The sequence below is a fragment of the Cryptomeria japonica genome, chromosome 1 (genome assembly GCF_030272615.1).
Source record: "Cryptomeria japonica chromosome 1, Sugi_1.0, whole genome shotgun sequence".
In the NCBI taxonomy this organism is placed as follows: Eukaryota; Viridiplantae; Streptophyta; class Pinopsida; order Cupressales; family Cupressaceae; genus Cryptomeria; species Cryptomeria japonica.
Window position 1 is genome coordinate 92329445 of NC_081405.1, and position 72089 is coordinate 92401533.

At 36.3% G+C, this 72089-nt stretch overlaps 2 protein-coding genes across 5 annotated transcripts; both read right to left on the reverse strand.

Annotated features, from left to right (window-relative positions):
- Nucleotides 1–7888: 7888 nt before the first annotated feature.
- On the reverse strand, nt 7889–9505 carry LOC131041962 (bidirectional sugar transporter SWEET3b-like). The gene is made up of 7 exons (XM_059208327.1): nt 9469–9505; nt 9333–9369; nt 8998–9220; nt 8587–8748; nt 8254–8373; nt 8071–8160; nt 7889–7936 (listed from the first exon to the last, which is right to left on the reverse strand). The coding sequence occupies exons 1-7, from the start codon at nt 9503–9505 to the stop codon at nt 7889–7891; spliced, it is 717 nt and encodes a 238-aa protein (XP_059064310.1).
- A 13880-nt stretch (nt 9506–23385) lies between these two features.
- LOC131042001 (protein CHUP1, chloroplastic) lies at nt 23386–36445 on the reverse strand. Of its 4 annotated transcripts, XM_057975291.2 has the most exons (11): nt 36098–36445; nt 35560–35742; nt 35296–35393; nt 33527–34327; nt 31881–33371; nt 31578–31709; nt 27774–27955; nt 27349–27460; nt 24359–24505; nt 23949–24051; nt 23386–23843 (listed from the first exon to the last, which is right to left on the reverse strand). In XM_057975291.2, the coding sequence occupies exons 2-10, from the start codon at nt 35657–35659 to the stop codon at nt 23965–23967; spliced, it is 3150 nt and encodes a 1049-aa protein (XP_057831274.2). In that variant the 5' UTR covers nt 35660–35742; nt 36098–36445; the 3' UTR covers nt 23386–23843; nt 23949–23964. The 4 variants fall into 4 exon arrangements, with proteins under 4 accessions (XP_057831274.2, XP_057831275.2, XP_057831272.2 ...); XM_057975292.2 differs by having other exon boundaries at nt 23386–24051; nt 33527–34324; XM_057975289.2 differs by having other exon boundaries at nt 23386–24051.
- Nucleotides 36446–72089: the final 35644 nt, after the last annotated feature.

The window sequence follows — 72089 nt, forward strand, 5'->3', positions numbered from 1 at the left end:
AAGATATTCCCTTGGGAGTGCAAATAGAAACTTCTAACTTCAACTGGTAAAAAATCCTACAAAATGAAAAAATTAGAAAAACAAATCTCAATATCTAGATCGGGCTCGGAAAGAGCTTTCCAACGATATATGGGTTGCACAATTTTGACTTTGTATGCTCAAGTTATGACCAAAACAAAAAAAACACCTCTTTTAGGGCACAAAGAGGGTTCAAAGGGCCATGCATGGTGGTCGGTACCGCTGACTATGCTTCTGACATCATACTGACGTCAGCGCTGATGCAATGTACTTTTGGTGCAGAAGGTTTGACTTTTTTTAATTAAAAAAAAAAAACCTTTTTGTAACAAAATGCACCAACTAGTCACTTTTTTTTTTTTTTTTGGAAAAATTTCTAACACAAGTGCAGGTGTAGGTATGGTCGTACGGATTTTCGTGCTTGAAAAATGTGCCAATAATATTTTTTTGCCCTCAATGCTCCTATCACCAAAAATAGGCAAATTATATATCAAAAATCATGGAATCGGCCTTTTGAATCCAACCCTGAGCTCCTTTAGGGCCCAAAATTCTCCAAATTTTTAGGTACCCTCTAGACCAGAGAAAAACCCTCGAACTTCAAACCCTTGCAAAATAGACTTTGTATATCAAATTTCAATGAAATGAAAGGCGATCCTGACTTTCACAAGCCTTCTGGAACTAATTGTGCATGCAAATAATCTCCAAAAGAGCGAACAAGAATCTTTAGATTTGGAGCTCTGATACCATGTTAGAATTCGTGAAATGTGAATCTGACAAGCCCAGTTATCTTCTGCAAGAATACCTTTCACACATAAAGAGAAAATTTAACAACAATATAATTGAAGATAATAACAATGAAATTGATTGAATTGCTTGTATTGCTTGAGTTACAATGAAGGATATGAAATCTTTATAAAGAAATCTAACTCTAAACATAAAAACCCTAAATGGTGGAGTCTACAAGATAGACTGAGAGTTTGAAACACAATGCATGAATAAGTCATGTATGCACAAATAGCATAATAAACTATTTAAATGCATGAAACTTTTGAAATCTAAACATAGTTTGTTTTTCCTAGTTTGTATTATGCATGGAGATAATATTAATTAACTTATTGTAATTAATTAATTAATTATTAAGTGGATTAATCCAATTAAGTGAATAATTAATATATTTAAATTATTTATCTCAACATGAGACTGTTGGTACCTTAATGTTATTGGACTATGTGAGAACAAAGGTTGTTCTTTTCTCAGCTTTGATCCTTTATCATCTATTGAGATGATGATTTTGGAGGGAATTATTTTCTCTGCTCTCCTTTCTCTCAAGGCAAAGGTTATGGGAGCTGTAACACATGCTAGAATTCATCTTAAAGCTATCAATTAGAAACACCAGGGAAATCACGAATCCCTGTCTAATTAACAAATCTAACAAACTAGACAATGAAATAATGCAATCATCAAGCAAAACAGGAATTAAGAATGAAATCAATTCAAATAAAACTCCCTATTCCCAAGATGTGCATATTGCTTCCATTGCTCTTCTTCTCTTCGTGGTATGATGGCTCTCAGATATTGCGCTGGTAACTTGCAAGTGACACAAAGATTCGAAGTTCGTGATTCTAATAATTGTTCAAGATTGAGGAGGATTGAAAATAGAGATTGGATGCTCAATTTATAGAAAATTGGAGAGGATCGATTGAAAGGTGGAACAAAATGATCAAGAGGTGTAAACTCAGGTGAGCTCAAATGCAACTTGATAGTTGAACTTTTGATTGTAGGAGTGGAACTCAATAGATTGAATAGATTAATTGAGTCAACTGATTGATGAAAGAGTTAACTGAAGGAAGAAAAAGAATGATTGGAGGAAATAAAGAGGATGACACAGAGAGCTAAATTTAGAAAAAGCTAACTGAAGGATGGAAATAAAAGTTGGAGAGATAAATGATTTAATTAATTAATTTAGCATGTGCTTGCATTTAGATTTAAATTATTAATTTAATCTTTGCATGAGATTTTAATTATAATAATTGAATTTATTTAATTCAATTTAGCATTTGAATATATTTAGAACTTGACTTTGATTTTCAATTTGGTTTTTGAAATCATGCTCTTGTAATTGAATTTGGAAGAAATTAGAAGAATATGAAATTAAATGAAATTAGAATTTGGGGATTTGGAATTGGAAGGATTAATTAGCTAATTAAATAGTTTAAAGAAACTATTTAATTATTTAGAAATGGAATTTAATTAAATAATAAAGACTATTTAATTTAAAGGATTAAATCACAATTAATTAAATAATAAATATTTAATTAATATTTAGAAGAGGGTTGAATGATTAGATGACTAGAGATAGAAATTGAATAATTTATTTATTTAAATAATAGAGATTATTTAAATTGGGGAATTAATCATAATTAATTAAATAATAAATATTTAATTAATATTTAGAAAATGATTAAATGATGAAATGATGATAGAATAGGAAATAGAATAATTAATAAGATGATGAGGAAATATGAAATTAGAAGAATTTAGAAAAATAAGTTTAATTGACTTAATTAAATAATAAAGATTATTTAATCAATTAGAGGAATAATTAGTACATGATCAATGAGACATTTTTAGGTGTCTACAGGAGCCTTTCAAAAACCCATTGTTGAGGGTTGTGCAACCCTTGTAAAACCCACTCTTAAGGTTGAGGGAGCCTGGAAAAACCCTATTTTGTGTGGCTTTCTAAGGCACTTTCTGGATGTCAATAGTTTTCCTGCTACTAGTCTTGCTTGGAACTGTAGTTGGGAGGTTGTGGAAGCCCTGATGTTTAGCTAAAAGGGATCTGGTGAAGTGAATGTTGTTCTATGCATGCTACTTCCTGCAGGGTTCAACAAGGTTGAGGGAGCCTAGAAAAATCCTACGTTTTTAGTTTCTTTCTAGGACTGGTTGGTTGCTACCAATTTTCAAGGGCCCAATCTAGCTATTGTTTGTTTTTTATTGGGAATTGGCTGTGTGGTCTTTTGTGGCTAGGAGCTTCTATTATCAAGTTGTGGGAGCCTTGTAAAACCCATTAATCAAGTTATGGGTTCCTAGAAAAACCCTTGGTATCTGTTTAAGGTTAAGGGAGCCTTGATAAAACCCTTGTGCTAGTGAAAGGCTTTCGCCTTCTACCTTTTTAGCTAGGTTTCATTGATATCTCTTTGCTGGTAGGTTGGTTTTAGGTTGTTGATTATCTTTGATGTATCTTTTACAGTTGTCTGTTTTGGGTTTCGAATCCTAGTAAAATCCAAGGGTTTCGAGTTCCTTCAAACCCTGTTGTAAGGGGTTTTGAGTCTCCTCAAAACTTGTTTATCTTAATAAAAAAATACACAAATCTAAGCTATAACTATATGGATAAACCAATAGAAAATTAATAACTAAAATTTCTTACCTAGATGTCATAGTATTTGATTTTAGTTAAGGTTTGGAGGTGTTTACAAACATGTTTAAGGAGTTTGTTGATAATGAAGGTAATTTTTTCCTTATGAAACTCTTGCTTAGACTAATTCAATAGCTTTAAAAAAAGGATCAAGGAAAACAAGTGTGTGATGGATTATGTGCATGTTGATGTAAAACCTTGTAATTCTACTATGATGCTCTCATAAATTTTCTTCAATGATTTCTAGTTTTTCATTGATAATTTTAATATTTCTAGATAATTCCTAAAATAAATATATTCAAATGAATGGCTCTAAATACAACATAACATGCAAAATCTAATGAAGAGGTTAACATGGTGTAGATTTAAATTTTAAATTTTAAAAGCTTGAGATTCAAATCCACAACTACCAAAATGACTTGGGTCAAATATATAGGTACACCTATATATATGATCTAGGGTGATAAATAATAGACCTAAGAATTAAATAGATCAATATCTAAATATAAGCAATACTAAGACTATGATCTAGGATGATGAAATAGTAAATCTAAAGATTAAAATTAGTCTCTAAAGATGAGCAATACTAGAACCAAAATAGAGTAATACTAGCAATTGCACCTTGTGTGTAATGGATGTGCTAAATAGGTGTGGAAGGTAAATAATGTAAAATTTTGGTTATATTTTTTGTATAGATGTGTGCAGTACATGAGGTCAATTAGTAGGCCATTTAGAAAATGATGTTTGTGCAACAAACATCCCAATGGAGAAGTGATACATTCAAACATCTCAAATGATAGAGAGAGAGAGAGGGAGAAAAGAAAGATGAAGATATAGGTAGGAAGTGATGTCTAGAGAGTTATAAAGAGAGAGAGAGAGAGAGAGAGAGAGAGAGAGAGAGAGAGAGAGAGAGAGAGAGAGGAATAAATTTGGATGGATAGAGATATAGAGGAAATGAGATATAGATATAGAGGTCTAGGAAGAGGATGAGTGGGGGGAGATATGTCTAGAGATAGAGGCGAGGAAGGAAGATAGTGGTAAATATGAAGATAGAATGAGAGCTCGAAAGGGAGAGATAAATAGATATAGAGATAGAGATAGAGATTTAGATAGGGTATACAAAGAGAATGAAGGAGGGAGATATGAGGAGAGATAGAGGGAGGGAGTGAGTGAGAGAATGGGAGACGATTAGGTAAATGAGGGAGAGAAGAGGGGGAGATAAGGAGATATATATTTCTAGAGAGGAGAAGAGAGAAGAGGTGGGAGAGAGGAAGAGAAAACTCAATATATAGAGAGGAGATAGAGAATGAGAGAGGTAGATCAGGTTTTCCTCACAAGTACTTTTAAATTGGAACTCTAGATATCAAGTTTTTCTTTTGCATCATCAAAGAATTTTACTCATCAAATGATATATAGTTTGTTGAATTCATATAGAATTCAAAATAAACTATTCACCACAAGAAAAATCATCGTCACCATGGAGCAGATTGAAATGCTTGCATCTAAATGTCATGCTCCATTATCTAATATCTCTAATTTTCTCTTTGATTAATATTTCCTTCTCTTATTTTGCCCCAAGAAACATAGTTCATATTAAATTTCTCAAGGGCTTATTTTGAATTTGTTCTATTCAATTTTTATTTGATTATGCTAAATTAGCCCTTGTATTTCTAGTACTCGTACTATTTTGGGTAGATGAACCAGGGATTGGCTTAGGTTTTGGATGTATAGATTTTGGCTATATTAGTTTAGCTTCATTGAACTTGAGTTGATCATACATCATGTCAACAAAATCTCTAGCTATGAAATATGATTAAAGAGGATGGAAACAAGATAAGGATAGGTCAATATTTAAATGAGATAAATTGAAGAAGGAAATTTAAAAATGTGGATTTATTTGAAGAAATATTAGCCATCTTGTACTTTGTCTTAAGAAAAAAGTAATACAAAAGTTGTGACAGGATCTTCATTGAGATTCTATCAACTTGAATTCAAGTATATCATTGATTGATAAACCAACCTCAATATAACCTTGATTGTCAAGGACGAGCTATTCCATGATAAGTGCAATGTATTGCCTAGCTTGTTCTTTCAATTTGGAGAATTTGTTTGCAAATTTATTAACATAATAACCTTGTAAAATTTTACAAGAAAAAATATTGATATCAAGAGAACAACTCAATTCATTAAAAAATATAAAAAACCAAATAAACATATGAATTCTCTAGTACATCACCTTTTTTAGTTTTATTAAGCCTATTCATATAATATATAGAAAGAAGATTTATAAATTGTTATATATCTTTCATATTCCTCCATATTATTTTTTAATGCTCAAAACAAAAAAATTTAAATGTTATATGAGATCAAGACTATTTTAAGATCCCTCCTTATTTCCCATGCATATTCTTGTCGAAACTATCAAGAAAATTTATTTAAAACTATCTAAAAGAGAATAATCATGAACATTATCTTTATTTAGTCAACCCCTTCTAAGAGTATTGATTATTGTCTCCATGGTTGTTATGGTGGAAAACCACATATGTGTTTTGGGAAACACTTGGGCACTTTTAGGGAACACTAAGAATAATTTTATGTTTGGCATATCTCTCATCTTGCAAAGCTTCATTTGTACATTATGTTTGGATTTTCATTTTTTATATATGTTTATATAATTATTTGATAATATAATGTTTGTTTGTTTGTTTGTTTGTTTGTTTGTTTTTGCCTTTTTGCCTTTTTTTTATATATGCAGAAGTGCTTTTTTATGTTGCAAAATATTGTTACTTCATGTGAATCTATATGATGAGTTCAAAAAATATATATGAAAACTAGCAAATCACATAATTACCTTCAATCATCTTGCATTGACTTTCTTTAATTTTGAACCATCAATTTCAAAAACCAGCTTGTCCATCTCATATAAGAACCATCAATTTCAAAAACTAGCTTATCCATCTCATATAAGATAATTTTCAACCGTAGATTTCAAAAACCAACTCCACATAATAATGATTACATAAGCTAATCCATACAATAAAAACACCTCAAATTAAAATTAACCTAAAATATAATGAAAAGATATAATACTACATTTAAAAAAGAAATCACATCTCAAAATAAAGACAAAAAAGCCAAAATAAGTTCAATATGTCAACTGTATGCCAAAGCTTTCAAATACAAAAAACTTAACTATACGAAAGATGCTCTTGCTTTATAGGTTCTGAGATGCATGCCCCTCTTCAATAATAGCGGCTTTATGATTTGAGTCTCTCCATTCTCCCTTTTACACTTTCTATATTTGATCTGATGTTAGGATCTATGACTGTTGCACGTGAGATGTTAACTCTTACAACGATCAAATTGAAGGTCTTGAAATTGAAATTGAAATGCTTAAATTAAACATAAACAATGAAATAACACTAGAGAAAAAGTAGAGAAGACAAGAAAACACGAGTTGATAACAGAGTTCACCAAATGGCTACGTCTCTGAGTCCCTCCCCAATAGAGTGACCGATCTTTGATTATGCTCCAGAAAAAGGTTACAAGACCTTCAAACTTGTTACAAAGTCTCCTCACATCTGCTCGAATGATAATGAATTACAAAAGTCCTTCTCCAACAAGTACAACAAGCTTGACTTCAAGCTTCCAATGCACAAAGACGAACAATTCACTATCACAAGCTAACTCTCCAAATTGCTTAGCTCTCCAAACATTCTCTCTTCAAACTCTCACCAAATTTCCTCCTATTCAAACTCACAACATACCCCCTTTTATACAATTTTACATGTTAAAATAGAGTTAAACAATAATATTTTACAATATCCCCATATCTCCCAATTACATCCATAAATCTCCAAAAATAAACCTGCCCCCTTTAAAAACAAAAACAATGGCCCCTATAATTCCGAGCTTACAATATAATCTTTTAAAAATATATCCCCCCTAAATCCCTAGCCTTACATTATTAATAGGGGATACATATTATTTTTGGCTTATTTAACAAGCATTACATTTTTTTTAGCCTTTTCGAGTTTTACATTGTTTAAATATAAACAAGGCCTATACTAATCACGAAATAATCGCAGCTGATTAATTTAGAGACAAGTGCAGGAGATAGGCGGTTAGGGGTTTCATCCCCCACGATCCCCATTATGTGGATTGCTACTTGTTATATAAAAGACGCCTCTAAATCAAGGCAGCAGAAATCTCGCAGTACAATGGTGGACAGTGAAAGTAGGAGGTGAGAGAGATTTGGGGTTCGAATCTCGTAATTGATTTACTTCTATGAGGTGCCACATGGAATTTGAAACTATTCTGAGCATATCCGCCTGGATCAATATTCTCTGAGATGCTTGAAAAAATGAAAGGGAGCAGAAATGTAGCAATTATATTAATCATACTGAAATATTACACCAACTTTGTGAGCAGACCCTCTAATAAACTTCAGACATGATTTCATTCTTCAGTAACTAAACTTATAAGAAAGAATACAGAAAGATAGAACTGTCACATACATGAAATGACAGAAAATAAACAGACTATTAGGAGGACACGTATAAATGAGGTGGTTGTACTTGTGATTACAATATCCAACAATGCTCACCATTGTTTTTATTTTTGTATACACAGTATAACACCAGTTGCACTACACTCAACGGCACACTTTTGTATACACAGTATAACACCAGTTGCACTACACTCAACGGCACACCCAAAAAGTTGGGAGACTGCGATTATTTTCATAACCAATGTCAAAATCAGTTTCTTATAAGATTAAGATTTGTAGTGGGAAAATCAGATAGAATGTAAGAAAAACTTACCATGATATACAGGTCGTGGCCTAAAGCACCATAGATTAACCAGAAACTGCTGGTTAGAAAACAGAATAATGATAAATAGAATGGCATGAATTCCACGCTCTTTGTTCGAATTACAAGTCTCTGCATCACCAATATGTAATCTCAAACATTAATATTGTAAGTCATCAATGGTTAAAATACAGAATTTTTCATGAATAGCTCATAGTTAAAATCTAAAATGGCACTTTTAAATCAGTTTTTTTTTTCTTAATGACCAACATAATGAAACTGCCAACAAGATTAGAAATATAAATTAACATAGATTACAGATATAAGATAAAAAAAAATACTCACCATGACAGAAAGAGGTGATCCATACATAAGAATAGTGGATGCTATTGCTGCAATACCCACTACCATCTTCTTTCTCTTGTGAGAATGGAACCCAAACACAGAAACTACTAGTATTGTTCCAAATAAAAGCAGCGCCGACATAACCACTATTCCTGTAGTTCTCTTTTGACATTACCAATATTCAAATTTCAAAGTAGATCATGGTCATGCAATTTGAGCTTACAGTGAATTCAAGCCAATTAATAACTTGCTATTGTGACCATAAATGTGCAATTATTTCTTACTGAGAATTCAAGCTTATGAATACCATTGTAGTCAGAATTATCTAATTTGATCATACTGTGAATTCAAGATCTCAATATGTAATGGGTTGTCTAAAAAGATCTTTGTTTCTTCTGGTGTTATGAATACCTTGGTCTTAGGTGGAGCAAATAGCAGATAGATAAAGATATAAGAGCACTCCAGAATGATTCCAACTCCATTAACTGTAGACACAAGTATGTTCTCTGTCCCAACGCTTATCAATGGCGTCCCATACAAAGTGTAGAACACATAGTTGAGCAGTGTTAGGATATATGGCACGCCTGAGAAGTCTTCTGTTGATTTTTTCCTCAACACTCTTCTAAAAGTGATACTGTCACCTCAAAAAGCATTAGCCCAAATAGAACTATAGCATGTATAATAACAATCTTCAAATTCTAATACTAAATATGATCACAATGAAAAGAATTATGCTAGAGACTTACATGGGAACCATATATAAGAGCATGGATGTGGCGTTTCCTGTGAAAAAAAGAGCCACTTTATTAACAAATCACAGCTGCACCTTATTCAAAATCATGGAAGTCCATAGAGCAATACTGAATTTTAAGAGCAAATAACCTAAAACACCGGCTGTTAAACGTATGTAACCCTCCATTTCTTCCTGTGCTTTAAACTACACACAACTAGATAAACATTATGCAATGCTGCAGAAGTATATATTAATGAAGGATGAGTACAGAAAGAAAGAAAGAAAGAAAATGTAGCCCACGCAGCAGATGTCTTCAAAGTTAGTGCACTACGGTCATCTCAGATTAGAAAATAGTAGAAAAAATCATAAACAATTTAAAGGCTCTTTCATGAGCTTGTTTAAAAATGAAAAGTTTAAGAAAACATTGGGTGGAATAGGTAGAAGAAAATTAAAGACCTGAAGACAGAAAACTCGGAGAATATTTTATTCATCAGGGATACATATAAAGATTTCTGCTACAATCAAGTTATAATTTAGTTAAAGAAACCCAACAGCAAATTAATTAGGATTGGCAGCTAACAGGTAACTAAAATTTACAAATAACAAAAAAAATTTGATACATCTGCAGATTATTTATTCGATTTAGTAGCACATTTAGAATTGAGTTATTAATTATTCTAGCACTATAACTGATTAACATAAAACAAAACAATATATTATGTAGAAGTTTTCTTTTGAAAACAATAGATTTCTTCAAGCTGTTTCTCAATTATAGTTATATTTGGGATCTCCTCTGAATTATTGGACACCAATCTTCACATGTATGTCTCATAACCTCAATGAGATATAGTTTCTCGGATCCATTAGCACCTTAGACTATTGAACATCTATCTAGTCTCAATGAGATATAGTTTCTCGGATCCGTTAGCACCTTAGACTATTGAACATCTATCTCGCCTCAATGAGATATAGTTTCTGGGATCCACTAACACCTTAGACTATTGAACATCTATCTCGTCTCTACTGCTTCCTTTCTCATCTTCAAAGTGTTGACCTCTTCAAAATAAAGTAAGTGTCTCTTCTTCAATGAAATCACTGTCACTACCATCTGATCACAACAATCTTGATCACACAAGATTGCAACTTTTGAGCAGATCGGCCCAAATCTGGTAGCTTCTCTTTGTAAATGCTTTGCCTCTAGATGCTTTTCACACTCTCAGATCTGATCAGCTTCAAGAGCACCTCCTAACTTCTATCGTCTCAAATCTCTTTTACCTCAATACAGACTGCAGCATATTTGGCTGCAATTTTCTTCATTTGACAATGAGATAATTTTCTGTTTCTGGCCTTACCATGATATGAACAACATATGGAAACTAATCACTGCATAAAAGTCATCCACTACAAATAGCTAAGGAAGATGAATCTTCTCAGTAGCAACTAACAGCCTTTGTCATCTAACTACAATTCAACACAAAACAGAACATATGCAGCACTTCAAAATTTCAAATATAAAAGAAATAGAGGAGTATGATGACTCTAATTTTATTCAACAGGGATATACTTATAGTTACAATTGCTGTTACAATCAACTATAGTTTAGCTAAAGAAACTGACACCAAACCAATTAGAATTGGCAGCTAATTGGACTAAACAGATAACTAAAATTTACATATAACAAACTTTTTTTAACACATCTACAATTTATTTAAGGACTACTATTCAAACTTATTAACAGTTATTACTTATTCTAACAATAAGAAGAGGATCGTCCATTCAATTGATGGCTATTTTCCATCCATTTATTACATTTGATATCAAAAACAGACATTGGAAGCTTGAGCTATGGCTTAACCATGATCTATCAAACATTATTTTTGTGTGAGTTGGGGGTGTTATAGCCTATGTTGCCTCTGCATTTTCATTTTCTATGCAATCTTCAAATCCCTGTAATTTTAATATTTTCAATATGCTACCTATTCCACTGCCACTTCAAATAATTTATTCATTTTCTATTGTTTTGGGTGATTAAAATAGCATGACATCCAGATCATTGGGTGCTTATTAGATTAGCATGGCATCCATAGAATCTTCTTAAATTATATTTCTACTATAAAACTTTATGTGAAGGTGGTTGTTCCTTTTACTCTTGATGGTACTCTTCATTATGCTTATCTATATCATATGTTATTTAATGATATAAAAGCATCTTCATTTTTTATATGAAGGTTCAAGTGGATTTGTGTATATATCTTTACTTTAGCATAGATTAATTAATTCCATATGGTTAATATTTATTAGAATTTAGTCTTATTTTAGAATATGAAATGATTTGCATGAAAAAAAAATAGAAGTTTTTTTAAATCTAGATTTTAAAACATATTTTTAAATCTAGATTTTAAAACATATTTTTTGGAAGTTTATTCACTAATAATTCATTATTGCTATCTAATGTTCAGAACTTTTTCGATTTTATTTTTTTTAAAGTTTAGGAGTATTAAAATATTTTGATTAAGAATGTAATTTTTCAATGTAAAGTAAGTTGAAAATTTATTTTTCAATTAAAAATATTATGATATTAACTTTAAATATCTTAAAGATATTTATTTTAAAATATTTAAATATATTTACTTAAAAAAATTTAATTTAATTTTACGATTATTTATTTATTATATTAATTTTTTTATTTTTTATTTTTAACTTTAGATTCAACCAAATTTAATTACAATTGTAAGGAGATTGTGATGAATTTGGGCATATAAGGTTGAGAAGAATTGGTAGTGATAATTAGCCAATCATTAGATTATTTCACAAAGTCTAGTAATTTGATTCAATCATGCCTCAATCTATGCTAATTGGTTGTAGCTTAGTTTTAAGATAAATAATAGCTCCATATGTGATGTAATCTTCTAGAATTAAGGGTGAACCCCAAACCCTTGATAGGTTGAATTGAGAAATCTAAGTGTTTCAAATGCTCCTTGGTCTTCAATGTTTGGTGGTTGTGCCTAAGCAATGACATGCATTTTAGTAAGTAGTAAGAGAAACCCTCGACCCCAAACTGGCTAACCTTGTATGAGTTGAGTTTTTTAAAGGTGAAAATAGAATGAAGTATTTATTTTTCAGAGATATAATAGACATATGTTTGTATGAGGTTTAGATGATGGCCAACTTGATAAGAATAAGTACTTAATTGAATTATTTATGATTGACATATAATTTAATTTTGGCACCCAAAGGGGTATATAAAGGTAAAGAAAATTTGTTAATTTGATAGAGGTAGATGTGCAAAAGTGTTTTATTATTTACAGGTAAAGTGGAGTAGAGAAAATATAATTCTAAGTAGATGTTTGTGGAGTAAATTGTGATACCATTCTAATGAGTAGATTGTAACTAAAGCAAAGCTTAAAAAAAATTAATCCATTGAAGAAGCAATTTTTTAGAAAGTAATAGAGGTTGATGCCTCCTAACATAAGAGATTGGTGTCTCTTGTTGAGTTGGTTCTCAATTGTAGGGATTGTTGTCTCTAGTAGGTTGGTACCTACATATTCTATAAGTGGGGATTGGTGTATCTAGTAGGTTGGTGCCTACAAATATTATAAGATCTTTTTAATTTTTGTTGTGGCTGGATTTGGACAAGTATATCCAAGTAGTCCTTTCTCTATGGCCTTTTTTTGAAAGGGTTTCCATATCTAGTGTTTTAATTGTGTGTATCTTGTGTTATTGATGTTATTGCTATTATTATGGTTGTAAAAGTTTAATAAATAAAATATTGTCTTATATTGATTCACCACCCTCTCAGTATAAGTGTGTGCTCATCAACATGTTTAATAATATGTTTCTTATTTTTATGCACAATATTCTAATAAACCTCATTATCCATATAAATTAATTTAGGATATAAGGGATGGTAAACAATCTCCAAGGCCTTAAATATGGTAAATAGACAAGGAGAGGAGTGTTTACCTAGTGAATCCAATTGTTGAATAGACGTTAAAATATTTAAAAAAGGGAATCACACTAACACCACCCAATGAAAGGAGTGAGAACCAAATGAGGAGGGGAAATAAACTCTAAATTAGGAGAAGAAGTTGTGAAAGGATGCATAGGTGATGTAGACAAGATTGGGTGGTCTTATCAAAATACCCAATCTTGCAGCCTTGACATGCCATCCAATCCAATTTATGGAAATAAAATATAAAACATATCTTTATTGAAACTTTCAAATGTACATCCATGTACAATAAAATTTCTCAAAAATAATACATATATGGAGGATTTCAATAAGAAACATAATTCATGTATGAATAAAGAAAATGACGGTGAGAGCACAGTGAAGGGAGCATTAGATTTTTTGTGGAAGGCGAAGATGCAGGTGATGGCCGCAACACAGATGATGGCGACCCAACCTGGCCCTATGCTACTTTGGGTTTGGCATGGATGGTGTTTAGAGCATCCCCTAGTTGGTTGTCATCTTTGTGGTTCCTCATGTTGTTTGTGGGTTTTTTTCTTTATTTCTTTACGAGATCCCTTATGGTGTTTCTCCTTGGTGGATGGATGGTTTTGAGACCTCTGGCTCAGTTGTGTGCCTCTATTTGCCTTCAAGGTTTGGTTCTTTTGTTTTGGGGCTCGTTTTTCTTTGGTTTTTGCAGGACCTTTTCCTATGTTGTGGTCTTTTTCTACCTAGTTTTTGCGGGTAGGGCTCAATTCATGGGGGCTCCTTCAGCTTTCTAAAAATGTTTGGTGGCCCTCTATGCTTCATGGCTTAGTGGTGGAAGGTGGTTTGATGTGGGGGCTCTTGGTGTGATTTAGGGCTTTTGTCCCTACTTTCTCCCTCCTTGTGATTGGCTCCTTGGCTATGTATTGGTGCTCTATGACCATATTGGTGTGTGCGTATGTTGATCTATTGGAGGGTTTCTCTTCTGTGCCTTCCAAGGTGCTCTTCTTTGTGGTCAAGGGTTATGATTTCTTTATTTGTCATGTTTTGTTTACAGGTCCCCTTTTGTTCTTTTGTGTTAGATCATTCTCTCCAAGTCCTCTCGTTGGTGATGTGTCTAGGTTTAATGGAGGTTCTTCTATGGTGAGTTGTAGTGAATGTAGGGAAGCCCTTATGGAAGTGGGCTCATATGCTAGGTTTTCCCACAATTTTGGTCCTATTAAGCTGGATGGTTTGTTGGAGAATCTAGCTATGACCTCTTCCCTTTCTTAGATTGTGTCTATTAAGGATGGTACTAGTGAGAAAAGGTTTTGGGGAGACTTTCAAAAACCAAGGTTCGCGTGGATCTTTGTTGTAAGTATTGATTAATATTGCTCTGTGGATAGTGGATCCATAGAGGTGGTCCATAGTGGATCTATAGAGGTGGTCTAGGATATTGTGTCTGTAGTGGTTCATTCTTCAATGGTTTTGGGCTCCTCTCTACCCTTTTCCCTTTCTACGAACATTGTGGTTCGTAGTGGATTTGCCTATAAAAGTTTGGAGGAAGCCTTTCAAAATCTTGTTGTCTTCTTTGTTTTGTTCTATTCTTTGACTATTTGTTTTGTAGCTCAAAGTGTATTTTTTGTAAAAGGTTATGGGATGCCTTTCAAAACCCAAATTTCTTTTTCCTTGGTTGTGTTTCTATCCAACCCAAAGTGATGCAAATATTGGGTTATAGGGTCCCATGATTCATCTATGTTCTAGTTATTTTGATGTAAGTGTCCCACCTCAGTTTGTTGCTCTGTTCAAAAGATTCTTGTCTTTAAAAAAGTCTAACATTTTTAGGTTTTGTTCATCTCACTACTTGCGAGACCCTACTTTATCCACCAGTTAGTTGTTGCATGTAAGGATTCGGACCCTCTCCAGCTTTAATCAATCAGAACAAGAAACATAATTCAAAATTATTACAAGAGTTCTAGACACTTCACACCTTCTTGGTTCCACTCCTCATTTGAAGTTTGATAATTTTCTACATCCTATATCTCTCATGGTTGCCTTGAACCCCAAAAACACACCTGCAAATTCTACTTTCTCTTCTCTCTATCCCTCTCTTCTTGGCAATCTAATTTTTCACACCTTTCTTCATTCAATTCTTTGGAGCAACTTGCAAGTTCTCTCTTCAACATTATTGTTGTTAACTGGTGCTTCTTAACACCATTGAAGGCTGAATTTTATAAAGATTAGAATTCTTGTGAGGCATCACAAAGAGGCACCCAAATCTTCCATTTCATTTCCCTCCAATTATCTTTTGAACTTCCTATGTATATATTGAAATTCTTCATCAAATGCTTCCAAATATGCCACCCAAGCTTTTTGAACAATAATCAAACAACTTTTTGTTATAAATTCCTTTGAAAAGTGAATAAAACAAGAACCAAGTCACGCTCTTTGGAAAAGTACCACCTACAATAGAAGGAGATGCCATTGTAATCTAGAGTTTGGCTCTACGAATATTTCTCCACTTGTGAAATAAACTCTACTGGAAGGGACTAAAAAAAATCCCACAAGGGCATGAATGTAGGGGATGTAAGAGAAAATAATATTTTCTTGATCCATGATGATAAAATAGCCTACAAATTTTTTAATTCCTTTATAAAAGGATTTACACCAAAAGTGAAGAGGTGGATTAGGGAGGTGAATCTAACTTAAAAATTAATGAAAATTTTAGTAAGAGGTTTAAAAGAGGAAACTCGTGGCTTCAACAAGATGGTGTGTTGATCAGAGTGCAGATGCAGAGCTCTGTTGACATTGATCCCAAAGGAAGAGATTGTTGGCATTCAACTGAGAAATTGTACATTCAACTCATTATATCGATTAATGTTGGCATTGATGTCAAAGCGGGCAGCATGAAAAGGTTTATCCAACATTGTTGGTATGGCAAAGCTATAAGCTACTTATATAGCCCAATGCACAAATAGTAAGTGAGCAATAGCTTACATATTTTGTCGATCAACTTGGAGCGTAGCATAGTGCCATCGATGAGACTCAGTGATATTGGTGGAAGCCCAATTCAATCCCACAAATCTAGTGGTGCCACATCAATCAACACGGTTGATGATGTGGAAGTGTTGGGACCTGTAATGTGTTGAGACTGCATTGAATTTTCAACTGAAGTAAATCTAACCGTTCATGTGGCGTAACGCAGAAGATTCTTGTCAGAATCTTGAGGTCTTCGGTTTCACTATAGCCGTCAAATAAGAACAAGGACCCATGTGGAGTCTACATGGCAGGTGACGTGTAATGCGAGGCCGGAAGAATTGATAAAGCCTTAATAAGGTTGTATCGATGTGACATGACCACATCGAAGGGAGACTTTCCAAGTCCCCTCAATCATGTACGAAGCGAAGAACAAAGGAAGTTAGCATCGATGAGACCTTGGATGACTCTCAACGATGAAGCCATGTTTCTTCGACATGCTATGGTCTCGTTGAATGGTCAAAGGGGTGGTCCAACAAAGGATAACATGGCAATTTGTCTTTGATCTCATTCATTCATTTAGTGGCACAATTCAATGTTTTAGACAACACAAGTTTGATCTGGCAATAATGGCTAATCTTATGAATTTAAATTGGGTCAGTTACAGACAGAGGATGAATACAAAATGGGCTGTAACCGTCGACTAAGATGGATTTGTTGCAGAGGGCCAAAATTACCTGTCTTCGCAAGAGCAGTTATTGTGCACGCAGAGGAATGGACATAGTGGTCTTCAATGAACACAAACTGTATTGAATTCTTGGTCAGAATCAGAAGAGCATGCATTGGTGAGTGTATGTGCCTGTTTTGAAACATAGAACAAAGCTATGAAAAGCTTGTATGTGCAATAGAGGATAAAATATAGAATGCTTGTGTGAGCGAATGTTGAAATATATTCTGAAAAAGAGGGATTGCATATCTATGAGAAAAAGGTAACAGACCAAGGAGCAAGTAGAGATTGAGTTGCAAACATAATGCAAATATCATCAGCAAATGTGTGTGTTGCAGAATTCATCTGTGACATTGTTATTAAGGCTTTCAGGTAATTGGAGTTGTTGCTCTATTTAAATTGTGATTGGGTGGGTGTCCAAGTGTGTACCGGGTTGGTGCTTAGTAGGGGTTGGTACTCTTTAGGGTTGGTGCCCTTAAATGTGAGATCAGTGAGGTCCATTGTAATTAGTGATTTTTCATTTGTGAGGTTGGATTAGGATAGTAGATCCTAGCATCATTTCTCACTGGTTTTTCCCTTCTAAGGTTTTCCGCGTAACCTCTTGTGTTATGGTCTTATGTGCTTGTTCCGGTAAAAATGATTTTAAGCAGATCATATGTAAGTAGTTTTTCATACCACGCCCCCACTCCCCCCACCCCCTCTCAGTAGTAGTGATTGTGTTTCAACAATCCTATGATTCTTGTTGTTATATGGAGCCTAATCAAACTCGGAGGTTAAATTTTACCCCCTTTTATCGACACAATTTCTCCCCAAATTATTCAACGAGGGTTTGGGGGCAGCGCCCCCAAGATGGGGTCAAGGGAGTTATTCACCATAGAATTGGTCTTGAATAGTTTTTCTAACTTCATCCACAAGGAATTCATAATGACTTATCTTGAAACATTCAAGAGCATAAATTTTGCCAAATAAAGGTTGGTGAAGCTTCTTATTTTTTTATCCAAACACTTTCTAATCTTTGGCCTTTGTTCCCATAATTTTCTTTCCAAATATCATCTCCCATAAATCCCTAGCTATCAAGTGCTTCATTGTTAGCTTTCAAAGCTCAAAATGCATGTCATTAAATCTATCCATCTCCATTATAATGTGCCTATTACTTTTCATGAAATAAGATCACTTTTTTACACAAATCCCACTCAAATCAAGATTTTCGTAGCATAAAATCATTTCCCCTATCCAAATATTTTATAGTTAGTTGAGCTCTAATATCACATAAAATGAAGCTCGATAAAATTGCAAAACAACTACCTATATAATCTTGAGGAGAGAATGCAAAAGAGACTCAAATCTAACAAAACTATCAAGAATGTTCAATATGCAAACATCATGAACTTATATGCAACAACATGCAACATTATATAAGCAACATATAATAATATGCAACACAAAACTACATATGACCTAATAGCTACCCTTAAAAAAGATTTTCAAAATAAACTCAGCCAAGATCACACCAACATATAACACAAAGCCATATATTAGCTATAACCATGATAACAATACAATTAGACTCAAACGTTTAAAAAAATAGCATCAAGTTATAAGTTTGAAAGATTATAACAGCACCATTTTTTCAAGATACAACATATGAAATTTTCATATTGGGCATCTTATTTATGGATCAAGCCCAAAACACAAGAAACTATGCATGGTTTTCAAAACCATGGGCAAGCTAGCCTTAATTTTCTTTTAAAAAGATGCTTTTGCATGTCATGTGTTGGCCGCGACAATTTTTCAAGATTTTCTAATTAACCATTTAATTCTTTGCATAATCTTACTAATTCTTTATGTGACATAAATGTCACATCAAGTGGGACCTTTTATTTATTTGCCAAAACATAAAATAATACAAAATATTAACCAAAACAAATTCTAAAATTTCCTGACTATTCTTATGGGTCAGTAATTTGGTTTTGAAGAAATAGAGTTTGGTTAAGTGAAAATTTGTTTGTAGACCAAAGCAAGAAGGGACCCTTAGTCTTCATCAAATTAATCTTAATAGTTAGGTCTTGGTAGCTAAACTCTATTGGAGGTGTTGTTGTTATTAAAACAAGGATTGAGCAAGGATCCTTACTCTGAAGTATCTGAGAGGAGTGGAGAGTAATGTTGTTCCTCATTGTAGCCTTGTGAGCAAAAGCTCTATGATTTGGAGCATTCTCAAAATAGGTGCTAAATTAATCAAGAAAGAGCTATTTTGGATTTGCTATAGAGGCTCAGAGGCTTTATTCTGGTTTGATTCTTGGGATGAGACCCCCCTATCATATCAATGTATCTGCATCTACAATCTTTGTGTAACAATTTTTTTGAGGCAAGTTGGAGTTGGTGGAAGATTATAAAACTTCTTAAATTCTAGGTGAAGTAGAAGTGTTTAGATAGAAAGAAACTCATGAGTGGCCTCCAAGGGGCTCAAAGGAGGATCATCGGGAGCTTGGAAAGCTTTTGGTAGGCAGAGCTTGTAACTCCCTTGAGGGGAGAGATATTCTTTCTTAAGGCTTTGATCTGAAAGGAAGATTCTCAATTACTTCGAGATATCAAGAATTAGACAAATAGATTCACGGGAGAACAAGGGTTCCTTGGTGGAAACAGGTGTGGAAATAGGTGCCTCATCCAGGATAATTTGAGAAAGAGAGGATTTCAAGGTTCTTCTATGAGTGCTCTGTGAAATAAGAATGAGGAATGCACTTCATGTATTTTCTTTTTGTGCCCCTTCTCTAAGGAAATTTACCATTGTTGGTGGGGGGTTTGGAATAAGGCTTGTGTCAATGCTTCCTCCTTGGTTAGGTTATGGGAACTTTTCTGGAATTCCCCAACTAAGACCTCTATTTTGCGCATTGCTTGGTACATAGGCCCTTTTTTTATTCTTTGGCAAATCTAGTTGGAAAGAAGCAGAAATGTTTTTTAGGATATGAAAATGTTGAGTCATCAATTATGGATGTGTATTGTTAGTGTCTTACAAAAGACCTTATCTACAAAATATGATATGTCCACCCCTGTGGATACAGATGATTTGGTTGTCATTCAAAGGTTGGGTTTGGATGGATGCAGTATGAGGTTCCCCTCTTCCAATATGGGTTGATAGGTCAAAAGCAAGGTCCATGGGGATGTGGAATGTTGGGGGCTCAGGACACTTGTCCACAAACTATTCTTTGATTGGCTGGTTGTTTTCTTTCTTGTCGTTTGGCTTGTCATTGTGCTTGTTGGCTCTTGTTGCTTTGTACTAATATTTGTTGATAAATAATATTTTACCCTTCTAAAAAAAAAATCTAAAATTTAGAAGATTTATGACACCTAATCCGAACATATTAATTGGTTATTATTTTGAAAAAATAGTATCTTAGGCCTTGTAACAGTAAATTTTGCTTGTAATTTGAAATTTTAAATGCAAGATTCATATTAATAATTAAGTTGCTTTGCATATTTTGTAATTACTTTAAAAACACATTCAAAATACAAGGTTGCACAAGTGAATACATCATATTGTCTTTTTAGTTATTAGTAAGGACTCTTTAGGTGAAATCACAAGGGCTTGAAAGCAACAAAATTCCAAGTGGTCTATTGTTTATCTAGGGGAAGAGCACCAATTGCCACCCATGTTCCAATTACCGTTCATTCCTTGCTCATCCAAACCCACACTTACTAACTTTAAAGAAACAAAAAATAATAATAACTAAAAGCCCATAAATAAATTTTACATGTCCATAGCCACCCACTTTACCCCAATAGTTAGAATTTTAAATTTTTGGACTTTGGAGGAGTTGTGCAACTTTATTGGTATCCATTGGGGCATTTGTGCATTTAAGTATTGGCCATTTTGAGGTAGTTGTAGTGCATGGTTATTGGGGCATCTTTAAGTAGGTATTTGACAACACTTTGAAATGACCACTTTTTGACCCTTGCGTGCATAATGGATCATACAAAGACAACCAAAAAAAAAATCATCAAAATCTGATGTAGCATTTAGTATCTGTGTGTGTGAAGTTGGCTATAACAATTACTGTTACGCTTCCCCTAGTGTGATAAATTAAATTAGAATCTCATGATAATCGAGCAACTTCAGAGAACAGATCATCAATATTTCTCAGTGTTCTTTTCATGTAATCACATTAGTTAATGTAACTTTGGAATTTTGGAACCTTGCAGGCAGCTTCTCTCAATTTTTGGCATTAGCATTGGTATGTTATCTTATTGACATTAAAGCTCATATTTAAGCAGGTTTGGAGCTTGATAGGCAATGTATGCAAACATGGGTTGATGAAGAGTCTGCAAGATGTCTGCCTATAAGAGAATCTCAAATGTAGCAATTCCCCTTTGACTTTATTTATAATGTCTATCTGAAAGCCCCATTTTACGTTGAAATCAGAACGCTACTCCCATGGCCTGCACTCTAACTAATTCTATTAAAAAGTCTCTTCGGACCTTTGTAGGTAACTGGTAAATGATGTTAATAAAAGTGGTAAGACTTTCTAGGTGTTTGTACCTGTGTTGTGGGATAGTGAACCGAGCAAAGTTGTTGCAAATACTCAATTAGATTAGCATAATAGCAGTGTTACCCAGAAACATGTTTCCACCCTAAAGGCACACGTTTTGGAACTGAAAACAGTTTCGGGGACGGGGGGATGGCCGAGAACATTTCCAAGCCGTCCCCCATCTAGTAAAATTTTCGAAAACCGTCCTAAAAACTCATAAACGGTCCACGATTTTGTCAGAGACCATTGACCGTCCCCGAAACAGCTGGGAGCGGCCAAGACGTCCCTCAATCGTCACGAAGAGAGACGGCCGTTTCCAGCGGCAAAGGCATTTAAAAACAAATTTTTTTATAAAATATTTTTTTATTGCAGCGATATTTATTATTTAATTTTTTATTTTAATGAAAGCAATAACGATAAATTTAATAATAAATATCACTGCAATAAAAGAAGATATATCATACTTGCAATTTTTTTATTTTAAAAATTTAATGAAAAGTGATCATGACAGTGACTTTGGTGTGGATCAAAATTAGGGGCAGTAACATACTATTTTTGTTTTCATTTTGACTTTGAAGTTTGCGACTTTGAGTCTTCTAACATTATATGATACATTAATACAATGATAATTGAATCTTGATATATGATATGATACTTCAAGTCTTTAACTTTTCATTTGGTTGAAACTTGCAGCCTTTGCTTATTTAAATATTTTGACATATGATGTGATAAATGATAGCAATAATTTTTAGTGTTTCAATGAATTATATATATGAATGTATGAAATTGAAATTTGAACTCTCATTTGATTCATTTGATCATGATGCTATCCAATATTCTTAATCTTATTCTATGATGATTCGATTTGATTCATTTGATGCTATGTCTTAGTTCTATGATGATTTGATGAATGATCAACGATTCAATAATTTTAGATTTAGAAACTAGATTCTGATTAATAAATGTTATTATGTTGCTATGATGAATGTTTGTTGTGTTACAATGTTACATAAATTTCAGATTTCCCTATGCATATATAGCCATCCCCTACTCTGGGAAAAAAAATGTCCCCGAAACCGGTCCCCCATCCCCGAAACTCGGGGTAACATAGCATAATAGATGATTAAGAACAAAGATTTTCCTGGTATGACTTTTGGGTGTGAGGGCCAACAACTGCCTCAAAAAGAGCAGAGTGATTTGAAAAAAATAACATTAACCCTATTCACCAGGAATTTCCTCCTGTACAACATGTTAGCCGACCAACTGCAAATAGCATAAGGAATGCTGGTACCATGGCCTGCACACTAATTAATTCTATTAAATAGTATGTTGGACCTTTGTAGGTAACTGGTGAATGAAGTTAATAAAAGTGGTAACACTTTCTAGGTGTTTGTACCTTTGCTGTGGGACAATGAACCATGCAGATTTAGTGTAAATACTCAATAAGACCAGCATAATAAATGATTAAGAACCAAAATTTTCCTGGTGTGACTTTTGGGTGTGAAGGCCAATGACTGCCTCAAAAAGAGGACAGTATAATGGGAAAAAATTACATTAAGCCTATTCACAAGGAGATTCCCACTGTACAACATTTTAGCAGACCAACTGCAAATACCAAAAGTAATGGTTGAATAGGTTTGTGCCTACCAAAATCCAGCTACATTCCCTAACATTCTAGAGCAGACTTAAGAAAACAAACTTTCCTCTGCATTTATGCATTAATCGACTCCCTTTTGTTGTTGTCTTGCCAAATTGCACATTTATTAACTGTATATATTTTCCAGTATCTCATTATATGTTCAAGAATGTAGGAATCACTATTTTCTAGTTTCCATTTAAAAAACATTAAAATAATTATAACTATCTTTTCAATTACAAAACTGCTATTTTCATACATTTGAAACCACGATAGTTTGCTATTTTCATATGTTCAAAACACTATAACACACTTTAAATTTATCTCCTTCGATCAAAAGGTTAGTCTCATATGGATTAATGTACCTCTGATAGATTGGGCTCATTCTATAATCCTTTTGTCCAATTCAAACTTAGAAGTTACAATGGTGATAAAAACATTGCAAAATGACTAAATAGCTGCTCGCGCACAATCATGGATTGCAAAACCCTTGTGCTTCTACAATGTGTAAACATCCTAACTGTAAGACCCTCATACGGTCCTTGTTAAATATTGTTTTTGTATGCAGTACGTATAGAACTGAAATACCAAACATCAAGCACAGTGTTGTGCAGATCAAAGATCAGACCAAAATGATTTACAATAGTAAAATACAAGGATCGGTTGACTTCTGTCAATCCAATCAGTTTTACATATTTTATTGTACATTAGAATTGGATTTTTCCATCCTCCTCCATTGATGCAGGTGACTTAATTTATTCCTGTAAAGGAAAATGCATTTAATAAAGAAATGGATGTTTATACTTTATATAAAGAAAATATTACAGCTCCTATGAATGCTGATCCTAGGATACTCTTTAAAGCTGCCTTCTAGCTTGCATCTTTAGCTTGTCCTTGAGCCCGCTTTCTAAGATCCTCAAATGTCTCCATACTTGGTGCATCAAAACCTCCAGCAAACTGTAAGCAATTTGTGAGTATTCCAGAATTTCTGAAAATTTTATAACTGTCTAGAACATAAGAATTGAACTTAAAAATGTGTATAGGCCAAAATGATCTGTAGGACCTATCAAATTGTGTTAAAGAGATCAGGTTTTAACTTTTTTAAGGCTGAAATAGCCTGTAGAAACTATCTGAGTGTTTATTTGTTTAGTAGATTGTTTCAATAATTATTCATAATCATACAAGTAATGATATGTTTTAGTTTGATGTATTTAATTTTTAAATGATCAGTGTAATCATTAACCCAAATGTTGTAACTCCTCACCTGATGTACACGAAAGGCAAAACGAACTCCTTGCAAAAGAAGAAACTCTCTAATTGGCTCCTTTTCTGGAACAGTTGCAATGGCATCCAATTCTGATATCACTCGCTTCATGTACTTTTGTGCTAATTGAACACAGGTAAGTTTAATCTGCATTTCCAAACAATTAACAGTCCTTCCTTGTAACCATTGCCCATTAAAAATCATTTAAGTAAAGACAAGTTCTTTGCATTGTTAAATTTTCATGGTGGAAACATTTTTCTACATCAAAGGGAAGATTTTAAACAAGGCAATACATTTCGATGTTATGTACAAAATTCAAATTGCATAATGTCAAATGCATATGAGAATAACAAGCCAAACCAAATCCTTTTCAGCATGATGAAGTTTTTAAGGGTTATTTACGATCAGGTGCCCTACCATGAACAAAAAAGCAACCTCAAGAAGTTCTCTAATAATAGGTGCATTCTTTATCAATGTTATTAAATTAGGGAGTCTCCTTTGGATTGACAAAGATGTATAAGTAGTTCGTGGCATGCTTTATGCTATCTTGATTGATCAAATTACTTTAGAAATTCTTATGGACTTTGTGAACTGTGAAAATCACAAAGTTTATTTGGCCCTTAACATACTTGAGCAAATATTGGAGGGTTACCATTTGGACGATTGACTTTGACTAACGTTTATCAAATGCCTCCTAAATTGCAGTCATATTCAGGATGATATGAAAAGGTGTGCACTATACAAATCTATCCAAAGTTTGCTTGTGAAAATATAATCTTGTCATTGACTATGATTTTAGGATTCCTGTGAAGCTTTGCACATTCTCCATTTAAGATTTGGCCCCTGTATTTAAGATTTGGCCACTGTACTTGCTGGGAATGGGTTAGCCATGCCATAGAAAAGGGAATATTTGGTGAGTCTCCTAATGACCACCAGAATAACACCTGTAACTTTTGATTTAAACAAACATGTGAAGTTCATGGAAACTCCCTCCCGAAACTGATGAGAAATTGGCAGGGATTGTAGGAGACTCACTGACTAACTGTTACTCCTTTATTCTACATACCAAGCATTCAACACCACAAATATTTTGGCATCTGCTTTAATCAATCCCCAATGAAATCCCTCTTGATCTTGTGATAATTTTTTATGAATTTGGAATGACCTATCAAAGAGGCGTGTAGTTTTGATAGGTTCAATCCTTCAATTGTGAGATCTTGCATAGGTATAACTTGGTATTTGTACCAGACAGAATTGTCTATCCACAAACGTCATCTGCTCCTCGTCTGTTGGCTGTAATTTTTTAGATGAGTTCTTGGGTAGTGGGATCTTGTTGCCATTCTAGACAAGGCCCTTCCAACCAATCAGGTTGTACAATAGAGATTGTCCACAATAAGGGTTTTAAGTTTTTAACCTTTTTTTGAATTTTCCTCTTTCCTAGTTGTCACATTTTTCTTTCCCTTTTTGTATATGATCTGCATCATCTCTTTTATATCACTGAGGTATCCTTCCCGTGCTATGTTGTTTGTATATTTGTAATTGGACTAGATGGTTTAGGTTCTACCCCATTTAGGTTCAGACTCTCTAGTTATGTTTGGAGGGTCCGAATTTAGTTACCTTTCAGCAACTAGGGTTCCTCTCACCCTTGTTTTTACATTTTCTAATGCAACTAGATGTATGTTTCAATAACACTGACCTACTAGAGCCATTTGCGTATATTAATACATAATTTCATTCCTTCAAATTTTTTTAGTTTTTATTGTTACTTAATTTATTGCTCAGGATCTTGGGATTGATGACTGGAAGTTAAATATTGACTTAAGAAATTGCCAGAATTTTAAGTTTTTAATTTTTCTTCAATGACCTGTAGGCTGTTATCTAATTGCACAAACAATTACATGTACAAAATAGGAAAAGGTTCGTTAAATAAGGTGGCCACTGTTCAATGACAGTTACAAAATTGGGTGGATATCGTAAAGAAATGTGAAAGTGGCAAGAAACAAGAAAATCAAGAAATAGTAAGGGGAAAGAAGGAATGGAGCTTCACTAAAAATTTCAAATTAAAAACAAATCAGTCAAAATATAGTTAGCTTGGTTACAACTTGCTAGTCGGTAGAAGGTTAGAAACTGAAAATTTTTGAAGAGGAATGAAATGCTAGAAATTGTCCATTTCTCTTTGATATGGCGCCATGAATCTTGTAAGAGGTCAACAGTGGGAGTTCAAACAGGCTTTGGTTTCTTTGGAGATTCTCAAAGTAAAGTTTAGTAGCAAACAGACGACTTATGTGACTAGAAGCTGTTTCCTGTAACCAAAATGGTTAATGTATCAATTTTCTAGAATTATATTTGCAATTGAAGCATTCTTTCTAAAATACAGAATCAGATTGATGGTATTTTTTAGCCATTTTATTATATTTTACTGCCAGCCACACTACACAATCACAATGTATGTGTGCATCTGCAAGAGATAACCTATTTAAGTGATATAAAACTAGGAAACTAAAATAGCCTGCTATATTAAAAAAAATCCAATTGAGCACTAGTTTAGACTGCATTATTGCTATTTAGTATTGATCCCTTCATAAAAACTCCCACATAAAAACCTAAAACATTTTTCTTGTTAACAACAAATCACAAAAGATATGATAATTGGGAGATGTAAAGGACACGTTCCAAAGGTGTCAACATTATAAGATGTGTTTTTAAACAAAGCCACAAACATGCTAATATATCGTATGTTCTCATCCAATTACAACTTGCCTTAGTTTGTCTTCAGGTAAATAAACTAGTAATTTATTCAAAACTACAGAAAATGGGCAAAAGGAGTGAAACAATGCCTAAAGAACAAAAACTATCTGGTAATTTATCTTTAATAATTGAAATAAGAAAACCACACATGAAGAAATTTGTTCACTATTTTTTAATCATTCTCAATATTTTTTTCTCCAGAAGAAAGGCCATAATCAACGTAAACTTCAGGCAATGCATACCTTGCCCAGAAGGCCAGAATCAAGCAACCAGTTTGTAGGAATATTAAACTCTTTATAACGAGCAATGACCATATCTCGCGTGCGTAGCAGTCCATACACACTCTTTTCAACTCTGCATCATTAATTGACATAAGAATAAGTATCAACCAAAATCAGAAAGATGCTACCATTATAGAGATAAGAGGCATATGTAACCTGACAATCTTAACGTTAGTAATCATAATGCTATTTAATTTTGAATCTTGATAGCTAGAGGACATGATAAAGCATTAATCCTCAAACCAGAGGTGGAAAAAAATGAAGATACCTAAACAAACAAAAAGTCTTTGTTTCCTGTTATTTTATTATTACATTTTTATTTTAAAGCATTTCTCCTTACAAAGATTTTCTTAAGAAATAAGAATTATCAAGTTATAAGATCTTACTGTTCAAGTAAAGATAACATTCTGTTAAGAGCTGTATCACAAGAAAGTGTTGGGCTATCAACAAAGGATGCAACTTCTGACTCCAACTTTTGCAAATCTTGATATTCAAATGCTGCTTCCCTCAAGACATCAACTTTACTCTCAGGCCAATCAAAATGTTTGAGAACTGCAAGCTCATCAACCTGAAAAAAGGAGAAAAAGTCATTTTAAAGCTACTGAACTTATATCCAGTTCTTCTTTGCACAACTGCTTAATAAAATTGTCTCTTGAGTCAAGACTATGTTAATAATAATTTAGATGTTCGTATCATAGATGAAAAAATCTGCAAAAAATCGTTTAACTCCCAATTTATCGCGAGTCAGTTATGGCAACAATTTAATCTGCAAAAAACTCTTGGGCCATTTTTTTTGGAAAAATCAGGGCGATTTATTGGAAAAAATTGCAAAAAATTGGGAGAAAAACTCAAATAAATCTGCAGTAATGATTTGTCGGGTAGTCTTTTACTGAATACTATCATGCAATTGATTACATAACCTTGCACCTTGCCATTTGTGAATCAATTAGTGTAACTGTGTACCTATCCATGACAAGTTAAAAACAGGTGCCTTCAAGGGATGTGGCATATCCATGGGAAGAATGTAAATCCTTTGCGTGTATGTGTGAGGAAAACTTCAGTATGGTGTTTTTGCATGATATGGTAGTTTCATGTGGAAGTCTCATGCTTCTTGAATCATGATCTTGAAGCTGAAGGTATGTTGTGAAGGCTGACAAAGTTCATCAATGTGTATGAGATGAGCTGAAAATTTGGAAGGCTTTGTGTGCACATGCCAATGCCAGCTATTGAACAAAGTATTTATTTTATGGAAGATGTGAAGTAGAGGAGAACTTTAATTCTACAGAAAGGAGATTCAAGGAATGCCAATCCTCTATAATATGTATTGAACTCAAATTCATTTAGAGGTTGCACTTATTTTTTGGTATATGATATGTATGTAACTCAAACTTTGATTTATATATGATGGAAATCAGTAATATGTTCTAGAAATTCAGTGTATATGTGTGTTTTCCAAGAATATTTTCAAATGTTTGATAAATTTGCCGATTTTTTGCCAAGTCCCGACTTTTCAAAAAATTGGGCCAAAAGAGTTATTGTCAAGAAAGAGTTTTTCATCTTTGATCCGTATTAAGTGTTGCTCATTTCTATCCAAGCATCTTGAAAATGAGCTTTTGGCTTATTGGTTTGACACTTTTAAGCATGGAACTTTCATTCACAAGAATTAACTCCTCAAAAAGATCCAGATCTGATAACTAAAAGTTGAAACGAAAGAACAATTAACAATTGGCAAGTATAAAAACAAAATAACTTTGACAACAGTACTTACTTTTCATCCATGTTTTAGATTAATATTCTTGAATTTTTCATTATCCATATTTTCTATATGCCTTGCATTTGTATGTATTGAACACTTCAATTCCCCTAATATAGTAACAAACAAAACATGTGAAATCCCACCCTTTGAGTTTCACTCGTATCTACTTCCATTCCTTCTCCAAAGTATGCTGTTTAGAGCTAGCTTTTACACTTATACTAAACTATTTCTCATACATTAAGATAACCAAGAAGTCTATGATAGGTAATAGCAAAAACCCAGTTTTCAGATTATTATAAGATGAGATCCCTTCACTTCATACGTTATATATTTGGATTTATAACCCAGAATCCATACAGGAAAAATGGGGGTTGATTTGGCTATCAAGTACAGAATGGAGCAGACAATCATCTTACGTATACTTTCCAGGTCACTACAGGTTGAAGACAGCACTTAGCTATCTGAAAACAAATCTGCTAGTAGTGTCATCATAAAATATAATTGGTTTGAGTCAACTAATAGCACAAGAAAAGTACTATAATTTATAAATGTTGAATGTAGTTCCTTGATTAACCTGTTCTTAATTTGCTAAAGTCAGTTATCTTTAAACCACAGAACTATGCATGGCAGCTATATGTTCTTCCATAGAGTACAAGCAGAAAGAACAAGGATAATGACCCCAAGGACTAGTTTATTGTTCAACTCCATGTCTTTGGTGATTCCATGTGTGAATACCAAACATAGCTCGTCAGAAAAAATCACATAGATATAAATTTCAGCCCATTTTGAACCCTATTAAACCTTTTTATAATCTTAAATTTAATTCTATCAATGCAATCTGGATTATTCAGAGGGCAACATTTCAGCTAAGAATTCAAAATAAGTACTTGTAAGATGACAACTGTTCAAATAATAAGCAAACAGAAAAAGGCAAAGCAGAACACAAAGAAAGAGAAAAATAAAAGTAGAAAGAAATTATAAAGAAATTATATTTTTGTCCCAAAATGACCAAAGTAAATCAATGAGACTTGGAAATTAATAGGTTAGGATACAAGTAAGAGTTTTAAGAGATCAAGAATTCAAAGAGCTATAAAAGTAATTAACACGACAAAAAAAATAGATTTCTAACTAAAGAAGGTGAATCTAAAACCAGTAAACCTCAGACAAGTTTGACAGCACAAATACAGATAACATTGAAAAGAAAGCCCATAAATGAAACCATGCAATAGAACTAGAAGGCTATTAGAAGCTAAAGGAGACTAAATTTTGAGTCCTAGGATGAAGATCAAACCTAGTTCTGACCTGTATCGAATTCCAGAGTAGAAAAAAAAACAGGTGTATCATCATTCATCATAATCAAACCAATATAGGATATGATATATCAATAAGAGCATAATGACCTAGGCTAAGAGAATCTAGCTGGACAATCCCACAAGGGAGTAGGAATACTTCCCCTAGAATCTTCTCCTAACATCCATAGCATACAGTCCTCAAAAGATGGAGCAAAGGTAACCAACTAGTCCTTTATGCCAAAGACAAGCAGACCCACCAAGCATAAGTATAAGTGCAAAGAAAATGGGGTTCCTAGGTGCCAACTCACAAAAAAGATTGTTTATCTCGTTGTCTCATCTCTATATGTGCATGAAATAGCTGTATCCATGGGCATTTGACTACTAGTATATGTAAAATGGACCAGGATCGGTTCTAACAATAAATAACATAAGTTAAAACAAATTAAAAAATCCTGCATTAATAAGCGCTTATTTTCCTTGGATGTTTCTAGAGATGGCCTATTTTAGCCAGCCTTCCTTTCTCTTGCTCTAAAGTTCTCATAAATGTTTCCTATAGTTCTAGACAATCTCATATTCTAGGAGTTATATTAGTTTATTTTGCTTCTTGAGTAATTTACTTCCCCACTGGACATGGATTAAGAAACCTTTCCATATCTATTTGTAACTACACTTTAGTTGTCATACATTGCTTGCTAGTGAGCATCAAAAAACTTTAATTATGTATGACAAGCCATTTTTATATGCAGAAAAGGCAAAAGATCATACCAGACTCAGAAATATTAAAATACCAGTTGAAATTTGAATAACCTACCACATAAAGTCATTAAGAAAAGAATTGTGTTTCTCATTAGGAGAGCACTGAATTCTAGTAATTACCATAAAGAATTGTGTTTCTCATTAGGAGAGCACTGAATTCTAGTAATTGCCATGAACTGTCATAGTGCAGTCACTAGCTTTAGATTTAATTCTTAAACATGAAAAAGAATGCTTTAAATAAAAGTTTCTCATCCTGCCAGTGCACAAAGTCAACATCTTGTTTGAAACCAAAAAAAAAGCCAAAAATGAAAGTTCCTCATCCAACTAGTGCACAAAGTCAGTACATCTTTGATTATTCTTTAACATTTGGTGAAAAGAAAACATACCAAAAATGAAAGTTCTTCATCCAACCAGTGTACAAAGTCAACAACATCTTTAATGTTTGTATAGATGGCTACACGAACTTCATTAGCCAATGATTGAACAAAATCACCTTGAGTTTCTACGTCAGCTTTGACCTGCCATCGTGAAGAACATTATAACGAACCATTCCATTTATTTCATGGAAAACATAATTTCTCTACAACTGTGCAGCTATAGGACAGAAATTAAGATCCATAATATTTGAATTGTCAGCCTGAAAGACATATAACAAGACCTTTATGTATTACTAAAAATGTGGAGCTTACAGCTAACAGATATGCAGACCGGTTCTCAAGCTCTCCAATTATGTTATTATGAGCATCTGCAACATTGCTAGATGTGGCAGATGTCACATTAGTGACCTCCTTTTGGACTTCTCTTTTCACCAGAGATTGATAAAACTCAACTACTTGTGGCACTCTATGAACTTTTTCTCCTGTTTGTCTTTGCAAATCCTGCAGACTATTGGGAGGTGGTGGTGGAGGGGGAGGCATACCAACAGCAGCTGTAGATTTAGACGGAGGTAGGGATGGAGGAGCTGGCATGCGAACGTCACTTGAAGCTTTAATTGAAATACCATTGTGTGTTGGAGAACCCATGGATGGCTTGGGGGGTGCCTTTGCAACCTTTGGGGCCCTCTTTTGTACTTCTGCAAGTTTCATTTTGCTGATTTCTGGCTGTTGACTTGGATGGTCACATGGGGAGTTAGTTTGACAATCTCTAAATTCAAGAGCTTCCAGGATCTTTTTTCCTGTTAATTTCTCTGGTCTCACATTTTCAGTAAGTGATTCTATTTTATTTTTTTCTGATTTTTTTCTCATTCTGTGTTGTTCTGCTTTGCCTTTAATGGCATTCTCTCGTTGCAATGCTAACCAGTGCCTATCTTTTGAGCCAGGCTTCTCTCCCTCATGTATGCCTGCAGCAGATTTTGACACAAATCTAAGGGAATCTGCCACACTGTTTGATGAATTCTTCATTTCTGGAGATGTTTCTGACATGTTACTCTTATCCATTTCAGATGAGTCAAGTGATGGCATTTCTACACCATGTGCCTCAAGAAATTTCGTTGCTATATCATGGGCATCAAGTAATGTGCTTGATTTTGACCAAAGCCTTGTATCAGAATCAACTTCCCTTCTAACAGAGTCAATGGAACCACCATTGCTTGAATTTCTTGACAATACAGTTTCTGATGGGACACTCGACATTGAATATCTGTGTTGTGGACTCTTCTTCCAGGTCATAGGACCATTACCTCTTCTGTCCCCTGATGATCCACCTAAAGATGCCAGAGAATCATCCTTACTTCTTCCCCATCTTTTTAGTTTGTGGATCAAGCTCGACTTTTTTGATCTGGTTTGTCTGCTAGATACACTATCCAAAGAAAAGTCATCAAAGTCACCACTATCAGAGGGTGTGGATGTCCGGGAAGATGCGGTCTCAAAGTCATTATCTGTGAACTCTTTCTCGCGCAATGTAAAAACATCTGGCCCAGCATATTCAAACATAAGCTGTTTTGCCTTCTCCTGTGATCTTGGGCTCAAGCTTTTGTTGAGATCACGTGCGGTCACTTTTCCTGGAGGAGCTTTGTAGTTCCTCAACTCGTAGCGCAGGCATGCATTAACCCATCTCAAATAAACCAATGCCTCAACTTCGCTAAACCGATTATTCTGCAGTCCTTCTATTTGCTTTGACAGATCTTTATTCTCATGCCTCAAGAAATTGACCTCCTCTCTAGCCTTTTCTATAACCTCTGTCTGCAGTTTGAGAAAACAACCAATACTTTTTATTGGACATGAAAAACCACATTAAACACAGAGTACAATTCAAACACAAAATTGTAAATTGGGAAAACCTCATGATTCACATACAATTTGAACAGACCTAGAGAAAAGTAGACAAAAAAATGTACCTCTGTGATTTTAGAAAGGGAAGCGATTTTTGCTTCTGCAAAGTCTAGTTTCACCATCAGCTCCCGCTTTTCTTGTTGCAACTCTTTGTTGGCCCTTCTTAATTCAACTACTTCCACTTCAAGTTCTTTCAATGTCTGCAATTTCTTCTCCAATTGAAAATTCTTTTCAGAAGCATCTTTCTCCTTAACTTCAAGAACTGTGATTCTTTGTTGAAGCATATGAAGTTGTTCATTTGACTCTTTAAAATCCATTTGTATCTGTCTTTGAAGCTCCTCAATGATTGATCTGGCACATTCAAGCTCTTTGTTAACTAAAGAAGCTTCCACTAATTCCTCTTCAATTTTCTTCTTTTGAGCTTCCAAAGTATTTATTTTTAATTTAAGCATTTCAATCTCAACTCCATTAAGTTTGAGACGCCTCTCTAATTCAACAATGCTTGCTTCCTGTTCCTTTAGACCATAATACTCAAGCAATTCATTTTCATAACTTTCTTCCCTTTTCTGTAATTCTTGGACAAGAGCCCTTAATCTTTCAATTTCATCACTAGCATTTGTCATTGCCTCCGCATACATATGCCCGTCATTCTTAGGCATTAAATCAGAATCTATCTCCATAGACTGTTTATCCTTATCACCATTTTGTACAGTTTTAGAAGACTCAGCATCTTGGGATGGAAACGGCATCTCCTCTGATATAAGATCACTGAATTCTGGAAGGAGAAGTTGTTCATCATCATTGAAGCTCTGGTTGCTCAATGATGAACGAAGGCTATCAATTCTTTTAACCTCCTCCTCCTGCTGCTGCAAATCCCACCAAGGCATCCAACACTTATCTTTCACGAAAGAAATCATATATAAAATCCTAACATAATTATTTGTTTATTTAAAGGGTTTAAAATTAAACTTCTATTCCTTCTATTCACCAGGGCACCATACAGGATACCCTGCTTCCTTAATCATTTTACAATTTGCGTCTCTTCTAGGTGACCTTTTAGGGAGTAGCAGCACGCTAAACTGGCATTTGAGATTCATCTTGTAGTAACAAGAGGATTTTTCTCTTTACCTTATATATTGTAATTGTACATATTTGAATTTAAACCTCAAGACAAAGTTGGGAAGTAAAAAGGATCTTGGCAATTCCCTTATTGGCTAATCATACATAGGGGCAAAAAACCAAACAGGACGAGAAGTTGCTAATGGTCCAAACTAAGGGCTAGCTCATCAAAACTCGGATGTGAGACAAGCAGATGGACAACATATAATTAGAAATTGAAATAGAGGATCTGTGTAATCTGTACCACGGAAGCAATATAATCAGACAAAGATTTCATCATGGAACATCCAATAAAAGCACCTTAGGAGTTCATTTAAGGTTCTTTAAGAGGTGAGAGTAGAGAATGTGAGGGTCTCTTTATTCAGAATTAAAAGAACAAGAAGCAAGCCTCGGTTGGAAGCCATGACGTCTTCAACTTCAGACTTTTGGGTAGTTGAGGCAACTATGTCTTAAAAACAGATAGGTCCCATGGACTTAATTAAAGTCAGTTCATGCAGATTCATAGCTTCTTGCAAATAAAATATAACAATAAGTAACTACTATACAAAAGCCCTTCTGGCTTCAGATCTTGAATCAGAGGGTTCATTACAACAAATAAAACAGGCGCTCACAAACCAAAACGAAAATCATACGACTCAAAATACTTCTCAACATAAACGAATTGAAAACCAAAAACCAATTAACAAAGAGAAAGAATTGGAAGGGATTTACACACATAATTTTTCTGTGTTGAATCAGCTTTCGAGTATGAACAGATTTGTTTATTGATTTCGACATTGTTTTCTTGTATTCCCCGGATTAAATATCGCGGTTCTGTATCCACAACCAGCAAATACGATTCAAAGAATGCATCAATAAAAAATTCAACAACCCTTTAGGTACCAAAAAGTAAGCTTTTCCAGAAAGCAAAAAGGCCTCAAAAAAATTATGTGACAAGTTGAACAAAGAGGTGGCAATAAAAGGAAAAACATATATTTACCTCTTGCAGGATTCGATCGACTGGCAGGCTTACTTCTGAGCTGAGTCAATACATAAACTGCAACAGACAGACTGACAGCAAGGCCTATCTTGACTATCATATATGTAAAAATTTTACTTCCTCGCACCCGTATTTCTCAGTCGTCCCACCACAATTCATGCTTTTATTCGCTCACCTGACACACTGATGGAAGCAATCCATCCAAAACAATTTAATCTCTTTCAATCTTCAAAGCAAGGAAAACTGAAATCTCTTAAACAAAACTACTTTCAGCGCTAGAAAATAAAGCAACCAAACGTTAAAAACACGAGGAAATCAACTTGAAAAAACAGACATAAAATTCGTTAGCAAAAAAATAAGTTCAATGAAAAAAGAATAAAAGCAAAAACTTAAAACACGGATTTCCTGAGCCGTTAATCCTGATCAAAATCGAGATAACGGAAAACATAAACTTAATCCCCAAACAGACGACTGGTCCATCGTCATTAAATTCTTGTAATGAGAAAATGTCAAAAAGACCAGAAAATTCAGGTCTTACCGGAAAATTCTGTACAAACTCGATCAATCTCCCGAAGCGAAAAGAATTCCAACAATCTTTTCGCGGCAATAAATAACGGTTGTGAGTCCAATATATATTGCAAAATTTAATAGCAAAACACCTCAAATTCCAGAAAATTCACTACGAAAATAAAAAATATAGTTGAGATTAATCATTTCACTTAAATTAGGTGGCAAAGGCGGCAAGATATGCATTGTTTGCACAAGGGTTTCAAGAAAAAAAAACAAAAAAAACACAATGTCAAAAACTTTCTGTGCAGTTAAAAAAAACAAAAAAACATTTTCCGGCGGTCGGTAATTGATACGCCACTGACCTCCATTCGATGCTTCTGCTTTTCTTATCGCGAATATATTCTTTAACCAGCAAGTTACATATTGATTTTTAATATTAAAAAATCACAAATATAATTTTATATTGCCTTAACAAAGATTTTCAGATTTGTCCTTAATAATTGTTTGTCTGGTTTTTATGGCTATTTTAATTGGTCCACCAAATCTTAGAAAAGTGGGTCCACTTCAACTAGTTTTCTTTCCTGCTTTTTACTTGCGTGGGACTCGTTTCGCCACACCTGATATTCCACGTGAATTATTCCGTGAAGCTGAGTCAACTATGAAGATCTGTGTGCGAAGAAGCGGGTAGAATGGTTATCATGGTTTTAAGAGGCATTGAAGTTTTCCATTTTGTGGAGATGAAGCATTTGGAATGGTATATATATATATATATAATTTTTAATCATTTCAGGAGTGCCTGGGTTTATTTAGAATTATTTTAGAATCATTCAATTTCAATAATAGATTAATATGAGAGTAGAGGAGAGGGCCCTATAGGGTCAATAGTGGGGATAGTAATTGGGCACAATTAGTCTATTAGTGGAGCACAAAAAAGTGTCGCATCAATACTTATCCCTAAAAAGATTCTACTGAATTTGAAAAAGCAACCAATAATGTGATGCCACATCAGTGCACCAATAAACATGACTTAGTGCACAACTATGGGTCTTACTTCTTTTTGGGACCATTTTGGACACCTTGGCAAAAAAGGCATGTGATGTGGCATCATATTTGACCATGGAAACTTGAAACCAATTTTTTTATGTAGGGGACTTGACAAGGAATGTTTTACAAAATTCAAAATATTTGAAATATTTAAGACAAATTTGGGAAGGCGCGAAGTTAGGCTACTCCACTATAGGGCCCTCTACTCTATATATCAAGAGTAAAAGTATAAATGAGAAATATTGTATAGAATGGCTTATCATTAACAATTTTTAAGTATTAAATTATATGTAATTATAATGGTGACATATAAACGTTAAAATATATAAAGAGATTAATAACTCATAAAGTAGTGCAACAAATGGAATTATAAAACTATAAATAGAAATGATATCAAAATCAAACTATCAAAACAGAGTTGGTATTCAAGAGAAATGTAAGAGCACACAAGGTTTGCTTCAATATCAACCAAGGAAGGAAAGAGATATATAATGAGTATAAGACATAAAACCAAAAAGAAGGAATTTGTTTATCCATTTTTTCAAATCTATGAGGATAAGGATAAATCATAATCTTGTGAAAGAAGAGTTTGCATGAAAGCTCATGACATTATCCTACCGAAGTGAACTTAGTAAACGAGTGTAATATCATATTTAAAATAAACATATCTAAAATGAATAGAAATATTACTTTAACTCCCCCCTAAAGTGCAACTTAGAGAGATGATAAAACATGCAAAGATGCATGGTTGGGCCCTTACCAAAAGTCCACGTTAGCTATCTATCTACAAAGAAATCTTATGAATGAGGAAAAAGAGAAAACTCAAAGGAAAAAACTCCCCCAAAAAAGAGGGAATACAAACAAACATGTACAAGGATGGATAGGGATTCAACACGAATCACAAAGAACTTAATTCCTCACAAATATACAATGAATACCTTCCTACCCCCACCTCAACCTCTGTGTGTGTGTGTGTGTGTGTGTGTGTGTGTGTGTGTGTGTGTGTGTGTGTGTGTGTGTGTGTGTGTGTGTGTGAGAGAGAGAGAGAGAGAGAGAGAGACAGACAGACAGACAGACAGACAGACAGAGATAGAGAGAGACAGAGACAGAGAGAGACAGAGACAGAGAGACAGAGACAGAGACAGAGAGAGACAGAGACAGAGATAGAGAGAGACAGAGACAGAGAGACATAATGTAGTAGCTCATGTGCCAAAGGAAGATGTTTGTATATGAATAATGAAGATGACCCATTTGTGGGAAAATGGCTTTTCTAACCTTGAGAAGAAACCATCCCAATGGTGAATGATGAAGTTGATCTTCCACTTTGGTAAACCATCTGCAATTGATCTTCCACTCTTATAGAATTATGGTGTATCACCAAATTCATGAACAAGATAAGAAAAATTTACTATTCAAGCCTCCCTAAAGTAAGGTAATTTTTTATCCTCATCACTCAATACCCTTTTATTATATCATTTTTATCCCCATGTCAATTAATCCCATTTCATTAAAATCCAATATTGTGTTTTGGTGAATGAATTCCTTTTAAGTGAAAAATATTCTTTAAAAAATTGCCATATGAGATGATAATCATCACTTGATATAATTGTGTTATAACATGGTAGGAAGTGAGGGTATTATGTGGCTTTTTCTCTTTTGTCTAGTTATAGGGGTTATGTAGTTGGTAATATTTGGTTTGGTGACCTATTAGCTGCAATCTTTACAATTTGTTTTAAAATCACACAGAGGCTAAAGAGACCCATTTTATAGAGGTCATATCATAATAGACAATTGCAAGATATTTTTGGTTGTAAGGAATTAGCTATAATAGGGTTCATGAAAGAGCAACTCAATGATGATGGGACTGGTAATGGCATCTAACCTCACTCAAAATCTATCATTGGGATGGATTTGATTACTAATATTTCAATGAATATATATAATGAGGTATTAAGGACTTAGATTTTACATTTGTTTCTACTAGATATTTACACAATATTTAAAATACCCTAGAATGCCTCTATTGAAATATAGGATAAATGATATAAGGGAAATAATGAATAATATAGATTTTAATTTGATTATGATGTGATTAAGCCAACAATATTATATCAATGAAATTATGGAGAAGCGATGCAATAAATCAAAAAATAATACAATCCATTTAACTCTCTAATAGTATACTTGCACAAGAGTACCTCCAAAGAATCATACAATCCACTATCATGTACCTCCAATAAATAGAAAAAGTAAAAGAGAGAAACCATCAAGTGGTATCTAAGACCATGAGTTGTGGCAAATATCCAGTGTCCCTATGGTCATGGACAAGCATCTTAAAATAGCATGTAACTCCTCTTACATCTCTCACATGTCCTTTATGTTTCACAAATATCATAGATCTAGTTATACATTAGTCAGATTAACCAAGATCCAAATCCTAAGTGTTCCAAGAGGGAATTGATTTCTTTGTCTTATCACTAAATATGAAAGATATTCTTACAATTTACAATCTTAACATCTTTTTACACAATATACCAAACTTTATCCTAGAGAATAATAAATAAGCTCTCTCCTTCACATGGGTGTCCAACTTGGCCCCATTTCTTAATGTTTTGGTGATTAAAAAATATTTATTATAGACATGATTAAAGTATGATTACAAGACTTAGGACTTGCAAGGTGAATGGTACACCTAAACTTAACATTCTCCCATTTGAGATTTACATTACAAGATATAATAGGAAATCAAAAAATAAATCAAGCTCTGGAAGAGTTAAGACCTATGGCCTCATTACACTGATTGAACTTCTTTGTACTTATTAGCTTAGCAAAAAAACATACAACATTTAACCAAAGTATTAATAATTACATCATGACTTTGACACCCTCAGCCATCTCATAGACAATGATAACATACATCAATATGCTTCATATGAGCATGACACATTGGGTTATTTACTAAAAAAATAGAAATTTGACTATCACATCTGATCCTAACCTATTTAGGTTAAAAGCAAATACTTGAAAATAATATTTACAACCACATTTCCTCTTTATAAAAGTAACATCAAACCATCCATCTTAGGCTCTATAGTACTACCATTTATTGTAACTATTAGATTATCCCAAGATTTAGATAACGGGTATAATAGTAAATGCATAGATCCTCCTCATGATCTATAGAGTGTTCTTCCTTCATTTTTAAAGATTACAAACTTATTTTAAACAAATCTTGTTACTAGACTCCTTGTTTGATAAATATCACCAATCATTCTCTATAAACTATGTGTAGTAGTCCCCTTAGAGAAGTTTACAAGGACAAAATTATGAAGACAACCATATTTTTCTTATAGCCCGGGATAAACATAAAGGAAAAGATTGTGGAAAAAAAAAAAAGAATCCATCCTATCACTACCTCCAATTGAACAACTGCACATGCAAATTTTAATTGGAAAATTACAGTTATAGAAACTTAGGAAGTGTGTAGATGTTCTCATGGTATGTTTGATATTGAAGTTGCTCTTAGAAGCTTTGAATGCAGTAAAGTATATATGCCTCAATGGATTCTTCTTATTTTTATTTCCTTCATTAATTGGGTTGAGGGACGAGGGGCGGGATGAATGGAGGATTGAGATTCATTTAGATAAATGACTAAGATTGAATGAGAGAAAAATAATAATTTAAAATTGAGAGAGATGAGAAATTAAATGCTACTAGTTGGTGTATTGAGGGTTGGAATTCATTTATTTGAGTGGATAGTTGAGATTTAAAGTTGATTTGGATGGATGGAAGGTAGTTGGAAATGAATGGCTACAATTTGATTGGTTTAACTAATGGCTAGGATTTGCTTGCTTGATTTAACTAAAGACTGAGATTTAGGATTGACTTTATTTTGGATTGATGATCTTTATATAAAACTTATTTTAATTATATGGTAATTGAGATAGGAAGTATTAGGCTTGATTTGATGATTATGATGGTTAGGATTAAATTTTGATTACATTTGCATTTTGTAGGTATTTCAAATTAATCAAATAGATTAATGTGTATTTGGATTAAAAGATAAATATAAATTTTTTTATGAAGAGGTGGATGATGGAAATCATATTAGGTAATTTAATAAAATTTTATTTAATTAACTAGTGTTAGCTTATATACAATAGAATTATGTATTTACTTAGTAATTAAGAAAAACAATATATAATTAATTAGTGTTAGTGGTGGTATTGTATTGATGATAGGATTTAGTTGAAGTGCATGAATGAATTTGAGGTGTCTACATTTTACCCCTCTTTGAGTCACTATCACCACTAAAAAAATGACACGATTTCAAAGAAAAGAAAATACACACTTTGATGAGGTGGCAAGATACTATATTGACTAAAAAAAATGAAAACAATTACATATATAAACAAGTAATTATAAATTATAATTCAAAAACTATGATCAAAATAGTAAATGACTATCTAAACTACCAAGATCAGCTAAATATTTATTTTTGTTAATTTCTATTTTTTAAAATTTTATCACACAATATATCACAACTTTAAATTAAATCAAACTAATGATATTGATTATCATATTATTTTATTTATATTTTTTAATCATCCTTGATTTTTTACAAATCATCTCCCATCTATTCTTTAATTAAACAATATTAATTTACAATAAAATAAAATAAACAACTACAAAAATTATTTATTCACCGGATGTTAACCTCATTTCCAACTAATTATAATCTATAGTTAGAATGGAGACTTTTATTTTCTTTAAAACAAGTCTATAGTTATTTGTATACATCTTGAATTGTACGATGATTACAAGTGGGTAAGGGTTAGGATATACTTTTCAGGTGTGGGACCCATTTCCCGAAAGTGCCTCAAAATTTCAAACTTCCATAAGGAAGACAAAGAAAATATTTTGCGTTTTAACACAGATTTTGCTTTCATGAATTTTAAGTGGGACAAGGGATGACCGTCCATTTTGTTTTGTACCTACCTAGCAAGGCCCCATTAAAAATATTTTCAGAAATTAGATTTTTTTTTAAAGGATCTAATAGTCATTTATCTTAATTTTGTGTATTATAAGTTTTTAAACGGTATAAATAAATAGATTTTTGAATAATATTATAATTAATTATAGATAAGGAATCAAAAATATGTTAAGATAGTAAAAATATTATTTTTTAATGTTGTCGTCTTATCAATGTAGATTACATTTTAGTATAAATTTTATTTTAGATTAGAGAAAAAGAGTCATAAGAGTATCGAAGTAGACACATTATAGTTATGTTACCTACCCTACACATTAATCTATATTTTGGTCTTTTTATCGCGAATTTTTGCCTCATCGTGAAAATTCTTTATCTATTGTAGTTTTTAAAACTCCTGATTGGTCGATAAGCTTTTAGGTGTTGAGTCTTGTGTATGTCCAAAAAGGGGCCCCATCCCACAATATTAGGATATCGCTATGTAACAGAAGTTAATCCACAAGCCTTCCTTGTCGGCAAGTCTTGTTCCACCCAATATCTCGATCCTCGATAGTTATGTGTCAATGCGTCCCTCACAAATAACATATCGACTGATTGCACCTTGTAAGAGGGAATTCGACACCCCGGGAGTGATGAGTCCTCAGAGAGTGAATGGTCCTTCTGATACCTTTGCGAACTGGTGCAAGGTTGGGCCAAGGGATAACAAAATGGTCTGGACCTGTCGGGGAATCGAGATAGACCTTTGGCGAACTCTGCAAGGCTCTGTGACCAAGACGGCAGCACAGGTCCGAGACTACAGCGCGGTTAGCGGACTATAGCGCGATGCGCTAGTGTCTAGGTCAGACAAAGTATAGAGCTAGACAAAGACATCCAGTTTGTACAGACAAAATGTAGAACTCGACAGATGCTAACTAAATAGACATAATGCAACGTGCATAATGTTAACTATGAGAAATGATAGCTAAATAGAAGAGGAAGTTAGGAACGAACTCACCAAGATGCTCGTTGTGATGTTTACTTCCGCAATATGAAACTCAATCCTTCAATGTAATCCCTACACACATGTAAGAGAGAAAACGTTGGGAGTTGTGTTTTGGAGTCTGCCTAAGTTAGACCCCCGCTTTGGTGTTTCCACCTCCACGAATAACCCAAAAAGCCACAAGAAAGCAAGATGATGAAGAAATTGATAAAGAAGAATGCAAAGACAAATACAAAGACAATGCTATGCTATTTGGTAATTGGAAAATAAACGAGATATTGGAAATGCAAGATATAGTTAAATTACTCCCCTAGTGCTTGGCAAGAGTTGGTATGCTTGGTAAACTTGGTAGCTCGACGATGCTATAACAATGGTGGTGGTGGTGTCTCTAAGGGCTTCAATTTCCAAGAGCAAGTCTCCAATTTGCCAAAAGATCCTTTGGAAATGTCCCAAAACAAAAGATATAGGCTAAGGGATGATTTTAAATGTCGGTGGTCACACGGGGAGGCGTTACGATTCCTTCCTGGTGTGGGTCATAATGTCCCAACGACCACCTATTGGCTGGTAGGTTGGAGGGACAATAGCGCACCGTGCGGACGTCTCTGTGCCGCATCTATGTCCACAAATCTGTCAGATTCACAGAGTTGGTAACGCCTCTAGGGAAGCTAACATGGACTTCTTCGGTGGACAAAGGACAAGTTGGCGAACCTGTCCTCCAAGCAGTGTAGGGGAGGTGCCATATGTCGCAATTACCACAAAGGGTGATGAGGGTGATATTTTTTACTCTACATTTTGCCCCCACTTTAGCAAGCATGTCTTCGTTAAGAGATGCAAAGCTAAAGTAGGAAAGGTAGAAAAGGTGAAGAGGAGAAAATATCGTGATAGGGAAGCAGATGCTCATTGATCAAGCGAAGTTACCCCTGATGATATGATGTTAGAATTTTGGAATAGAAATCAGTACTCGGAACATCGACAACATGCTAGCTGCAGTCTAGCTCAATGGATGATAAGATATAATAAAGAAGTTGGAACAAAGTGCAACAAGAACAAGTGTCGCCATGGAGGAAAGTCCCTGATGACGAAAAGATACAAGATAGGGCGACCTCCATTGGTACAATATACGCCGATATGGTTAGCGTGATGCTCCATGCTTAGAGCCATATGATAAGGCATGATAAGCCGATATGGATGACCATACAATAGGGAAAATTGGAACGTCGATATGGATAACCATATGATAGGGCAAATTGGAAAACCAATATGGATAACCATATTGTTAGAGTTATCATGTTGTGGCTAATAATTATGTATTTAATTATTAGTCTATTACACTCTACGCTTAAGCTGAACTTAGGCATCTTATAATTCTTTAAGGTTTTCTCCTTTAGGGTTTCTAGTATCCTTTTATAAGGATTCTCTCTTTGTAATTTAAGTAATTGAATTGCATTATTCTTGCACAATCAGTATGACTCCTCTTTTCTGGATCATTGAATTCTGGCCTCCATAGCTTTGTTTTTGCTTCTCTCCTTCTGTGACAGGTTTGCATTCAGATGATCCTTGGGAGTTGTAGAGTTGATTTTTCCTCAACACTTATATGGTATCAGAGTTTTGTTTTTGCTTCTCTCCTTCTATGACAGGTTTGCATGCAGGTGATCCTTGGGAGTTGTAGAATTGATTTTTCCTCAACATCTATATGGTATCAGAGCTAAGATCTGCAGCTACCTGTTCTTGTTTTTTGAAGGATTTTTGGAGCTTTGAGGGTTTCAAGTTTTTTAGAGCTTTTTATTTGGATCCAGGGTGCTTCTTTATTTTTGGGAATTTTGGGATCAAACTGACCTCACAATTGAGCTCAGAACACCCCCAAACCCCCATTCTCATATAAAATTTGTCCAATTTGGACAACTTTGGCCTCTGAATTTTTTTTTGGTTTTTGCCCATTTTTTGGCACGAATTTCGAGAAAATTTGTTAAAAAAATCAAAATCAAAATCATTTTTTTTTGCAGTTTAACAACTTGCAAGCCAACATAGCTTACAATTCGCTTGGAGCGGACGTCGGTTATACACCGCTGCTATAGCAGTTACTTGGGTCGCTGTGGTCAACGACTCCCTTTGTTGTGGTCGATGGTCAGGGTAGCTGCTAGCGGCTTCCGCTACTGCCCAGCAGTAAGCCCACCCGCCAACCGGCCACCACCATTGCCACCAGTGCACCACCTTGATCCGATGCCTCCGCTCAGCCCGAGCACCACCGCTACGCCGCCCACTGGCCATTGGAGCTCCACCAGACCTTGTTTTACATGCTTTTTGATAGGGGGGGTCATTTTTTTGCCATAACTTGGGCAAACGGAGTCGGATTTTGGAAAAAAAATAGGCATCGGAAAGCTCTTTCTGAGCTCTCTTCAGATCTAGAGGTGTGTTCTTTTGTTTTTGTTGTTTTGATGTCTGTTTTTTTTACGTCAAAGCCAAAAGTTCTTTTTGCACTCCAGGAGGCATATCTTGAGCATCCAGACTCTGTTTTTGGCACACGAGATATCGTTGGAAATATGGTTCTATGCACTTTCCAATGGTATGGGTCTTCTTTCCAGATTCTGCTCCAGGTACATTTTATTCAATTTTTTTAATTTATGCACTCTAGTGAATATCTTGGATGTTTAAGCTCCTAGGATCCTTTTCTTTGTGTGGGATGACTCATCTTTGGCTATTATTTCTATATTTCTAGCCTTTTGTCTTCTTTGAGCATTGTATACATTATTTTGTAAGCATTTTCCTTTTTGCAAACGCACTGAGATAAAGTGCCACTATGCTTTGCATGCCTGGGATCTTGCACATCTTGTGCCATATTGTACTCGCACTCCATTATAAAGTACCATGGGGGGTTTGATGTTTGCCTTTGTTTACCATCTACCTTTTTCATGTGAGTGTTCCTTCCATGACATTAGCCTCATGATGTGTGTCAAGTGAGTGTTCCTTCCACGACACTGGCCTTTATATGTGTTTGTACTTTTTGTTGCACTCTCGATGTTTTTGGTGCTTTGTCATGCAGTTTTTCTTGGCATTCAGTTTCAGTGTACCTGTCATCTCCACCTTGTCAGCATTATGGGGGGGTTTCTCTTGTTGGTTGTTGGTTCTAATGCTTCCTTGGTTTATTGGAGTGAGCTATGTATTCAATATTTTTTCTTATGTACTAGGCGGATGTAGTGGCTAGTTACCTATGCATTTCGATGAGATGGGTCATTTGCCATATGGACACTCTTTCAGTCCTATTTTTGGAGGCAACCTTCCATCTTCGATTGATAAGCACTTCAAACTTTGGTGTTTTTTCCATCTGTATCTTTGAGTTCAGTTGTTTGCCTTTGTTTGCCATATGATTCAAGTAGGGTTATTTGAGGTCACTCATGCAGATTACAGTCTTCTCTACTCGATCATCTTCTGTTTCAGTGGAGGTTCTTCAGATCAACAGTTATTCTTTGACAATGTTTGCAACTTCATGCTTCAGTGGTGTTCTTCATGTTCATCCTTTGATCCTTTTTTCTGGGACATTCTCTTGTTTGGAGGCTTCTTCAGTCCTTCACTTGTATTTCTCTCTTTAGGAGAGGAGTTTTTCCCATGAGGTTTTCTCCTTTTCTCCAGTTGTGAGAGATATTTTGTACTTGGGTACCTCATCAGGCCTAGTTGTCAGGACCCATTGTTACTTTACTACATTTTGTTTACATGCATTTTTTAGTCCTTAGTTGTTTTTAGCTACTTCCTAAGTTCATCTTAAGGGGGGATGTTAGAGTTATCATGTTGTGGCTAATAATTATTTATTTAATTATTAGTCTATTATACTCTCTACTCTTAAGCTAAACTTAGGCATCTTATAATTCTTTAGTGTTTTCTCCTTTAGGGTTTCCAGTATCCTTTTATAAGGATTCTCTCTTTGTAATTTAAGTAATTGAATTGCCTTGTTCTTGCACAATCAATATGACTCCTCTTTTCTGGATCATTTAATTCTGGCCTCCATAGCTTTGTTTTCACTTCTCTCCTTTTGTGACAGGTTTGCATGCAAGTGATCCTTGGGAGCTGTAGAGTTGATTTTTCCTAAACACTTAGATGGTATCAGAGCTTTGTTTTTGCTTCTCTCCTTCTGTGATAGGTTTGCATGTAGGTGATCCTTGGGAGATGTAGAGTTGATTTTTCCTCAACACCTATACATATGATAGGGCAAATTGGAACATTGATATGGATAACCATATGATAGAGCAAATTAGAATGCCGATATGGATAACCATATGATAAGGAAAATTGAAACACCAATATGGATAACCATATGATAGGGCAAATTTGAATGTTGATATGGATAACCATACGATAGGGCAAATTGGAATTGGAACATAGTAGATTGGCCTCTTCCAAGGCAAGAAAGATGATGCAGATTGGAAAGATGGTTTATCCCCCATGTAGGCAATCTTTGGAATAGTTCAAGTGGTTTTTACCCCACCTAGGTGATCTTGGAAAGAAAAGATCAAGTGGCTTGGCCCCCACCTGCCGCACATGATAAAGCAAATGCATGAAAAAGCATAAAAATAAAGGCACAAATGTAGTAATGATGATATGATGGCCCCCCCTTAGAATGAGATGCATGGAAGGCATGTCATTCTAAGGAGAAGAAGAGTTGTGGCACGTCAATATAATGATATGTTTTCATGGAATGTCACCAAGAGATAGTGACACATAAATACCCACAACATCAAAAGATACAATGCAAGAGGACAGAGGGATCCGATAGTTTGGCATCAGAACCCATAACAATGTCAAAAATGTTGGCAACATGTTGGATTTGGTTAAGTGTTTTCATTGATGTCAACACTGTATCCCGATTGGATATGGTTCTGATATCCCCATTGGACCTATCCTGGTTAGACTTGGTGTTTGTCTTGGTTTTGGTTGTGATTATGATCTAGTATGATTAGATCCTTGGATTCAGTTTTGGATGGTTATCCAGGTTGGCTACATGCTTTTCATATTCAATTGGTTCATGATTTGGTGCTCCAGAAGCTATCACTTATGTTCCTAGTTGATATTTCTTGGTACCAGTTAGCTTTACCGGTTGGCAATACTTGATGATTTGGTTAAGTGATTTTGGTCTAGCTTATGGAAATGATTTTGTCATCTTACCAATGTAGACTACATTTTAGTATAAATTTTATTTTAGATTAGAGAAAAAGAGTCATAAGATTATCAAAGTAGACAAATTAAAGTTATGTTACCTACCCTACACATTAATCTATATTTTGGTCTTTCTATTGCAAATTTTTGCCTCATCGCGGAAATCCTTTATCTGTTGTAGTTTTTAAAACTCTCGATTGATCGATAAGCCTTTAAGTGTTGAGTCTTGTGTATGTCCGAAAAAGGGCCCCATCCCACATTATCAGGATATCGCTATGTAACAGAAGTTAATCCATAGGCCTTCCTTGTCGGCAAGTCTTGTTCCACTCAATATTCTGATCCTCGATAGTTTTGTGTTAGTGTGTCCCTCACAAATAACATATCAGTCAATTGCACATTGTAACAGAGGGAATTTGACACGCTGGGAGTGATGAGTCCTCAGAGAGCAAATGGTCCTTCTAATACCTCTGCGAACTGGTGCAAGGCTGGGCTAGGGGATAACAAAATGTTTTGGACCTATCGGGGAATCGAGACAGACCTTCGGTGAACTCTGCAAGGCTCTGTAGCCAATATAGCAGCACAGGTCCGAGACTGCAGCGCGATTAGCGGACTACAGCGCGATGCGCTATTGTCTAGGTCAAACAGAGTACAAAGCTAGACAAAGACGTCTAGTTTGTACGGACAAAATGCAGAAGTCGACGGATGCTAACTAAATAGACAGAATGTTAACTATGAGAAAGGATAGCTAAATAGAAGAGGAAGTTAGGAACAAACTCACCAAGATGCTCATTGTGATGTTTACTTCTGCAATATGACACTCAATCCTGCAATGTAATCCCTACACACATGCAAGAGAGAAAATGTTTGGGGTTGGGTTTTGGAGTTTGCCTAAGTCACACCCTCGCTTTGGTGTTTCCACCTCCACGAACAACCCAAAAAGCCACGGGAAAGCAAGATGATGAAGAAGTTGATAAAGAAGAATGCAAAGACAAATACAAAGACAATGCTATGATATTTGGTAATTGGAAAATAAACGAGATATTGGAAATGCAAGATAGAGTTAAATTTCTCCCCTAGTGCTTGGGAAGTGTTGGTATTCTTGGTAAACTTGGTAGCTTGACGATGCTGTAACAATGGTGGTGGTGTCTCCAAGAGCTTCAATTTCCAAGAGCAAGTATCCAATTTGCCAAAAGATCCTCTGGAAATGTCCCAAAACCAAGGATATAGGCTAAGGGACGAGTTTGAATGTTGGTGGCCGCACAGGGAGGCGTTACGATTCCTTCCTAGTGTGGGTCGTAATGTCCCAATGACCACCTATTGGCTAGTAGGTTGGCAAGATGGTAGCGTGCCGTGCAGACGTCTCTGCGTTCGTGAATTTGTCAGATCGACAAAGTTGGTAACGCCTCTGGGGAAGTTGACATGGACTTGTTCGGTGGACAAAAGCACAAGTTGGCGAACCTGTCCTCCAAGCAGCATGGGGGAGGCACCACATGTCGCAATTGCCACTAAGGGTGATGAGGGTGATATTTTTGACTCTACATTTTGCCCCCACTTTAGCAAGCATGTCTCCATTAAGAGATGCGAAGCTAAAGTAGGAAAGGTAGAAAAGGTGAAGAGGAGAAAATATCGTGATAGGGAAGCAGATGCTCGTTGATCAGATGAAGTTGCCCCTGATGATATGATGTTAAAATTTTGGAAGAGAAATCAGTACTTGGAACATTGACCACATGCTAGTTGCAGTCTATCTTGATAGATGATAAGATACAATAAAGAAGTTGGAACAAAGCGCAACAAGAACAAGCCTCATCGTGGAGGAAAGTCCCTGATGACAAAAAGATACATGATAGGGCAGCCGCCATTGGTACAATATATGCTGATATGCTTAGCGTGATGCTTCATGCTAAGAGCCATATGATAGGGCGTGATAAGCCGGTATGGATGACCATATGATAGGGCAAATTGGAATGCCAATATGGATAACCATATGATAGGGCAAATTGGAACGCCAATATGGATAACCATATTGTTATCATGTTGTGGCTAATAATTATTTATTTAATTATTAGTCTATTATACTCTACACTTAAGTTAAACTTAGGCATCTTATAATTCTTTTGGGTTTTCTCCTTTAGGGTTTCTAGTATCCTTTTATAAGGATCCCCTCTTTGTAATTTAAGTAATTGAATTGCATTATTCTTGCACAATCAATATGACTCATCTTTTCTGGATCATTGAATTCTGGCCTCCATAGCTTTGTTTTTGCTTCTCTCCTTTTATGACAGGTTTGCATGCAGGTGATCCTTGGTAGCTGTAGAGTTAATTTTTCCTCAACACCTATATGGTATCATAGCTTTTTTTTTGCTTCTCTCCTTCTGTGATAGGTTTGCATGCAGGTGATCCTTGGGAGCTGTAGAGTTGATTTTTCCTCAACACCTATATGGTATCAAAGCTCAGATCTTCTACTGCCTATTCTTGTTTTTGAAGGTTTTTTGGAGCTTTGACTGTTTCAAGTTTTTCAGAGCTTTTTATTTGAATCTAGGGTGCTTCTTTATTTTTGGGCATTTTGGGCTCAAACGGATCTCACCGTTGAGCTCAAAACACCCAAAAACCCCCATTTTCATATAAAATTTGTCCAATTTGGACAACTTTGGCCTCTAGATTTTTTTTTTTGGTTTTTGCCCATTTTTGGCACAATTTTTTTTTTTAATCATTTTTTTTGCAGTTTAACAACTTGCAGACTGACACAACTTACAAGCCGCTTGGAGCGGACGACGGTTATACACCGCTGTTGCAGTGGTTACTTTGGCCACTGGGGTCAATGACTCCCTTTGTTGCCGCTGATGGTCAGGGTAGCCGCTAGCGACTTCCGCTACCGCCCAACGGTTAGCCCGCTCGCTAGTCGGCCACCACCATCACCACTAGTGCACCACCCTGATCTGCCACCTCCACTCAGCCTGAGCACCACTATCACGAGCTGCATCGCCCACTGGCCACTGGAGCTCCACCAGACCCTATTTTACATGCTTTTTGATAAGGGGGTCGTTTGTTTGCCATAACTTGGGCAAATGGAGTCGGATTTTGGCAAACAAATAGGCGTCAAAAATATATTTCCGATCTCTCTTTAGATCTAGAGGTTTGAACTTCTATTTTTACTATTTTGATGTCTTTTTTTTTTACGTCAAAGCCATAAGTTCTTTTTTGCACTCCGAGAGGCATATCTTGAGCATCCAGACTCCATTTTTGGCACACGAGATATCATTGGAAATATGGTTATGTGCACTTTTCAGTGGTATGGGTCTTCTTTCCAGATTCTGCTCCATGTACATTTTACTCAGTGTTTCATTTATTCACTCTGGTGAATATTTTGGATGTTTCAGCTCCTGGGATCCTTTTCTTTGTGTGGGATGACTCATCTTTGACTATTATTTTTGTATTTATAGTCTGTTGTCTTCTTTGAGCATTGTATACATCATTTTGTAAGCATTTTCCTTTTGCAAACACACTAAGATAAAGTGCCACTATGCTTTGCATGCTTGGGATCTTGCACATCTTGTGCCTTATTGTACTTGCACTCCATTATAAAGTACCATGGGGGGTTTGATGTTTGCCTTTGTTTAAAATATACTTTGTCACGTGAGTGTTCCTTCCATGACATTAGCCTCATGATGTGTGTCAAGTGAGTGTTCCTTCCACGACACTAGCCTTTATATGTGTTTGTACTTTTTGTTGCACTCTCGATGTTCCTGGTTCTTCGTCATTCAGTTTTTCTTGGCATTAGTTTCAGTGTACCTGTCACCTCTCCCTTGTAAGCATTATGGGGGGTATTCTCATGTTGGTTGTTGGTTCTAATGCTTCCTTGGTTCATTAGAGTGAGATATGTATTCAATATTTGTTCCTATGTACTAGGCAGATGCAGTGGCTGGTTACCTATGCACTTCGGTGAGATGGGTCATTTACCATATGGACACTCTTTCATTCCAATTTTTGGAGGCAACCTTCCATCTTCAATGATCAGCTCTTCAAACTTTGGTATTTTTTCCATCTGTATCTTCGAGTTCAGTTGTTTGCCTTTGTTTGCCATCTAATTGAAGTAGTGTTATTTGAGGTCACTCATACAAATTACAGTCTTCTCTACCTGATCACCTTCTATTTCAGTGGAGGTTCTTCAGATTGACAATTATTCTTCGACAATGTTTGCAGCTTCATGTTTCAGTGGTGTTCTTCATGTTCATCCTTTGTTCCTTTTTTCTAGGACATTATCTTGTTTGGAGGCTTCTTCAGTCCTTCACTTGTATTTCTCTCTTTAGGAGAGGAGTTTTTCCCATGAGGTTTTCTCCTTTTTTCCAGTTGTGAGAGATCTTTTGTACTTGGGTACCTCATTAGGCCTAGTTGTCAGGACCCATTGTTACTTTCATGCATTTTGTTTACATGCATTTTTTAGTCCTTAGTTGTTTTTAGCTACTCCCTAAGTTCATCTTTGGGGGGTGTTATATTTATCATGTTGTGGCTAATAATTATTTATTTAATCATTAGTCTATTATACTCTACGCTTAAGATAAACTTAGGTATCTTATAATTCTTTAGGGTTTCTAGTTTCCTTTTATAAAGATTCTCTCTTTGTAATTTAAGTAATTGAATTGCATTATCCTTTCATAATCAATATGACTCATCTTTTCTGGATCTTTTAATTCTGGCCTCCATAGTTTTGTTTTTTCTTCTCTCCTTCTATGACAGGTTTGCATGTAGGTGATCCTTGGGAGCTGTAGAGTTGATTTTTCCTCAACACCTATATGGTATGAGAGCTTTGTTTTTACTTCCCTCCTTTTATGACAGGTTTGCATGCAGGTGATCCTTGGGAGGTGTAGAGTTGATTTTTTCTCAACACCTATACATTTGGTAGGACAAATTGGAACGTTGATATGAATAACCATATGATAGGGAAAATTGGAATGCCGATATGGCTAACCATATTGTAGGAAAAATTGGAACACCGATATGGATAACCATATGATAGGGAAAATTGGAACGTCGATATGGATAACCATACAATAGGGAAAATTGGAATTGGAACATAGTAGAATGACCTCTTCCAAGGCAAGAAAGAGGATGCGGATTGGAAAGATGGTTTAGCCCATATGTAGAAAATATTTGGAATAGATCAAGTGGTTTTTACCCCACCTAGGTGATCTTGGAAAGAAAAGATCAAGTGTCTTGGCCCCCACCTAGGTACACATGATAAAGCAAATGCATGAAAAAGCATAAAAATAAAGGCATAAATGCATAAATGATGATATGATGGCCCCCCATTAGAATGATATGCATGGAAGGTATGTCATTCTAAGGAGAAGAAGATTTGTGGCACGTCAACATAATGAGATGTTTATGTGGAATGTCACCAAGAGATAGTGACACATAAATGCCCACAACATCAAAAGATGCAATGCAAGAGGACAGGGGGATCCGACAGTTTGGCATCAAAACCCATAGCAGTGTCAAAAATGCTGGCAATATTCTGGATTTGGTTAAGTGTTGTCATTGATGTCAACACTGTATCTCGATTGGATATGGTTCTGCTATCCCAGTTGGACCTATCCCGGTTAGACTTGGTGTTTGTCTTGGTTTTGGTTGTGATTCTGATTTGGTATGATCAGATCCTTGGATTCGGTTTTGGATGATTATTTAGGTTGGCTTCATGTTTGTCATATTCAGTTGGTTCATGATTTGGTGCTCCAGAAGCTATCGCTTATGTTCTCAGTTCATATTTGTTGGTATCGGTTAGCTTTACCGATTGGCAATACTTGATGATTTGGTTAAGTGATTTTGGTCTGGCTTATGAAAATGATTTCTAACTTGCTGAAGGTGCTTCTTGATCATGTCCCAATTGTTTTGTGGCTTCACATTGGTTGGCGTGTTGATATGATGGTCCTATTTGGATCCGGTTAGATATTATACTGAGGGTTTCTACCAGTTGGTGAAACGTGTTGGATATTGGTCTTAGCATGATTTTCGACGGATGTAATTGTTTGGAATTTGAATTAGGTCCATGCTATGTAATGTAAATCATAATATTGGTCTAGTGATATCGCATGATGTAATTTTTGTAATTATGGGTCTATAGATTTAGGGTTTAGCCGACCTTATCACTAAGGTTGATGAATTGTATTTATAAGCGACTTATTCATGTAATCTTGGTATCAATGGTTATGTTTGCATTATCATAGAAAGGTTATGTGTGAATAGTGATATATCATTCAGCAGAAGGTTGTGAAGGATTTGGTGTTGCATGGCAGACATATGTGCTTAACCAGAACTGTATCAAGCATTAGGAGATGCTACTTCCACAGTTCATTCTTTCCGGATTGTAGTCCGATGTGTTTGTAAGTCAGTGAGACTTCCCTTTTGTGATGAGCAGTGCACTCTAGGCGGTTGGCCTGATTGTAGTGAATCCCCATTGTAATTGTTTCACATACTGCTGCAAAAGTATTGTCTGATTGTGGGTAGGGTTTCCCACCGTGGTTTTTCCCTTTGCCGAGTTTTCCACGTCAAAATATTGGTGTTGTGTGTACTGTGCTTTCATGCTTTATCTTTTATTGTGTTGGTTTCTTTGTGCTCTGGTATAAAGTTTATAATTTGCATTAACTATTATACTTGTGTGAAAACTGATTCACGCCCCCCTTCTCAATTTTCTCCCGGTATCAGAATTGTCTAACAAAAAAGACATATAGTATCACTACGAGATGGGTGAATCATCATAGTGCCAAATTTCTTGGATTTGAAGAAGAGCACAGGAAGACAAAGATAAAATAAAAATTCAGGTCAACATGGAATAAAGCAAAGAATGCCCCCAACGCTTTGCATCGTTCCCGAATGTTGAAAAGAAAGATATGACAAATAGAAGAAAGAGGTAAACAAATAAAGGAATATGTACGACAGAAAAACCCTTGTATCTAAGCACCTATAGAGTAACTCGGGTCCTTCAGGAGAGCACAACGACTAAAAATAATCAACCTTTTGTATCCAAGTACCTACGGAGTGACCTGGGTCCTCTGAGAGGGAACAAATAGATAAAAAGAATGGGGGAACACAACCACACACACATGCAAGTAGATGGAGATAAAAAAATAAAAGTCCTAACGATCAGCCCTTAGGAGGGGATCGTACTGCAGGAGATCATCGTCCTCAAGAAGAGCCTCATCCTCCCAATCTAGGTCATAGGGAGGGGGGGTGAGCTCGGAGAGGGACTATTGCAAGGGCCACATTGGGTATCTCACTAGCAGCAAGATCAAGAGATGAAGCAACAACAACGTCTTCATCTACAAGCTTAGAGGGGGTGAGGGTCAACGATTGTGTGAAGATCGTAGACAAGGACAAAATGTCCTCCAAGGAGCTGAACATGCAGGCCTCTATGTAGGAAGCAACTGACTCACTTGGAGAAGATGGAACAAGAACAGGACTGTCGACCTCTGGAAGAGGGGCAGTGACAAACTCAAGAGAAGGTGAGGCCTTCTCGATCGTGCAAACAGAAATAGGCAAACAAACAGGCACCGAGACACGAAAAGGAAGGGATGAAGAACATACCTGTGAAGACTTGCATCATTGAAACTCCGAAACAGGGCCCTGCTCAAACTTGTGTTTACATGGGATGGGAGTGTCAGGCCTCATATCAACCATAGCAGGCCGAAGGACCCCAAGAAAACTCGGATGCTGGAGTGGTGGTGAAGCAGGTGCAGTAGACAAAGGTGCACTAGGCAACATCTATGTATGTGACATGTTAATGGGTTGAGACAAGGGAGGCATGCCTAAAAAATAAGTGATAAGCAGAGGTTCCAAGGAAGGATCGATGAAGACCTGCACCTGCTTAGGGGGACGGTCATCAAAGGTCCTTGAAGTAGTGGGAAGCAAAACCAAAACTGATGTAGAAGCGGGAGCCACTGAAGGAACAGGCTCTAAAACAACAATGCTGGAGGATGCACCAATAGACTATAAGGCAATGTCACACGCTTGAGCCTGGGCCCATCAAAAGTGTTTACGATCACGTGAACGTTGGTTCCGATGGAGGTGGGGACCACCAACCGCAGTATGAGATGAATCAGAAGCATCATGCTCCATAAGAGAGGCCTCCGGGATCAGATCAAGGACAAGAGAAGGCCTAACCGATGAAATAGGAGGGACATCTTGAATGGGCACCACATTCATAGTGATGGGCACTCGACCTCGCTTCACTCAAGGAGTGGGTGGAGGGATAGGAGGCGTCGGCGTGGTCTGTGATGTAGATGCAAGCTAAGATGAAGGAACTCGGGACAAGTGCTTCCCCTTCGCATAGTAAGATAGCCTAGGGATATCGGCCATGATGGGAAGCTCGAAGGGTGGGCGGGCCATGAACTTAGGTAGTGAAGGTGCCTTTCCTTTGGCTGCACTAGGTGCAGTCACAGGAATAGAGGACATGATGCAGAGAGCCTTGGAGCCTTGTTTGCTTCACCTTCTTGAGTGACTTGTCCTACTCAATCTTAGAACTACTCAAGTCCTTCCTATGGAACTTGGTAAGGGTTATGACAATGAGACCTCCAAGGTCTGAACCTTCTTGACTTTTCTCCTAGGTATAGCCAATGATTTCTGGACAATCAACTCCTCCACTTGAGGTTGTCACCTCAGCTACTCACACTCACCTCTCTTGGGCTCCAACCACTCCTGCTAGGATCTTAACACACCAACTCTCCTTATGTTTTCCCAATGCAATAATAAGGTGTCTTCATTGTGTTTTTAAGTTTAAGACTCACCAATTCTATCGCCATGGTTTATCAAGCCTTCTAGGTCTCTACCGACATCTAAATAGGCCTAATTGCATTAGCCCTCCTTAAGCGGTTTTTGGGGTTTAATTTGAAAAAGTCCCAAACAAGCCTAGGAATAAATCATGGATTCAGATACCCTTTTGGAAGTTGTAGACAATACTGGAAAAGTGCATCTGGGTTATCCGTATAGGTGTGGTTTCCAATGCTGCACTATTTTGTGGGGTTTTAGGCTTAACCGGTGGATTGACAAACTTGGTTTAGAACCTTTCACCAGTCAAAAATCCTGCTCTAAAAACCTTGGGAAACTTCAAGGAAACTTTTAGGGCTTTCCATACATATGCCACTTGGCCCTACATCAATCTCCAAGTGCTCACAAATCGCACTATGCTTACTGTCCTAACTCACCTACTCCTAGCGATGAGCCTAGGTGTTCATTGTTTCTCCTCCTCTTGGAACTGAAACATCACACACCCTATTAAAAAACTATATATAGACCCTAACCTAGCATCCTTAATTATTTCAACAAGTTCCATCAAAGAATGCCTAGGCTAGAGCCATTTCTTGCTCTTACACCCTACTTGCAAGGGTTTTGCTCCTAGTTGCAAAGAATGACAAAACTCTTCACAACCTAGAACAATCAAACCTGCAAATCAACCTTATTGAAATCAAATAAAATGAACATACAAATATGAAATTATTTTACACCATCTAGTCCGTACTGGACCGTACAAGCAATGAAAAACAAGAGAAAACTATCAAAAACCTAGTGGAAACAAGATTGTTTCACAAACCAAAAACTTGCTCTTGTATTTCCAATCCTCCAACCCATAAAATGTAGTGAAATTTGGATTATATACACTAGTTTAGTTGGTTCAACCAACTACCTAATGCCCATAACAAAAAAAATACAACTTTTGCAAGAAATTGCAAAATGTTGCTCAACAACTTTTGACAACTTTTGCTCCAGGATGCAATTTTGCATTCTATTGCATTTTAAGACTCTTGAAGGTCCTCAAACACCTTACAATACCTAACCACAACTCAATTGACTCCTAATCCATGAATATATTCATCTGGAGTATTTTCCTATGATCTACCTAAGCAACTCACTTCTCAGGCTAGCAACATCCTGAGCACAATTGACTCAAACCAAAATTTAGACAACTCAACCATGGCTCTACTGAGTCCTCAATGGTTGGTCCATTATTATATCACACATTAACACAACCTAAAATAAAATCAAAGCTTACATTATTGGAGTGCTAGGTGCCTTGCACCATACTCCCTTGGGTCAAAGAACTCAAGTCCCTTGAGTTATAAGGTCTGAAATCTCCACTCCATGCTGAAGTATATCTACCTCTGACATCCACATGACATCTGAAACTGGTAATCATTTCTACTTAACAAGATAGTTCTTGTAAACTCCCTTCCTTGTCTTTTTTACTATATTGGTATCTAAGATACTCTCTAACTCAACCGGTTGACTAGGTGGCAAATCCTTTACCCAATCTTCATGAACTAGTGATGGCATATCTTTCTGATTTATTGGTGACTCTCCTTTGTATGGATAGAGATCACATACATTAAAGATAGGATATATTCCCAAGGTAGGTGGAAGTTCAACCTCATAGGCATTCTGCCCATACTTGTGCACCACCTTGAGAGTTCCAATTTTCTTCATCATGAGCTTGATAGGCTGCCCTTTTGGAAGTCTCTCCTTCTTGAGGTATGCCAACACCGAGTCTCCTACCTTAAATTGTAGCTTCCTCCTTGTTTTATCATCTTGAACTTTGTACTGCTCAGATTTTTATTGTAAGGACTGCCTTACCTTATCATGTACCTCTTTAATGCCTTCTGCAAATTTCTCCCCTTGTGCACTCTTGGGTGCCATTGAACTGAGATCTCTGAGCTCTAATATGCCTCTAGGATGGAATCCATACACTATCTCAAAAGGACTTTTACCGGTGCTATGGTTCACTAAGTCATTATAGGCATATCCTGCCTATCCAAGTACTAGATCCCAAGTTTGCCCATGTTGTTTGGTAAGACATCTTAGCAAATTACCCAATGACCGATTAACTACCTCTATCTAACCATCTGATTGAGGATGATAGGAAGATGAAAAAGATAATTTGGTGTCCAATTTCCTCCGTAGTGTCCTCCAAAAGTGGCTCAAAACATTTACATCTTTATCACTCACAATGCTAATTGGAAGACCTTGAATTTTGACTATCTCCTTGAAGAAGAGGCCTGCAATATAAGTGGCATCATTGGTGCTCTTGCAAGGTATGAAATGTGCCATTTTTATGAACCTATCTACTACCACATACACACTATCAAATCCTCTAGGTGTCCTAGGCAAGCCTAACACAAAATCCATGCTCAAATATTCCTAAGGCCTCTAAGGTATGACCAAGGGCTGATATAGACCTGCATTGCTTGAGGTTCCTTTTTCTCTTTAGGAGATGGTACATTGCTCTACAAACCTTCTCACTTCTGATTGCACCTTGGGCCAATAATAAAACCTACCAACCTACTCCAAAGTCTTATCAATGCCAAAATGACCTCCTAGACCTCCTTGATGCTTCTCTTGAATAATATTTGTCTCATAGAACATTGAGGTATGCAAAGAAGATGACCTTTGAATAGAAAACCCTCTTGTACCATGTATTCTGAATAAGAGACATTTGAGGTATTAGAAAAATCAGGTAAAAACATTATATATCTCTGCAAAATCCTTATCATCCTTGTAGAGGTCTTTTAACTCACTCAAACCCACACTTTGCAATTGAATCTCCTTTATGGTCATGATTCTCCTACTTACCACATCAACAACTTTGTTGGCTGTCCTTTTCTTGTGTTTAATGGTGAATGTATAATATTGTAGGTACTCAACCCACTTTAGGTGTCTTTGGTTCAACTTCTCTTGCCCATTGAGAAAACTAAGAGCATGGTTGTCAGTGAAGACTACAAATTCTTTGGGCAGCAAGTAGTGACACCATTTTTTCAATGCTTGGACCATTGCATACAACTCCAAGTCATATGTGGAGCACCTTTTCTTAGCTTCATTTAACATTTCTGAGAAGAAAGCTATAGGATGTCCCTCTTAGCTTAAAACTGCCCCTATTGCCCTTTGGCTTGCATCACATTCTACTGTAAACAACTGATTGAAATCAGACAATCTAAGGGTTGGCAGCTCTGCTATCTTGGTTTTCAACATCTCAAACCCCTTATTGGCTTCCTTTGTCCACTTAAAGTGACATTTAATCCCTCCTTTAATAGTTTTGAGAATAGGAGCACAAACATGGCTAAAGTTTCTCTCAAACCTTCTATAAAAATATGGCATTCCATGAAAGCTTCTAACTTCACTTATGCCCCTAGGGATATGCCAATTAAGTATTGCTTCTACCTTACTTGGATCCCTTTTTTAAACATCCATGAGAAATAAAAAAACCAAGGTATACCAGCTCTATTTTCAAAAACTCACATTTTTCAAGGTTAATCTTGAGCTGAGCCTCCTTCAACTTCTTCAAAACCATCTTCAAATGCTTGAGGTGTTCCTGCTTGAACCTATTGTAGATCAAAATTTCATCAAGGTATACACTTACAAATATACCAATAAACTCAACTAAGACTTCATTCATGAGCCTTTGGAAGGTACTAGGTGTGTTGGTGAGACCAAATGGCATTACCAACCACTCATATAGGCCTGCATTGGTTCTAAAGGCTATCTTCCATTCATCTCCAGGTCTAATTATGATATGATGGTAACCAGACTTTAAGTCCACCTTGGTGAAGTAGCTTGCACCTCCTAGATTGTCTAATAGGTCCTCAATCCTTGGCATAGGAAATCGGTACCTTATGGTAATCTTGTTGATTTCTTTGGAGTCCATGCACATTCTCCATTTGCCTCCCTTCTTAGGCACTAACATAGTAGGAACAACACATGGACTCAAACTCTTCTTGATAAACACTTTGTCTAAGAGTTCTTGCACTTGTTTGTCGATCTCTTCATTTTGACTAGGTGGCATTTTGTAGGCAGCTTTGTTCGGTAGATTGGCCCCTGGTATTAATTCTATTTGATGATTTACATCTCTCATTGGGGGCAAGGAATCAGGTAGGTCATCCCCTATCACTTTTGCATAATGTTTGAGTAGTTTTTTCACCTCTTGAGGCACTTCACTCATTGGATCTGCCTTAGCTTCTTCATTATGTTTCAACACTATAGCATGGCCTTGATGTCCTTCTTGTTTCAACACTTTGAGAAACTCTTTTCCACTCATCAACATCACACTTGAGCCTATTTGTTTTTCTTCCTTTGGTTTAGGTAGTGGATCCATTTGATACTTTTTCCCATTCTTGGTGATAAGATAGTTGTTCTTCTCCCCATCATGGGTAGCTTTCACATCATACTACCATGGATGACCCAACAACAAATGACAAGCAGCCATAGGCAATATGTCACATAATAGTCTATCCTTGTACTCACCAATTTCAAAATCCACCCATGCTTGTTCATCAACCAATACATGTTGACCTCGGTTGAGCCATGACACCTTGTAGGGTGTGAGGTGAGGTAATCTTTTTAGTTTGAGTTTGTCCACCATTTCAACTAAGACAATATTCTCAGTGGAACCCTAATATACAATCACTTTACAAATATTTCCATGTGACCTACAAGTGGTCCTAAACAAGCTTTTTCTTTGTGGTGGCTCTTGAGCTTGGGTTATCTTGAGCATTGTTCTCCTCATCATCAAATTTTCTCCCTTTGTAACCGGGCCTGCTTTGTTGATTAAAGAAGTTACACTCTGAGTGTCCTCCTCTTGCAACAATTGAGTTCTTCTTTCCCCCATGTATGAACTTGTGGAGCTTGAGGCTTTTCCCGGGCACTTACTTATGGTATGCCCAACTTGATTGCAATGATAACACCTACTGGTGAAAACTGTATTTTTTCTACTTGATTTTCCAAACCTGCCCCTAAAATTGCTCCTTCCTCTATAGGATCCTCTAAATGCTTCTCTCTGAGAGTCTCCACCGCCTTCTTGGCCTTGCTGCTCTTCACTTCTTGATGATTGCTGCCCTCTACTAAAGTTCCCTCTACCTCTGAAATTGTTTCCTCCCCTATGTTTATGATTTTTCTCACTCCTCCTTTTAATCTTCTCTTCTGCCCTTAGGGCCAACTAAAAACACTTATGGACAATGTTTGGTGTGAGGATACTTATTTCATCTTGTATATTCTATCTAAGGCCATTCATATACTTGGCCAACTTCTCCACCTCATTCTCATGCTTCCTAGCCCTCAAACTGAGCTTATGGAACTCTTCGGTGTGTGCATTGACATCTAACTCCCTTTGTTTCAGATTTTGTAGTCTCTTATGAATTTGAACTTCATAATCTCCTAGAAGGAATTGTGCCTTAATTCTAATCTTAATACACTCCCATGAAGTTATCTTCTTTTTGCCCTCTTGTATACTTTCTTCTTGCATCATATTCCACAAAACCAATGTTGATCCTCTCATTCTTGATTTGGCCACATCAACTCTTTTCTCTTTTTCTACCTCTTTGTAATCAAAATGATTATTGAGAGCTTCTATCCAATCTAGCAACTCTTCTCCATTGAGGTTTCCTCCATATATGGGTAATCCATCCAGATTGTCCTTAGAAATTGATTTGACTGCATCTAGGAATGACTTTTGGTCTTGAGGCATAGCTACTAATGTTGGTTCCTCTCCATCTTCCACTTCTTCATCAGTTTCATCACCCCATTCTGTCTTAACCTTTCCCTTCTCCTTCTTTACCTCTCTGGTTCCTTTTGCATCCTTCAATCCTTCTATCATCTCTGCTACCATCTGTTGGATGGATTCTGGAGTCATTGCCTTTGGAGGCATTGAGATTGCTTCCGATTCTTCACAATCTGACATACACCAAATCTTTCAAAGAATGGCTCTGATACCACTCTGATGTAGAGAATCTTGGAGCCTTGTTTGCTTCACCTTCTTGAGTGACTTGTCCTACTCAACCCTACAACTACTCAAGTCCTTCCTATGGCACTTGGTAAGGGTTATGAAAATGATACCTCTAAGGTCTGAACCTTCTTGACTTGCCTCCTAGGTATAGCCAATGGTTTATGGACAATCAACTCCTCCACTTGAGGTTGTCACCTCAGCTACTCACACTCACCTCTCCTGGGCTCCAACCACTCCTGCTAGGATCTTAACACACCAACTCTCCTTATGGTTTCCCAATGCAATAATAAGGTGTCTTCATTTTGTTTTTAAGTTTAAGACTTTCCAATTCCATCACCATGGTTTCTTAAGCCTTCTAGGTCTCTACTGACACCTAAATAGGCCTAATTGCATTAGCCCTCCTTAAGCAGTTTTTGGGGTTTAATTTGCAAAATTCCCAAACAAGCCTAGGAATAAATCATGGATTTAGATACCCTTTTGGAATTTGTAGACAATACTAGAAAAGTACATATGGGTTATCCGTACAGGTGTGGTTTCCAATGTTGCACTATTTTGTGGGGTTTTAGGCTTAACCAATGGATTGACAAACTTGGTTTAGAACCTTTCACCAGTAAAAAATCCTTCTCTAAAAACCATGGTAATCTTCAAGGACACTCTCAGGGCTTTCCATACATATGCCACTTGGGCCTGCATCAATCTCCAAGTGCTCACAAATCGCACTATGCTTACTGTCCTAACTCACCTACTCCCAGCGGTGAGCCTAGGTCTTCATTGTTTCTCCTCCTCTTGGACCTGAAACATCACACACCCTATTACAAAACTATACACAGACCCTAACCTAGCATCCTTAATTATTTCAACAAATTCCATCAAAGAATGCCTAGGCTAGAGCCATTTCTTGCTCTTAAACCCTACTTGCAAGGGTTTCGCTCCTAGTTGCAAAGAATGATGAAAACCTTCACAACCTGGAACAATCAAACATGGAAATAAACCCTATTGAAATAAAATACAATGAACAACAAATATGGCAATGAGTTTACACCATCTAGTCCATAATGGACCGTACAAGCAATGAAAAACAAGACAAAACTATCAAAAACCCGGTGGAAACACGATTGTTTCACAAACCAAAAACTTGCTCTTGCATTTCCAATCCTCCAACTCATAAAATGAAATGAAATTTGGCTTATATATACTAGTTTAGTCAGTTAAACCAACTACCTAACACTCATAACCAAAAAAATGCAACTTTTGCAAGAAATTGCAAAATGTTGCTCAACAACTTTTGACAACTTTTGCTCCAGGATGCAATTTTGCATTCTATTGCATTATAAGACTCTTGAAGGTCCCCAAACACCTTACAAGACCTAAACACAACTCAATCAACTCCTAATCCATGAATACATTCATCTGGAGTATTTTCCTGTTACCTACCTAAGCAACTCACTTCTCAGGCTAGCAGCATCCTGAGCACAATTGACTCAAACCAAAATTTGGACAACTCAACCATGCCTCTACTGAGTCCTCAATGGTTGGTCCATTATTACATCACACATTAACACACAACCTAAGAGAAAATCAAAGCTTACATTCTCGGAGTGCTAGGTGCCCTGCACGAGGACACCACTAGGTTTTGCATGCTCCTAGACAGACGAGGAGGTCTCGGTGCGAGAGTGGGTTTAGCCTCAGCCCCTTGTGATGGAGGGACATGTGGTACAACCTGTTCCAAGATCGGGATCTCAAGTGCAGAAGTTGATGCGGGAGGCAACAAAGGTATGGGAGGCTGCGTCGATGTAGAAGATGACTCCCCCATCTTGTATTTATAATATGCACAGTATAAAAGGTCACCGTGGGGAAGCATTGGCCCAATCGAGGTAGGCCAGAAGTGATCCAAAGAGAAGTCCCCATGGGAAATCAATGGTTGATAGCCAGTGTCCTAGACAACATGCATTGCACCCTCGTGAGGAAAATTTAAGCACTTGTGAACCACAGAAGGAACTGCCTCCATGGCGATCAACCACGGGATCCCGAGTCTGACTCAGAAGAGATCGAACTCATGGATGATAGTAAAAGCCAAGGATACCGCCTTGGGACCTACCATGACCGTCAAGGTGATGCTGCCCATTGGGCTGATAGAGAATCCATGGTGGGTTTGTAAGGTAGTGAGACACTCGTCATAGACCAACCTATGCCATCCATTCATGAAGAGTATCTCCTCCATGATGACATCGACTATGATGGAGGGGTCAACCATCACACCTGTGATAGTTTGACCATTCAATCAAGCAAGTATATAGAGAGGAGTAGGCTCTCTATAATATGGGGCATCGAGTGGTGTGAATGAGATAAGAATGTCAGACACCTTATCCTTCTGAGCACGGGGGAGATGATAGGGGTGATGGTCACCATATTGACATATGGACCACCATCCAAGGCCGGATCAGATGTAGAAATCACGTTAGTCGAGTGCAGAGGAAATGGGTTGGTATAGATCTGCAAGTTATAGTTGGTTTTATCCACAAACTTGTTTGACTTGTGTTTCCTTGCATTAACTTTGATAGCCCCATTGTCCATGTGGTCTTGGAAAATGTCTAAGATGATAACATCTCTTAGTGTCATGACCAGGCACACGATGGTAATGACAATACTTCGACCCATCGAACTAGTGGGGATAGGGTCGGTTATCTGATAGAGGTTTAGGCTCAGGTAGGGTGATTAGGTTGTCTCGCAACAACTGTTACGTGATAATCAAATAAGAGTTGTTCAATTTTGTGAAGACTCAGTTTTATGAAGATCGAGAGGCATATATTGGAGGAGTAGCCACTATATTAGCCATGACTTTATTCCTCTGAGACCCATTTGAGGACATGCTAGGAAAAGACCCACCACGAGGGTTTGAAGAAGAGTCTCTGAACTACATCATGGTGTGCTGATAATCAGTTAAGGTAGAGCACATGCTGGCAAAGTTCTGATAACGATTCAGGGACAACTTCTCCCTCAATTTTGGCTACAGGTTTCCTATGAACATACACTGCAAGTTGTTATCTGCCAGGGCAAAGGGGATCTTAGTTGAGATCACCTGATATCGTGAGATAAAATCTGACACCTTCTCATTTGGTTTCTGCTTACAATGAACAAGGTCGGATATAGTGACCTTGCTGCCTATGTTAGCTTGGAACCTCTTGAGAAAGAGATCCATCAGCTGGTCAAAGGTGCGGATGTAGCGGTTAGGCAGAGAATTGTACCACTCCAATGTAGTCCCTTTGAGGGAACGAGAAAATATCTTAAGGAGAATAAAGTCCAGATTGTGATAGTCACTACACAAGGTCATAAATGAATCGATGTGAGTGTTTAGGTCACCATTGCCACTAAACCTATCAAAATTCAATGACTCAGTGGTCGTTGGAAGGATGGTATTCAAGATAGTGATGTCTAAAGGGATTTTCCTATAGTACACAAGTGCAGATGATTGGCTGGAAGCAGAAGCCAGAGAAGTGAGTGAAAACTGAAGTTGGCCCATATTCTATAGTATAGTATTCAGAACTGGGTTCATAGGTAGAGGAGGAGGTGGTGGAGTTGCACCACCTCCCCCGTTAGATGACATGTCAGTTGACATGGCATTGGTAGAGACAACTGCAATATGGGCAGCAATAGAAATAGCAGTCTAGTCACTAGCCATACCCATGTAACCTAAAGGAACAAAGGAGGCACTGATACTGGGGATGGTGGAATCCACCATGCGGGCTCCCAACCCCGGGATGCTAACACCAACCTGGGACCCAAATAGATCAAATTGGGTGTCCATAGGGGGTACCTTGATTAGGGGCACATGGATTTTAACAATCAAGGATATGACCCTCAACATCTCTAGGCCTTTCCTATCGGATATCAACATGTCTCTTAACGTGCTGACGACATTCCCGACCTGGGGAAGGACATTCTCTCTTTTCAGGAATCCCTCAAAATCTCTCAGATTCTTCTCTAAAGAATTGATCTGTTCAAAATCGATAGAGACATCTGAATCATGATCGATAGCAGGAGGGGAAGACAAGGTAGAACTCATAGGAGAGTTAGGTTGCGAATTAGAAGGAGACGGCCCCCCAGACAGAATAGATTTCAGACTGTGAGAGGTCAAGAACTCATCGGGATCGGATGACTACTCACCCTAAATGGCGCCAAGTAGAGGATGACTATAGAGATTAGGGGGAAAACTTCACTTGGACGAACTCTTGACTATGGCTCTTGTTGCAGTTTGAGTCGTAAAGCTCATAGACAAGCTACACGATGTTCAGAACCACACTACAGGGACACCGAATGATAAAGTTGATTTTCAATGATAAACAAAGAATGCAAAACTTTAGAACTAAATGCGAATGAAAGTTTGTTTTTGGTTTTTTAAACCTTTGAAAATTTAAAAGACTAAATGCACTTAGATGAATCATAAAGAAAGTAATGCAAAGATAATCCTGTTTCACGTCGGGTTCACTAAAATGTAACGGATGGAATTAGACACCCCAGGAGTGATGAGTCCTCGAAGAGTGAATGGTCCTTTCGATACCTCCATGAATTGGCGCAAGGCTGGGCCAAATGATAACATAATGTTATGGACCTGTCGAGGAATCAAGAAAAACCTTCGATGAACTTTGCAAGGCTCTGTGGCCAAGATGACAACGTGGGTCCGAGACTACAACATAGTTAGCGGACTACAGTGCGACGTGCTAGTGTCTAGGTTAGACAGAGTACAGAGCTAGACAAAGATGTCCTGATCATACAGATAAAATGCAGAACTTGGCAGATGCTAACTAAATAGATAGAATGCAATGTGCATAATGTTAACTATGAGAAAGGATAGCTAAATAGAAGAGGAAGTTAGGAATGAACTCACCAAGATGCTCGTTGTGATGTTTACTTCCACAATATGACACTTAATCCTACAACGTAATCCATACACACATGCAAGAGAGAAAATGTTGGGGGTTGCGTTTTGGAGTCTTCCTAAGTCAGACCCCCGCTTTGGTGTTTCCACCTCCACAGACAACCCAAAAATCCACGGGAAAGGAAGATGACAAAGAAGCTGATAAAGAAGAATGCAAAGACAAATACAAAGACAATGCTATGTTATTTGGTAATTAGAAAATAAATGAGATAGTGGAAATGCAAGATAGAGTTAGATTACTCCCCTAGTGCTTGGCAAGTATTGGTATGCTTGGTAAACTTGGTAGCTCGATGATGCTGCAACAATGGTGGTGGTGTCTCCAAGAGCTTCAATTTCCAAAAGAAAGTCTCTAATCTTCCAAAAGATCCTCTAGAAATGTCCCAAAACCAAGGATATAGGCTAAGGGATGAGTTTGAATGTCAGTGGCCACATAGGGAGGTGTTACAATTCCTTCCTAGTGTGGTTCGTAACATCCCAACAACCACCTGCTGGCTAGTAGGTTGGCGAGATGGTAGCACACCGCATGAACCTCTCTGCGCCACGTCTGTGTCCGTGAATCTGTCAGATCGACAGAGTTGGTAATGCCTCTGGGGAAGCTGACATGGACTTCTTTGGTGGAGAAGAGGACAAGTTGGTGAACATGTTCTCCAAGCAGCGTGGGGGAGGCACCACATGTTGCAATTGCCACTAAGGATGATGAGGGTGATATTTTTTACTCTACACACATTTGGAGTTTTGTTGCGCACACTTTCTTTGTTCCACAGTTTTTGAAAGATGCGACTGCCTGATGCTCTAATGGTAGTAGTTCCAAAGTCAGTGATATGCATTATGACATTAGCTAAGTGCTTTTTCATAATGGGCAATAAATAAGTCAACTAGTAAAAAGCTTTGTTTCAAATCCCGAAGTAGTACAATAGCCACTGAAACACAAGAATTAATTGCTCCAGGTTTTCATGTGTCTGTCGACCTTTCTCATGCCATTTGCATTTGAGATTTTTGAAAGATTGGAAGAGGGGACTAGGTGAAGACATAAAACCAAGTTAAAAAATAGAAGCTCCCTTTGTTAAAAATTGTTTAAATTTATAGTTTTTTTGTTGATAGGATAAGAGAAGATCGCTAATTTAGCATTCATGAACTCTCGCTTTCTCCATTTCTCCATCTTGTCCTATCCCAACTTGAGCTTCCATCCTTTATTATAAACCCTATCATTCCTTCATTCAGTTTCAATGGTGCCCAAAACTTCTAAGCCTATAGAAAATAAATTGGACTACATTAAAAACCTAGAAGTCAGCCCATTCACCATGCATGACATTTAGAAAAGGTTGCATAGTTCATAAAGGTCTCCCATTTTGCAAAAGGTCATCGAGTCTTCCCTTTCCCAAGTCGGAGGCTACCCTTCCACTGTTGCATGCCCATAATTAGTCCTCTTCTGTGTGCAACATTACCACCTAGATTCTTGAGAAATTTGAGGTGCAAATCAATGTTTGATAGCTAAAATAGATATAAATAACATCTCTCTTGCACTTCACATCCCCGAGAGAGATGGGAAAATGAATTTATCTTCCCAATCAGGATGGGAATACTTCCATACCCGAGTAGATTGGTTCCTAGACACAATTGCACAAGGTTGGTTGAAACCTCCTCGGCTCGGTAAATCTAGGTTACCTTTTCGAATAAAAATAACTCTTTAGGGATGATACCACCGATATCATTATGTTGATGTGCTATGTGGTTGGTAGGTTAGGAATAGAATTATTTGAGGAGTGGATGTGTCAATTTGTTCTCACCATTTGTGATGATAAAAATCAGATTAAGTGGGCGAGGTTAATATGTGACTCCCTTCTCTACCCATGAGGATCCATTTTGACAACAAAGGTTATGTTAAAAATATTTTTTACATAGCAACCCACTATGTCCTTGTGCCAAAGTTGGAGAAATTTTGGGAAGATTGCATTGACGAGAATGAAGTTTTCAGGAGAGGCTTTATGTGAGTAACCCTTATCCAGATGCTTAATTTCAATGTTATTTCTTCTATTCCAAAAAATGATGTGGATGATGATTTGGACTTGATAGATAGTTCATACCAGAATGCCATCTTAACTCCTTTTCAATGGCCTAAAAATGAAGAAGAAATGAATATCAAAGACATAATATCACAAGTTCTAGATAGGTCGCAAGCCTGGTTGGAGTGTGCAGTTAGAGGTCATTCTGGTTCTTCATCACAATAGGGAATGCCCAAGGAGACCAACACAATTACTCAAACTTCTCAGAGGGTGGTGGAAAAATAAACACTAGAAACTAATGTATCTCAGGTAGATTTGCAGTCCAGTGGAGATAAAAACCCATCTAAAAAGAATTGGAAATTGAAATTTGTCTGTGAAGTAGGTGCCAGAACATTGCCAAAAAAGAAGAGGATGACTCTGCAAATCAATTCCAATGAGGAAGAAACCTAGTTTCTTCACCAATTGGGAGAACATAGCTCGCTAGTTTCTTTGATTGATGATGTAGATCCTCGGACTCCTCCTTCTGATGTCCCCATGTTGACACCTACTACTACCATCAACACTTTGTCTATCAAAAGTTCAACAAACTCTTCATCCACTTCATGGCTTAAAAATACGATTTAGAAACAAAGGAAACAATATTCGCCAACCACTGTAATCAGAGTTGATATAGTGATGCACTTGCTAGGAGAGATGCCAAAACCTAAAAAGGCAAGGCGGATGGGCAGGATGATTGTGGACTCGCAAATAGAGCACCATGTATTGGAAATTGCTGACCCTAATGTAGATAAGACTGAACAGGAAATCACTGAAGGGGAATTTAATATAAGTAGAATTGACATGGGGCCCATGACAATAGAGGGAGATATTTATCATGCTAAGCATTTTTTTGATGTTCTATCCAAGAGAACTAAGGCTACAAATAGGAAGAATCAAGAGCTTTCTCAATATGTAGATGCTCTTACTTCTTTCATTCGATTTTGTTGGTCAACTAAGAACCTTGCCACCATCTCACCCTCCATGATATCCATCACTGAACTTATCAATTTTGATAAGTTGGAGATTGTAAAGTGAACATAGGCTATGGCTAGAGTAGTTGATGGTTGGGGTAGTTAGGTAATTTTAAAAGGACTATCATTCATTGAGCACAGTCTGAGGAATTACAACACCCTTAATCAAATTATTAGTGTGCATCAGGTCGAGCTACTAATAGTAAAGAAAGAGACTGGTAGAATGGTTGTTGCCCTCTTGCAGATGCAGGAAGTTACTAAATTATCCAAAAAAAATTTAATTGTAGAGCATATCATTGAAAATCCTGATGTAGATAATGCCACCACTTGGATGGAGATGCTAGAATGGAAACATCATGTTACAAATGAGCTCCAATCGTACCTCACTGCTTTAGTAGTTTAGAATACAAACCTTTGGTGAGACCTAAAAAGTTCCTTTGATACAATTGGTATCAATATGCTTAGTGATGATGGGAAGGAATTATTAAAAGGAGAAATGGTGAGAAGAAATTTTCACCAAAAATTAGAAGATAGCCTCTCTATAGCTAACGCAAGATCTAAGTCTCTAAAACACCTAAAGGATGTGATGATAGTATTAAACTCTGTCAGTGAAGAAGTCTAAGATGTTCTTGGCAAGATCCTTGAAGCAAGTCAAAATATTTCCAAGTGGAGAATTAGGGTTGAAGCCACGTCTGAACCTGTGACAAAAAACATATTGTCGATTCTTTCCAATTTCAGGGCGTACATGAAAAGTTTGAATCTGCAAGTGGCACAACAACAACAATAGGGAAATGTAATGGACACAATGATGGCAGGTCAAGAAGTAATAAATGATGATGCGGAGTTGGAAGATGAAGAAATGGGTGGGGGCACAACTGTTTGATTCTTTGCTTTCTAGTTAGTTTTTTAAATTTTAATCTTGCTCTTAAACTATTGGTCCTAGTGGACCGTTTATTTAGTGGTTATGTTTAAGACTTTCTTGAAATGACTGTCTCCAAGAAGCCATTATTTTTTGTTAGTTAAGTTGAACTATTTAATGATGGTAGGAACCATAGTTAGGGGTTCCGATGGAGTTCTAAATGCATGACTTGTAGTTAATAGTAATTTTGCAGATTTTGTGAAAAACTTAATGGAATTCTATTTGGAAGAGACTTTGTG

Bases quoted from the DNA above. Each gene is read 5' to 3' on its own strand.
- LOC131042001 (XM_057975291.2), bottom strand. From the start codon at position 35,659: ATGATAGTCAAGATAGGCCTTGCTGTCAGTCTGTCTGTTGCAGTTTAT. The intron at 33,372-33,526 runs GTACATTTTTTT...CTCAAACTGCAG, and splicing joins CCCTTTCTAAAATCACAGAG to ACAGAGGTTATAGAAAAGGC. The intron at 31,710-31,880 runs GTAAGCTCCACA...TCACGATGGCAG, and splicing joins GGTCTGCATATCTGTTAGCT to GTCAAAGCTGACGTAGAAAC.
- LOC131041962 (XM_059208327.1), bottom strand. From the start codon at position 9,505: ATGGAGGGTTACATACGTTTAACAGCCGGTGTTTTAG. The intron at 9,221-9,332 runs GTAAGTCTCTAG...TTGAGGTGACAG, and splicing joins CTCTTATATATGGTTCCCAT to TATCACTTTTAGAAGAGTGT. The intron at 8,374-8,586 runs GTGAGTATTTTT...TTGGTGATGCAG, and splicing joins GATCACCTCTTTCTGTCATG to AGACTTGTAATTCGAACAAA.